This window comes from Oncorhynchus mykiss, chromosome 2, assembly GCF_057628025.1.
Source record: "Oncorhynchus mykiss isolate SJ-2025 chromosome 2, ASM5762802v1, whole genome shotgun sequence".
NCBI lineage: Eukaryota > Metazoa > Chordata > Actinopteri > Salmoniformes > Salmonidae > Oncorhynchus > Oncorhynchus mykiss.
The window spans coordinates 31,626,744-31,698,832 of record NC_143023.1 but is presented as its reverse complement, the minus strand read 5'-3'; the positions used below and the strand labels follow the sequence as shown (position 1 = coordinate 31,698,832).

The 72,089-nt window shown below is 41.1% G+C and overlaps 3 protein-coding genes and 1 long non-coding RNA gene across 5 annotated transcripts; 3 read left to right on the top strand and 1 right to left on the bottom strand.

Annotated features, from left to right (window-relative positions):
* Positions 1-17,972: 17,972 nt before the first annotated feature.
* hormad1 (HORMA domain containing 1) lies at positions 17,973-30,909 on the bottom strand. Of its 2 annotated transcripts, none has more exons than XM_021559125.3 (16): positions 30,742-30,909; positions 30,416-30,479; positions 30,113-30,257; positions 29,941-30,004; positions 29,774-29,810; positions 29,659-29,679; positions 29,541-29,567; positions 29,333-29,400; positions 23,036-23,187; positions 19,916-20,073; positions 19,739-19,828; positions 19,529-19,586; positions 19,347-19,408; positions 19,077-19,160; positions 18,812-18,880; positions 17,973-18,579 (listed from the first exon to the last, which is right to left on the bottom strand). In XM_021559125.3, exons 2-16 carry the CDS (start codon positions 30,446-30,448, stop codon positions 18,487-18,489), a joined length of 1,161 nt encoding a protein of 386 aa, XP_021414800.1. In that variant the 5' UTR covers positions 30,449-30,479; positions 30,742-30,909; the 3' UTR covers positions 17,973-18,486. The 2 variants fall into 2 exon arrangements, with proteins under 2 accessions (XP_021414800.1, XP_021414808.1); XM_021559133.3 differs by having other exon boundaries at positions 17,973-18,576.
* Positions 30,910-31,215: 306 nt separating this feature from the next.
* LOC110487191 (endosulfine alpha b) lies at positions 31,216-42,805 on the top strand. The gene is made up of 3 exons (XM_021559115.3): positions 31,216-31,464; positions 35,844-35,966; positions 38,365-42,805. Exons 1-3 carry the CDS (start codon positions 31,411-31,413, stop codon positions 38,533-38,535), a joined length of 348 nt encoding a protein of 115 aa, XP_021414790.1. The 5' UTR covers positions 31,216-31,410; the 3' UTR covers positions 38,536-42,805.
* A 464-nt stretch (positions 42,806-43,269) lies between these two features.
* LOC110487180 (induced myeloid leukemia cell differentiation protein Mcl-1 homolog) lies at positions 43,270-45,669 on the top strand. The gene is made up of 3 exons (XM_021559104.3): positions 43,270-43,912; positions 44,089-44,339; positions 44,467-45,669. Exons 1-3 carry the CDS (start codon positions 43,429-43,431, stop codon positions 44,581-44,583), a joined length of 852 nt encoding a protein of 283 aa, XP_021414779.2. The 5' UTR covers positions 43,270-43,428; the 3' UTR covers positions 44,584-45,669.
* Positions 45,670-48,789: 3,120 nt separating this feature from the next.
* LOC149985052 (uncharacterized) lies at positions 48,790-52,012 on the top strand. Its single transcript, XR_016486000.1, has 2 exons — positions 48,790-50,872; positions 51,345-52,012. It is a non-coding gene; the product is annotated as an uncharacterized LOC149985052 (long non-coding RNA).
* The last annotated feature ends 20,077 nt before the right edge of the window (positions 52,013-72,089 follow it).

Below are 72,089 nucleotides of genomic sequence, written 5' to 3'. Positions count from 1 at the left end.
AAATATATATATTTCGTGGTCTTTTTCTCCCCCCGAAACTGTATGACTCTTCATTTTATTGTTTTTATTTCATTGGGCCTATATTTTAATTCATTAAAGGAAAATACACCCATCAACCAATCAATAAATAAATTACTACCGTGATGCTTGATGCAAGAGAATAATCAATAATTGAATAAATTTGACTGGATTAGATTTCTAACATCAGAAAATAAAATTCTAGGCTATTGATCTATTCATCAATGAAAAGTCTGGATCATATTCGTGTAACTTACAACACAAGACAACACAGGTGTTTTTAGTTAGTCAATACATGAGTGAGTCAATAAATCCGATAGACATATAACTTTGATAATCAATTGTGGATGTACTTTTAGTTGTGGATAAAGCATACTTTAGAATTAAATCAAACGCATTGTGTTTGAAACGTCGTAAATCGCGCATTAGGCCGTTTGCTGAAGTCGTGTCAATAAAATCCATACTTCCCTTAAAAATGTGTCATCTTGGAAAGCAAACTCATATTTGCTATCCAATTATGATCCAATATTTTGATGAGATCCAAAAGACATCAACTGCGTTGAATGACAGGTTGACATCAACAGAGGCTCAACATGTAGCCCAGGGGTTCACTTAGGTGCCAAAAGAGCGCGAATGTAGGATACTTACCCATTTAGAAATGAATATTTTTGTGTTCTAAGATTTTTTATTTTATTCTAAAAGTATAGCAGCATATCTTACGTTAACTGTATTCAGTCATTCGCCTACCAATGCCAGTAATGATATCCTAAATGTCAGGGTCAGAACAACTTTGTTGTGCACTTATGATTTGATGCCTTATACTATTTTCTCTATGAACATATCTAGTAATTTGACTTTAGTTTTGACTTTTTTTTACAGTTTAATATTGAACTTAGACGTCCTATAGGCAATAGAATACGTTACACGTAGGCTGTTTGTGACCTGTCAAACAATTAAAAAACATTTTGATTCAAACGCTAAATACGATAAACAATTAGCCTAAATTACTGTACTTTTGTACTTTTTTTCTCAATTAAATTAAAATAATATATTATAATACATCGTAGATAGTTTTTGCCCTAGCCTAGGCTAATAATTGAGGAGTGTCGATTTTTCGATGCATCGAGTTTTCAGATTAAGACACGTGTGTGCAGCCAGGTGCAGCTGTTGGCTAAAATGATGGCATAAATGTTATCAACATGAGGGTCTTCGATAAAACCACATTTTGAGTTGTTTTAGCTTAGTTCAGTTAACTTAGTTCGGTGTAGGTTAAGTCTTCGGTGTGTGCATGTGTGCATATTTGTTGAGGTTTAGCCTAATCAATATAGGCATCTTGCATATTTACAAATATAGACCTAAAAATCACATCGCTGTTATAATTAGAATAATTACAGGAATCCATTCTTTATGTTAATGACATTATCATATTGCTAATGTTTGCTTCCCGAAAGAGGGAAAAACGATTTCATATGCAACCTTCTGCTCGAGGGGTTAGAAGGGTCGATATAGTTGCCCTTTGTTTTACTCCCTGGATCTGGTACACATCTTACATTAACTATGTAGGAGTTCTGTAAAGTTTGAACACTAGCAGTAGGCTACTCAGCAACTGACTTTCCTTGTGCAGTTTCTGCAGATGGCAACATAGGCCTGCAGGAACATATGAGTGCAGTAGCATTAAACACAGTCAAATTGGTCTTGTGTAACTAAAACCCCAATGTTGTATAAAGAAAATTGTCTCTTGTCAAAGTTAATGTGAAATAAATATTGCCTTTAGGTCATGGTTGCAATCTCACCTTATTCCTCTTGGTCAATAAAATATTTAGAGCCATCTTTAAAGCCACAGTCTGGGATTTGGGATGCTGTTCACCAGTCATTTAATGAGCTTAAAGGCCCAATGCAGCCGTTTTGTATCAATCTCAAATCATTTCTGGGTAACAATATTAGTGACTTACTGTAATATATTAGAATGGGCAAAGCTTTTTAGCAAAAAACTCTTTCTCAAGCAAGAATTTAGCTAGAACTGTCTTGAAGTGGTCTGATTGGGGAGGGGGAAACTGAAAACTATCTGTTATTGGCAGAGAGGTTTGGAACCCTCTTTCTTATTTGTCTATTATCTATTATTATTTGTCTGGAAACCAATTTATGATGTCACCATGGAAAGCCCATACTCCCACCCTGTCACAGTTCTTGTTTCTCGAGCACTGTGTGAATTTGAGAGGGGTTACATTTCCCTAATCCCATCCCTCAGCTGTATATCAAAACAACTGTCAGGGACCTCGTTTTGTTTGTTTTTCAAATCCCAGAATATAGTTTTATAGAATCTATGCATAGTACCTAGTGAAATTATTCTAAAAATAACTATTTAGGATTCTTCTACAATAAATCTAATAGAATATCAGAAAATATTCTGATTGCGCAACACCACGTTTCACTGCAACCTATTGCGACGAATGCCTTTTGATTGTCTTGATTGTCAACTATGTTGATGCAATATGTTTTGGTTCTTGCGCATTGTATTTTATTTTCTATTCTACTTTATAGTTCAACAGATTTTATTCCAAAGCAAGCTAACATGAACACCCCCTCTCCCCCTCTTTCTTCCTGACCCCCCCCTTCTCTCGCTTCTCTTCTCTCTCTATCCCTCTCTCTTCTCTCTCTCTCTCTGTCTCTCTCTGACTATCTCTCTCTCTCAATTCAATTCTCTCTCTGCCTCTAATGCTCTCTCTCTCCCCCCTCACACACACACACTCACACAAACAAACCCTGCCGTTCTATCATCTCCCTCCTTGCATGCTCTCCACACCTTTCAGTCCCGCTTGGAATAAAAACCCATTTCTCAGAAATATCCATAACCATCTTATGAATTCCCTAATCATAACTGCTTAACGATGTATGACCGTTTGCCACTGTGCATTAGAGATACCACTTATGAAACATATACAAATAGATTAGCATCATACATACTGTTCTATTTTCTATCGTGATAATGCTTGCCTTGGCCTGTCAGCATGAGTGTGTGTCTCTTACAGCCAAGAGTGTATGAGTCTTTGCGGATTAGCTCAGTGTTGTCCAGTCGGTGCTGTTTAGGGTTTGAAGCCGTCAGCGTCGCTCTGTCAGGTCAGCACCTGCATCCATTTCCCCCTCCTCTCCCATCCTCCGTTCCGCAGCCGCAGCCTGCTCCGGAGCTCTCCTCTCCTCAAATTATCTCCTGCTTTCCGTTCCTTGTCCTGTTTTTTTAATCCGTTCTGCATCCTCTGCCTGAGCTCTGTCTCCCTGCTTGCGGCAGGGCTCTTCTGTGTCCCAGCTGCATATGTGCGTCTCTCTCCTGCCTACCGGTTCTCTCCCTTCTCTCTTTAATCAGCATGTTAATAAGAAAGGTAACTAATCAATACATTCAATGGCCTGGCCTGGCGATTGATACTATCTCAAACACCCCCCTCACTCTCCCCAGCCAAACACACACACACAAACACACACACACAAACACACACACACAAACACACAGAGTTCAAGCACTCTTGCTACAGGGGCTCTCTGTGGTAATTGTAATAAATTATAATTTTCCAAATGTTTGGGGCAAATTTGTCACATCAATCTAATTACACAGAGCGAAAGGCTGGCCTTTCTTTCTTAGTCTTTCTTTTTACTCTTCCCTATCAGTGAACTTCACATTTGGTTGTTCATACTGTAGCTTTTAACCCATATTCTTCCTTTTTTTTGTAGGCTGGTACTGTAGTGTTGTTTAGGTTATTCGGGCTGGGAGGCCTACAGAATCCTCAGGGCAGAAAAGGGTTGGTCTCAGAAGGGATACAAATGTTTAAGAGAAAATCTACTCATACAGCTCAGGGCTTTTAAAAAAGAGTAAAGAACATCCTGCCTTGTACCAAAGCAAAATGCATAACCACATTCCCACCCCCCAGTATTACTAATAGAAAGAAAAACTTCCAAACCGTCCTCAGGATATGGACTCAAACACAGAAATAAAACATGTCTCTGCAACTACTGAGGCTCACATGAGAGACATGGCAGAAGATAAAGGGAAAGGCTTCATGCAGGAAGGAGGCAATGCTACATTGGCAACTCTACAATACAAGGTGGCCTTTTATGGCTGACAGTATGGGCTTATCCCCCTGACCTTAACCCAATGTGGTTTTGCCTTCTGGTAACTTCACTGCCGAGGCCAGAATGGTGTAGATCCATTTACATCTGTCTGTGAGTTGAAATGTTTCCCTGTCCCCCCCTCCGTATCATTTTACCCCCTCACGGTGTGCAATCAATAAGAAAAAGGCTGCAATGGTACCTATTGTATGAATTATTACTGACAATGTGTTATGAATTTATTGTAAATATTTTATTATCATTGAGTCAAGATAATAACTACATTATTAGTTGGGGTAACATGTATTTATACCGTACAATGTATTTTAGAGCTTAAGAGTTTTTAATTATTTAATTACCTGCCAAAAGAGTCTCATCTTATTATTCTTTTTTTTTTTAAATTTAGAACAGAATTTAGGTATTGTAAATTCCCACTTCAGATTGTTGTGTTATGTGGATGGAGGGTGATTGTTATTACATTGGTTTAGAAACACCACAAAGGAAACTGAAGCCTAATAATGTCCCCATAATGTTTATACATTTTGAGTGCATTTCTAACAAACAGTGGCCACTGTTTAGTCTGGATAGAAATGCACTTACATTGTATTTGAAACATGCATGTTTGAAACCTTAAAAGGCTGAAGAGAACAAATCTAAATGTTCAGTAAATAGCTACCTTCTGGTTGCTTGTACATTTGGAAAATTGCTCTTATATTAACAGTTTCCAGGTAAATGGCTGAACAACAGAATCCAGGCAATGGGTAGGTATCAAACCTGCCTCGGCCATGTTTATGCAATATCCTTGTTTACAAACAACCTGCACATTCATGTCTGATTCAGAAAACTGGAAGCATCTACTTGAGAGGGGGGAGTCCATGTTGTATTGATGTACCCTAACCCATTCTGCAAAGGTATTAGACCAGGGTGGAAAACCTATGCTGCATAAACACTGCAATGCGTATTCAATTGATTTGAGCCTAATGTACAGAAATCTGTGAATATCACTGGGAGATTCCACATCTAAGGCATTCGACGCCTTATATCACAAATTCATGCTTTGCAGGATACCTCTATAGCCCATATAGCCTATATCCTGTTTCATTGCATTATCTGCATGTCCGAAGCCTCCCATTGGGGCTCAGAATGACCACTGGCCCCAGTGACCCTCAGCTCTGCTGTCACCCTTCATCATCCCGTGCTCCATCTTGGATGGTGTGGTCACCTAGCAACGGAGGCCAGGGTTCGCGGCTCATGGACCAGAGGCTATTGGGAAATTAATCGATACTCCTCGGCCAAACTCGGCTCATCCCCTTCCCCCCCTTATTATGGCCAAATGAGACAAGGCATTTCTCACTTTTCTACACCTCTGTTTGTGAGGATATCCTGTTACAGGACAAGAAATGGCTCTGCTTGCCAGCAGCCTTCAATGAGGATGCTTATCTATGTATCTGTCCCTTCACCCACCATCCGTTTCACCAATGAATGGTGGAAGGGACAAATAAAGCAAATTTGTAAGGATTTTAGTATCTTTGAATTGAGTATGGCTTCTCAGTCATATAATGCTGACCGGAGATTGTTTTGGTGCAAGATCCTCTGCTATGTACAGTATGGTCAGCACAATGTTTCTGACCGCATTTAGTGCCTGCACTCCATTTTAGAGCTTTTGGATTTTCAGTTTGATTCATGAAATCGTATTAAACAACTCTCTGATATGAACACAACGATCATTTCCAATAAAGCCAAATTAATAAATGCTAATAGGATATTGGATTCGTAAATAAAGGTGAAGCTGAGGTTTAGGCATATGGCTAGTGTTATCTAGCAATCCAGATCTGTTTAGCAGGATCCCTGTTTATTATGAAGGTCCCCAACCTTTATAATCAGGCAAGGGTCAGTCACCTTTGATCCCCTCCGACCATACTGGGAGGATGGGCAAAATTTGATCACCTTAAACAGTTTAAGACAGAAGGGCAGAGAAGGGGAGGACGATGAAAGGTTGGGGGGAGGGAGTAGGGAGTAGGAGGAGGAGAGGGAGGAGGTGTAACAATCCAGTGCTAATCTGTTCCCTGATCAGAGCCATCAGACTGAATGGGGAGACTAAAGTAGATCTGGTAGTCCATCTGTGCTGATTTACCTCCATTGTCTTCCCTATCTAAAAGGAGGAGCACCATTTTTTGCCATTCCTGTACAAATGATTTCACAACAATTCAGAGATTTCACCCTAAAATCACTGCAGCCTATGTTGAACATTTTTAATATGGTTCTGATCATATTTATGTCTTACATGTGGGATACATGTGTGACAAAACAGAAACTGTCTTCGCACAGCAATAGTTGTAGTACTGAAAGCACCAAAGCATACTGCAGAGGCACACACCGAGGCAGCTGTAGCCATCTTTTGGAGATTCTCCACAGATCAGGCAAACAGCTTTCGTAACTTTTGTTGGTCATCCCGATAAGAGGATGCCGCGTACACACAGATGGCTATCCAGCGCGTGGCCGGAGGTGGGCCGTGAAATGACCCCCCCCCCCCCCCCCCCCCCCCCAGCTGGACACTGTGGACAGGTCACTGATCTCCAATCCCTTCCTTTTGAGCCAGCTGCCAGCAGGCCATGCTAATGGTGAACCCCTCCCCCTCAGAGGCCAGGCCACAGGGAGTGTCCAGCTGCCCCCCGCTCCCCGGCCTTTCACTGGACACCATAGAGCCTGGGGGGGTAGGGGCAGGGGTGGAGGCCCACAGGAGAGGCAGATGAGAGCAACAGCCACAAGGATGAAGCATGGAGGCATGACAAGAGAAGAGAAAATAACATTTTAACCATAAAACTGAGTCGCTGCCTCTGGAAACTGGTGAGACAGTATGTGTTTGTGTGAGAGTGCGGCTCCCATTGTCCCTGTTCAATGTCCAGTTGAGGATAGAATGGTGGATGATACAGAATGGATGGAGGAGCTCTGGAGAAGGCATTGACTCAGCAACACATTACATTTGGATGTGTTTGATGCTAATGTGATGCTCTTACGGACAGTACTGTTTCCAGTTCGATGACTTGGCATGGGCCCATCCTGCACAGGGGGTGGTAGCTCTACTGAGCTGGAGCCTGGCTGCCTACTGAGAGAAGGCTTTTGGGTTCGGTTGCCTGGAGTAATGTCGATAAATCAATAGGACACACGTCACTGCAGGCCTGAGAAGCCACATGAAACTGCCATTGATCGGCATAAAGTGTAGCGGAGGGGAGGAGGGTTGGGGGGGCTGAACCGAGGTGTTGGGATGGGAGGTACGAGGAGTCGAGAACCCGACCTCCACAATGAAGGCACGGGTCAAATGTCAGGGCAGTGGCCAGTAGCCCTTGAACAACACCGCAGAGCCACGTGCCCATCAACACCACTATGTCACAGCTTGCAAAACAGGAACAGCCTCCATCTCAGCAATACACTGCAATGGTGCACTCTGACACATTACTTGACTGACTGGCCCTGTACAATACAAATATAGCTTATAATGTCACATTGTAGCTGTTTTCACTGAAATAGATCATGTAATAGTGTTAGGAAATACTTAATCATGTAGGAATGTTCATGTGATTTAATTGTGTTTAATTTTAGTGAATGGAAAGCTTCAGCAACTTAAACCAAACTAGATTGAAGGAAAATCTTAAAAAAGGCACTCAATATACAGAACATGGTTTTCCATAACCACTGTTTCCTACGACTCAATGTCCATGACCGCAGCATTGTATACCAGATCCACTGTAGCAAGTCCCCACAACCAATTCCCTTCTCCTCCTGCATTTTCAGCAGTAGTTTCGATTGCCGATCAATACAACAACACATGATCAACACAGACCAGATCATGATATCCATCCCCCTCACTTAGGGCAGACCAGGGGAGCACCAGGAGCCAATGAGTCCCTTGTTTAAAGTGTGATAAGTTCAAAGCACACTGCAGACAGACAAGAGTATGTCTGGTGTCAAGTTCTCTTGACATTCTGTCTGGCTCTGGTGCAGCATTTTGATCTTCAGTGCTGACCAAGAGGAAAGCGTAGACAATCCCTCAACCACTCCCTCCCTCTCTCTCATCCAATTTCTCTTTGCTCTCTGGCCTTGCCCCTACATTTGCTCATGGTTAGCTAATGGCCAGCACATTGATCATGCTTGTTCGACCTCCAAATTGAGGTCAACCACGAAAGAAGCCCTCTCCAATGTCAGGAAACAACTGCTGATTTCAACAGTAATATGTGCATTATTAGCTTTTATGAAATAATTGAATGTATTTTATTTTGTTTCTATTGCCACATGAAACGCCTATTGTTAAATATCTGTCCCATGACTATTTTTTTTATTTAGGCCTACTCAAAGTTATTACACATTGTATGATTTCTTTAAAAGTGGAATATATATAAATTCCAACATCGTTGCATTAATTTGCCGGACACTTTCATTATCACCATAGGTACATGAAATAGGCAGGTGTAAATAAATACATGGCAGTCTCTGTCCTTGCTCTGCGAGTTTCCATGGAAACGGCTGATAGAGTATCTTATCGATCGCGGTGTCCAGTCTGAATTGTGTAGCCTCCTGAACCGACTTTTTTTCTGCAGTGATGGGCGTGGATCAATATCCCGATATTGTATGCTTTTTCGCCTTCCGTCCTCCATAATAGCAAAAGATAGAACAAATAATTGGAAAATGTCAGAGATACTATTTCTAGAAAAGTCTAATGATCAACTGAAATGCTTTAATTGACATTAAAACGAGCATTTAAATGTATTTTATCCCAAAATGTGACGGATGCTCTTGTATGGCGCGCGCATGTTTTGGGGGCAGAATAATGGTCGCGCAGCCCTCAACATTCTGTCACAGCCACTCCATAATCACCCATTTCTTTAGTCTCAATATTTACGCATAGCCTACAGTCACCCAAATGTGTATCCATTTACCCAAATCGTCTCTCTATAGTCGAATGGGTATATTTAACCAACTGCTAAATAAAAGTCTATTCATCTCTTCTAAACGTAATGGCGTGAGAGGAGCCGCAGCGGACCTGGGGGAGCTCGTTTAAATCCTGCCTGAGGGATCCCCCCAGCCAGGGGTCATGGTTGAAGTCATGGAGCATCGGATTTAAAGGTGGGCGCTCCTCAAGGTGTCTCTGTCGCCCCGAGGCACGGTCATCACAATTCCTAGATAGGTGGAAATGGAAGTGCAGAGTGGACAAAGGCTTTTGGACACTTCTAGAAATGTTAGCCAATGAGCTTGGTGATGGTCAACCACCTTCAATAAAAACACCTTGCCCTAACCAATACACTATAGCCTTGTACTGTTTCACAATTCATCTGGTCTCCAAACAAACATGTTTTCAGGACCTATTGATATGGGGGGAAAATTATTATTGTAGTGTCAGTTTCATTCAGTGTGAGGCTACTAATAAACAGACAGATATGACATTAGACTTTGAAAAAGAGCGTAAAATAATATGGCCAATTTTACTTCCAGCATGTCATGTAGTCAATGAGAACATGAAATGCATAGAAGGAACATGAAAAAAAAGGAACATGAAATGCATAGAAGCAGACTGAAGGTGGTTTGTTAGTGGACTGGTGTCATGCTGCTTATTTTTTTATAGTCCAGCACCAACCTGACATATATACAGTCTCTCCCCACACAGAGATGTCAATATGTTTGGTCTTCACTGGGTGGAATGCGCCCTCAGGCTCCCATATGAAATTAGCTGACCATTCCCATGTTGGTTCCTTTCATGCCCCCTCTTAATGCTGTGTATACTATTGTATCAATAATTCAGCCACAATTTAGTTGTAGTTGTGCCACATGTTACAGGTCAATTGTAATGGTTAGATTGCACTGTATGCCTGATACTCTAGATAGAACTTTTGTGACCAAGCCATATCTTAGAAAAAGGAGCTAAGTAGATCCATACAGGGTTCTTCGGATTGTCCCCATAGGGGAACCATTTTTGGTCCTAGGTAGAACCCTTTGCAAAGGGTTTTACTTATAATGTAGGGTACTTCATAGATGTAGGGTACTTCATAGAACCCTCTGTAAAGGGTTCTAGGTAGAACCCTCTATGAACGGTTCCACCTTTCTTAGTAGCCTTTAAAATGAAACAATTTATGACAATACCTTACACATATCATAAGGCCTTTCATTGAGGGACTAGTTATACCCTAACACAGTGGTGTTATGAAACTCATGGTTTACAGGCCACATCTGGCCTGCAGGTCACATCACTAGAGTTTTTTACATTTTAGTAATTTAGCAGATACTCTTATCCAGAGAGACTCACCGTAGCGAGTGCATACATTTTCATACTTAAAAAAACATAGTTAATGCTGGTTAACCAATGGGGTATTGAAGCCATGTTTTTTCAAGCACCATGCTCTGCTCTACTAACTCCACACAGGACCATTGTGCTGGCTTGCAAAGTGATGTCTAATTCCTATTGGAATCCAGCCAGTGAGGATATCAACAACTTGAACATTTAATCACCCGCAACCTGCATTCAGAATGACTGCCAAGGTGGGGAAGATTGATAAAAGAGACTAATTAAACCATCTCAACTGAAACAACCATCTCAGTAATGGGTGCATTCAGTCCAACTACTAACATATTTGATTAGTTTAGAAAAGTGTATCTTATTTATCTTTGTGTAGTGTAAGATCAATCGATCAATCAATGTACATGCAAAAACACAGATATTGAAACAAACCATTCTAAAAATCAACCTGCTATAGAGCTGGGAAATATAAGAAGGTTTGGGAATGGTTTTGAGTGTTTTACTCTATACAGAGTAAAAATGACACAATCACTCTCCCCTTTGGTTATTAACACCAACACTCAGGATATTTAAAACGGAAATATCTTATTCACATAAGTATTCAGATCCTTTACCATGAGACTCGAAATTGAGCTCTGGTATATCCTGTTTCCATTGATAATCCTTGATATGTTTCTGCAACTTGATTGGAGTCCACCTGTGGTAAATTCAATGGATTGGACATGATTTGGAAAGGCACACAACTGTCTATATACAGTTCCACAGTTGACAGTGCATGTCAGAGCAAAAACCAAGCCATGAGGTTGAAGGAATTGTCTGTAGAGCTCCGAAACATGATTGTGTCGAGACACAGATCTGGGCAGGGGTACCAACAAATGTCTGCAGCATTGAAGATCCCCAAGAACACAGTGGCCTCCATCTTAAATGGAAGAAGTTTGGAATCACAAAGACTCTTCCTAGAGCTGGCCGCCCGGCCAAACTGAGCAATCGGGGGAGAAGGGCCTTGGTCAGGGAGGTGACCAAGAACCTGATCGTCACTCTGTCAGAGATCTAGAGTTCCTATTTGGAGATGGGAGAACCTGCCAGAAGGACAACCATCTCTGCAGCACTCCACCAATCAGGCCTTTATAGTAGAGTGGCCATACTGAAGCCACTCCTCAGTAAAAGGTACATGATGCCAAAAGGCATCTAAAGACTCTCTGGCCATGAGAAACAAGATTCTCTGGTCTGATGAAACCAAGATTGAACACTTTGGCCTGAATGCCAAGCGTCACGTCTGGAGGAAACTTGGCACCATCCCTACGGTGAAGCATGGAGGTGGCAGCATCATGCTGTGGGGATGTTTTTTAGCGGCAGGGACTGGAAGACTAGTCAGGATCGAGGCAAAGATGAACAGAGCAAAGTACAGAGAGATTCTTGAAGAAAACCTGCTCAGGGGGGCTCAGGACCTCAGACTGGGGCAAAAGTTCACCTTCCAACAGGTGAACAACTCTAAGCACACAGCCAAGACAATGCAGGAAGGGCTTCGGGACAAGTCTCTGAATGTTCTTGAGTGGCCCAGCCAGACTCCCCATCTAGCCTGACAGAGCTTGAGAGGATCTGCATAGAAGAATGGGAGAAACTCCCCAAATACAGGTGTGCTAAGCTTGTAGCGTCATACACAAGAAGACTCGAGGCTGTAATCGCTGCCGAAGGTGCTTCAATAAAGAGTAAAGGGTCTGAAAACGTATATAGAAATGTGACATTATTTTAAATATTTTTTTTTATAAATTAGCAAACATGTTTAGAAAACATGTTTTTGCTTTGTCATTATGTGGTATTGTGTGTAGATTGATGAGAATAAAAAAATAACAATTTAATAAATTTTAGAACAGAGCTGTAACAAAACAGAATGTGGAAAACTTCAAGGGGTCTGAATACTTTCCAAAGGAACTGTAGGTACAGTTTAAAACATTCTCATACCTATCCTTTAATAAACTCTGAAGCGTTAAAGTTTAAACATTGAGATAAACACTAATGCTTATGCACTATTTAAAATGTAAAATAACAAAATACAATGAAAACGTGCTCAGATTCAAAAGGGTTCTAGGTGGAACCCTTCTTGCCTTCCAAAGAATCCTTCTTCCCAAGGCGGTTCTTAGGATGAGAAAGGTTCTAGGTTGAAAGCTTTGCCTTACAAAGAACCCTCGTCTTCCAAAAAGGGTTCTTCAGATGAAAATGGTTCTTGGTAGAACCCTATCCCTCTGCAAATAACCCTTTACAAAACCTTTTTTACAAGAGTGTATAAGCTTCACGCTAGAGTGGCTTGTCAAATTCATCATATTGTAGGCCTTCTGTGCTTTGTGTCACGGTTCTGACACCAAGTAGCTGAGCCTGAGGTCCATGCTCCACAAAGGAGCAAAAGGCTGAGTGTGTGTCATACGAACACACTTAACTGGGGATGTATCCACTATCCACAGGACTGGTGGGTCCAGACAGGTCTCAGGGGTTCTTCCTATGCCGTCTCCATTGCTGTGTTGGATACTTGCCGTTATCTGGGCGGCTAGCTCAGCCGCGGGTGGTTACTGTTAGCTCCACACACTACAACAGAAATGGAAATCACTGTAGTGTTTGTGCGTGCTGGATGGGAGGAGGGAGCAAGAGGAGGAAAGTGTCTGCCCTCGCATCCCGCTGAGATGAAAACCCTTCAGCCTGGAGAGGAGGAAATGCTACCAGGGCAGAAGTCAGCCTCCCCGGGCCTCGGCATGTGGGAGAGAAGGAGAATCAAGGAGTCAAACTTTTCTCTCCCTCCAGCAGATTGTGTTTGAGAGCTGTCAAAGTGAGAACCTGGTGCTAAACTTCAGCTGCTCAACTTCATTTGTACATGTAAATGGAACTTCCTGAACATATTACAGTTTACTAGAGAATACTACAGTACTTACTATAGAATTCTGTATTAAACTGTAGTATACTGTACAATACTATACTACACACTACTATCCCTCGATCATGTATAGTACTTAGTACCGAATTTGTAGTATACTGTAGAATACTATAGTTAACACTACAGTATTATCCACAAAAAAACACTGTAATAATTACTACAGAAATGTCAGCAAAAACACTACAGTCTGCAAAAACATTTTTTTTTAACTATAGTAAATAGTACAGTATTTCATTTGCATATGCCCTGCCCATTCCCATCGCCCATAACCCAATTTGCACCACCAATACATTGTTCCCTACAGGTTATAGAAAGTTTCAGAATCTCTGAACTACCCTTTCACAACCCACAACACAAGCAAAAATTGTTTTACAGTAATGTCCCCCAAAACACTACCGTAAATACTACAGTATATCATACGGAAGTCCGCAAAAAACACTATAGAAAATACTACTGCATACCACAGTCCGCAAAAGCACTACAGTCGATACTTAAGCAATCAGGCCTGAGGGTGTGTGGTATATAGCCAATATAGCACGGCTAAGGGCTGTTCTTAAGCACGACGCAATGTGGAGTGCCTGGACACAGCCCTTAACTGTAATATATTGGCCATATATCACAAACCCCTGAGGTGCCTTATTGCTAGTGTAAACTCTTTACCAATGTAATTAGAGCAGTAAAAATAACTATTTTGTCATACCTGTGGTATAAGGTCTGATATACCACAGCTGTCAGCCAATCAGCATTCAGGGCTAGAACCACCCAGTTTATAATATAGTATATACTATTATTATTTTTCACTATAGTGTTTATACTATAGTAAACTGTAAATACTACAGTATACTACAATAAATACTAAAAAGGTCAGCAAAAACATTCCTACTGTAGCATACACTATAGTTTATTTTCATGTGGGATGCACTGTAGGTCCAGTTTTCTACTGTTATGCAAAAAAGAAGACATAGCCTACACCTTCAAGGGCCTTACTGTGTGTTAGATCTGTGCTGGCCCTGTTGTCGTGGCTCTATAAAACTGGTATAAGGGATGTCGCCCAAGTCATCTGACCATCAGCATGCGTTCCCCTGCCTAGCCTTGGGTACTGTAGGTACGGCAGTCAGTAGTTATTCATCATCCGCAATGTTAACGATTACAGCATGTCGATAGCAAACCCAGGAGTTAAATGAGTTTGTGCACTCAGCTACGCCTGTGCTTGCAGTTCAAGGTCATTCCCTTGATCCTGACAGAGGGATGATTCTCGGCTATGTTAGAAGCACACACATCTCGCCCAAGGTCAAGTGTGCCACTATTTAGAACAAATAGATACATGAAACACTCAATCTTGTGAGTGGGTAAAGAGTGGCCTCAGACCTTGGCCAGGGTGAAGTCACCAGCCACTCATATATTTTGTCCATTGCTTGTATTTCAAGTTGAAGTTGGTCTCATAAGTTAGTCTTTTACATTTCCAAGTCGGGTTGAATGTAATTCAACGGAAAAGTTTGCATAGATTTTTGTCCCGTTTAAGGACATGCTAGAGTGCAATGTGCAGAGAGATCTCAAAGGCTCCAGGTGACACATAGAGCATTTTTCATGCACCTGCTGACCAAATATACATCCGATTTCCTTAAAGCTTTTCAGCCAAACGTACCATGACCAAGACTGCTTTTTCATAAGGCTTAAAGCATTGTGTTTGACCAAGTTGGACAGGCAGTTCACGTGGCGAGAGGATACACTTGATTTTGAGTTAGTTAGCAGCTCATGCCTATCGTAATGGACAATGGTGAGGGCAAGTGTCTCTCCCTCCCTCCCCTTTCTCTCCTGGCGTGTTCCCCCCAGAGACACGAGCCTGGCCGGGCGCTCTGATGACCAAGCGTGACATTTAAACCCCTGCCCTCCGGTGGCTTTGGGGGAGGGTGAGGTCCATCTGAGCACAGAGAAAAGGGGTACAAGGCAGAAGCTCTCCCTTCAATCTGCCCTCCTCCTCCCTCCCACTCCCTCAGAAATCCTCAGTGTCAGAACTCAGCCATTGTAAGTGTCCTGAACTGAAGAAAGGGCCTTTGGTAAACAATTCAGCTGTCTACTCGGATCACAATGGAAGCACATCCCATTGCTTTGAGCATCTGTTTCAAGTAGGTAACACTACTGCTCAACACTGACTATATACACATACTCAATCTCAGAATCTGTTCTCCCTGAAAACACCTGCTCACATGGAATCTTATTTAACTTATTTTATGCAAATCAAATAGGAGTAGACTATCACTCTGCATACAGTGCTTTCTATGGTACCACAAAGCAAATCATTTTAGAGTTCTATTTGTGATTGAAATGTAGTGCAGTTGGAAGTGAATACAGTAGAGAAAGAAAGAAACATGTTTATTGGTGCAAGTACATGGAAGTATTTGTCAATAGTCACATAGGTCTACAGATACTGCATCCTTTATCATCTAGGCCTGAGTCTCATCACATTCTGCAGCAACCTATCGCCCCCTTGTGGTCGTTTTCAAAACTACCAAATTGCAAATTACGGTATAGTATGTTTTTTATATACTAGTGTAATACATATAATTTATACTAGTTCAGAGGTATTCAGTGTGTTTTCCTCTAATTTAGTTCACAGCTCCCCTATTGTTTATTTTTGCAGACTTTAATCAATATATATCAGGCTTTCCCTCAAATTGTTGTTATTGTTCATAGTCATGCTCAGATACCATGTCGTCTATATTCCGAGGAGACTCCCCCAGTTCCTTTTACCTTACAGCAAAGGGTTAACATCAGCCACGATGCTCTGCTGAAGAACCGCTAATCAGCTAGGAAACATTTGCTGCCCTTCTGGCAAGGTCAAAGGGGTCACAGTCCCTGGCTGAATGTCCAGTCCTCTCCCCCGCTTGCCTCTAAACCCTAACCGCCTCTGGAGCCCACAGGCCCTGCAGGCATAATCACAGCACCCCCTACATGCAGCCTGAGAGTCTTTCTAATCTAAGGCTCAGGGATGGGCCAGTCCATCCGTCTATCAGTCCCTCTGTCTGTTTGTCTGACAGGGATTCCCTCCTCATCACACGAACCGCCTCGGCCGGCTCATATTGACTCAGAGACCCGGGCCTTGGCTCCACATAGGGGGAGATACGGCCTCTGAAACCAGCCTCATGTTTGACCAGCTGATTGATTTGTTAACACTTGCCATTCGACGTGTGTCCCTGAATTTAATTTCAGAATTCATTTCTTGAGACGTGTGTAGTACAGGCATAATGTTTGAAGGATAGGGGGTGGAGGTAAGTAGCATTGCATTTCAGATGTTGTCTGCTGATGTTGGCATGTCGTTTTTGATTCATTTGTGCACTTTACCTCATTGGAGTAGGCTAGAAGAGCTTCAGTCATACTGTATTTTCTCTGATGTATTACACACCTGATATACACTGCAATTCAGCTTTTAGACACTAATGTGTACAAGAACAAATACACCTTACTAGAAACTCCACATGTTAAAACTGTAGCTGCATTTTAAATCCCATCGATGTCGTCAAGTAGCCAGTTGCCAAATAATTACTAAGCAGTGGAGGCTGGTGAGGGGATAGTAATGGCTGGAATGGAGTGGCTGGAATGAAACACGTTTCCATGTGTTCACTCCATTCCAGCCATTACTATGAGCCATCCTCCCTTCACCAGCCTCCACTGTTACAAAGCTATAGGAGTTAGATTAATCTTAAATTATAAAAGCCACCTGTTCAATGTGTACTATTAGATTAAGTATTGGTTAGAATAATCAACCTGGATACACAGGTACTGTAACTACAATATAGTATAACATGACTAGAGAGAGACTTTCTTACTGTCTTTTTATGACCGTGGGCTGTCGATATAATAAAAATGGCTGAAAAATGCTTTTCACAGCTCATAAAGATTGTCAATTCGCTGCTGAGTGGGTATTGTCAAAGGCGCAGAGGGCATTGCACTAGATTTTTCAGTCCATTCCACTTTCCACTTGAATGTTATCTCCAGTGCCTATAAAAAAACAAGAGACAATGAAATGAGGTTATTCTCCAGTGCCGAAGACAAGCCCCGCTTGGATGTAGGAACTGATTTGATGGACTCTCCCTCTCCCGCCAGCCGGTGTGGTGGAGAGAAGAGAGAGGGCCTGTTTGGATATGCATCACAAAGGCTTCCTGCAGTATTGATCTGCAGTGGGTTAAGGTAGTCTATCAGCAAATGTCCCTCTCTCTGGGAAAAACAACAGCTGATTAAAAGCACACAGCAGCCAGGCAGGAGGCTGCTGATGGCCGGTTATCTCAGCCCAAAGGTCAGTGTACAGATATAATCCACTTTCACTTAACAGCTTAATTTAAGTCACACCTCATGCTAATGCCGCCATTTGGCAGTCCCTTTGTTAAAGGTTGGCTATTATTTAACAAGAAGATGATACAGTATTGTATAGATTTTTCTGCACTCATGCTAATAGCATCAGGTCTTGCAGACAGGAAGCTGAAGCTCTTTGATCTTGAATTGTAGCAAAAACTTGCGTTTCCTTTTTCCAACCATGACACTAAAACAGGTGCACCCAGGTTTGCTGCTGATGGAAGCAGTTGTATCTGAGGTTCAGCACTAGCGTGTAGAACTATCTGCTCTTAACCATACAGACCGAAATAAGAACCCTTTTTCAAAACTGAGAAAAGGCACTTTAATTTATTAGAAACATACATTTAATCAAATAACTTACAACTGGAGGGTACTGTATATTGATACTTTATATAACAATATAAAATATAAACACAATTTTGCACAGTATAACGTTCATGGTAATCAAAAGACAAAAATAAGTAATTCTCACAATGAAAATGTCATCCTTTGAAATAAATAAAACTGTGAGTTTTGCACTTCACAGACCCTAATATACAATTGTAGAAAATAAATTTTTCCCAGTCTCCATATCACACACTAGCATGTAACTCAACAATGGAAACAAAAGTATAAACATAAACACGGTGGACTAGAAAGAACCATTTCCTGTATCCTTCCCATTGTAACAACAGAATGCAGAGGTACTATTGTGGTGTTGGCGGTGGGCACTACAGCTTTTCCTTTAAAATAACTAAAAAGGCCTAGAGGCCATTCAAATTAGAACATCGGTTCTTGTCTTGACAGGTATCTTATAGATAAGGTGGGGAGGTCAGTAGCGTTCCTTGGGTTCGCTGAACTTACGTTTCTTCGGCACAGAGGCCTGGACATCCTGACTGCAGGGGAACTCGAACTGCGATATCTGCTAATCAGAGAGTGACAGACAGTTTACAAACTAATGCAAGACTCTAAAATGAATGATTGCCAAACAATATTCTGTATACACCTAGATGGGATGGACTGAATGAGTCATATTGACTTGTTAAAAAAACATGTAGGTTTTATCTTTAAAAGACAATTTGCAAATTATTATCTCTCCTTCCTTGAGTAAGACTGGGGGCTGAAATCTATGATGCTCGAGGGGGCGTGTCTCCCACCATTTTGTCTTCGATGGGAGAGGGCTTCTTCTTCTTGACACTGTGCACCTCAGTCTCAGCCTTTCTCTCCTGCGCACACACACACAGAACAAAGACAGTAAATCACAGACTGCAGGGAAGTGTTTGAGAAGCTAGTCAGATACACTAGTCCCACAGATATACATCCTCCATGATCATTTTTACATGACGTTATACAAAGATGTCTTCCATTTGAACAGAACCAGTAGGAGTTAGATATGGTTGTGCGTTTTTGGGGGGCACTGACCAGGGTGGACCTGGTGACGCGTCCGCTCCGGGTCCTCTTAATGACCACTTCCAGGTCAGATGTCCTCTTTCCCAAAGTGTCCATCTGAGACAGACAGGTCAATCAAACCACAGACCGTTACCTTCACAACTGGAGCAGCCCCTACATTACTTTATATTCATACAGTACTATCCCACCTATATATTTGTATTGTTCTGTATTTACATTTGGTTGATACAAGGCCTATCTTTGTCATGACTATGCAGAATGTACATTTTGCTGTTATTTTACCTGAGAGTTCTCTGTGCTCTCCTCACACACCTCCATCTTCTCCTGGCAGTTCACCTGGACCTCTTTGAGCATCAAACATGATGAAAACACAACATGGATTTCAGACCGCATTTGACTTCTTAAAAGAGAAAAAATGTTCAGCGAAAATTCGTTATACTAAGTTTTGAGAGAGGAGGTCCTACCAGAATTGTCCAAGTGAATGTCATTGTCCGGATTTTCCATTACTTTTATCATGCGGGTCTGAAAGTAGAAACCCCATTAAAAATGTTATATACTGTAGATATATCCCATGGGATAGAGACAGCAACGCCCCCTACTGGGTTAAAACAATAGCGCCTTGCCATAGGCACCCAGTCAAATTAGCCAAGATTTATGTCAGCCTCAGGTCTCACCTGCTGACTGCTGATCTTGGTCACTGTCCCCCCCTCCTCCATCTTCAGCTCCCACTTGTCCCTCACGCAGATGGGCTGCTCGTCATCAACCTACAGAGAAAAGGGGACAGCTGTTAATCAACGTGTCACCCACTAGTCTGGTTGACTCTTTAATTATCTCCCCCGTTTCCTTCATACCTGCTCCAGCCTTTCTCTCTCTGTGGTCACGTCCACCTTCAGGGTGTGGAAGGGAGTGACCACCTCGCCCATGGTCAAGTTGACGGGCTCCTTCTCAAACTGCATGCTATCGCCGTCCCCCTCCATGAAGCCTGGGGGCTGGTAGTCCTGGGGAGTGACTGAGATATACACACACACACACACACACACTCTTTAGGTGGTAAATAAAAAAACAAATACTTGTTATATCCTATGAAAGTTCAATTTTACTTCCGTACTCCGTCCGGGTTTTGTAGGCTAAGAATGGGCTTCAAATGTTGATATCAAATTCATAAAAACGGGGTCATTTAAGATATATTTATCGTATATATGCCAGTTTAACGTATTTGACGCTCAATAAGCACAAAGCTGAAAAGTTTCATTTGAACTACAAATCAAAAGGCAGTGGCAACGTTCAGTGAAAAACACTCCCAGCCTAATCTAATATAAAACACATCAAACAGCCTGCAACTAACAGGTTGTTACCTTCCTGTAAGTCCTCAGCTCAAGCAGGCATGCTCCAGCATGCTAACAACGCTGCAGTAGTAGTTCAAATGAGACTTTTCTAACTTTTGTAATGTCTTACTTATTGAGCGTCAAATATTTTGATAAAAGGCATTGGGTATGAGAAAATCAATGCACAATTATAAACTGGGTGGTTCGAGCCCTGAATGCTGATTGGCTGAAAGCCATGGTATAGCAGACCATATACCATGGGTATGACAAAACATTGACTTTTACTGCTCTAATTAAGTTGGTAACCAGTTTATAATAGCATTAAGGCACTTCTGGGTTGTGCTAGGACACAGCCCTTAGCTGTGTTATATTGGCCATATACCACACCACCTCGGGTCTTACAGTGCCTTGCGAAAGTATTCGGCCCCCTTGAACTTTGCGACCTTTTGCCACATTTCAGGCTTCAAACATAAAGATATAAAACTGTATTTTTTTGTGAAGAATCAACAACAAGTGGGACACAATCATGAAGTGGAACGACATTTATTGGATATTTCAAACTTTTTTAACAAATCAAAAACTGAAAAATTGGGCATGCAAAATTATTCAGCCCCCTTAAGTTAATACTTTGTAGCGCCACCTTTTGCTGCGATTACAGCTGTAAGTCGCTTGGGGTATGTCTCTATCAGTTTTGCACATCGAGAGACTGACATTTTTTCCCATTCCTCCTTGCAAAACAGCTCGAGCTCAGTGAGGTTGGATGGAGAGCATTTGTGAACAGCAGTTTTTAGTTCTTTCCACAGATTCTCGATTGGATTCAGGTCTGGACTTTGACTTGGCCATTCTAACACCTGGATATGTTTATTTTTGAACCATTCCATTGTAGATTTTGCTTTAAGTTTTGGATCATTGTCTTGTTGGAAGACAAATCTCCGTCCCAGTCTCAGGTCTTTTGCAGACTCCATCAGGTTTTCTTCCAGAATGGTCCTGTATTTGGCTCCATCCATCTTCCCATCAATTTCATCTTCCCTGTCCCTGCTGAAGAAAAGCAGGCCCAAACCATGATGCTGCCACCACCATGTTTGACAGTGGGGATGGTGTGTTCAGGCTGATGAGCTGTGTTGCTTTTACGCCAAACATAACGTTTTGCATTGTTGCCAAAAAGTTCAATTTTGGTTTCATCTGACCAGAGCACCTTCTTCCACATGTTTGGTGTGTCTCCCAGGTGGCTTGTGGCAAACTTTAAACAACACTTTTTATGGATATCTTTAAGAAATGGCTTTCTTCTTGCCACTCTTCCATAAAGGCAAGATTTGTGCAATATACAACTGATTGTTGTCCTATGGACAGAGTCTCCCACCTCAGCTGTAGATCTCTGCAGTTCATCCAGAGTGATCATGGGCCTCTTGGCTGCATCTCTGATCAGTCTTCTCCTTGTATGAGCTGAAAGTTTAGAGGGACGGCCAGGTCTTGGTAGATTTGCAGTGGTCTGATACTCCTTCCATTTCAATATTATTGCTTGCACAGTGCTCCTTGGGATGTTTAAAGCTTGGGAAATATTTTTGTATCCAAATCCGGCTTTAAACTTCTTCACAACAGTATCTCAGACCTGCCTGGTGTGTTCCTTTTTCTTCATGATGCTCTCTGCGCTTTTAACGGACCTCTGAGACTATCACAGTGCAGGTGCATTTATACGGAGACTTGATTACACACAGGTGGATTGAATTTATCATCATTAGTCATTTAGGTCAACATTGGATCATTCAGAGATCCTCACTGAACTTCTGGAGAGAGTTTGCTGCACTGAAAGTAAAGGGGCTGAATAATTTTGCACGCCCAATTTTTCAGTTTTTGATTTGTTAAAAAAGTTTGAAATATCCAATAAATGTCATTCCACTTCATGATTGTGTCCCACATGTTGTTGATTCTTCAGAAAAAAATACAGGTTTATATCTTTATGTTTGAAGCCTGAAATGTGGCAAAAGGTCGCAAAGTTCAAGGGGGCCGAATACTTTCGCAAGGCACTGTATTGCTTAAATATACGCTGAGTATACAAAAAACCTGCTCTTTCCATGACATAGACTGACCAGGTGAAAGATATGATCCCTTATTGATGTCACTTGTTAAATCCACTTCAATCAGTGTAGAAGGGAAAGTGACAGGTTAAATAAGGATTTTGAAGCCTTGAGACAATTGAGACATGGATTGTGTATGTGTCCCATTCAGAAGGTGAATGGACAAGACACAAGATTGAAGTGCCTTTGAACTGGGTATGGTAGTAGTTGCCAGGCTCACCGGTTTGAGTGTGTCAAAAACTGAAATGCAGCTGGATTTTTCACGCTTAACCGTTTCCCGTGTGTATCAAGAATGGTCCACCACCCAAATGACATCCAGCCAACTTGACACGACTGTGGGAAGCATTGGAGTCAACATGGGCCAGCATCCCAGTGGAATGCTTTTGACACCTTGTTGAGTCCATGCCCCAATGATTTGAGGCTGTTCTGAGCGCTCCTAATGTTTGGTATACTCAGTGTAATTAAATTCATTTGATCATTCAAAAGACCCGGGACATGACCCCGGAACAGCTTATTGCATCACATCATCCCATGTCTTTTAGCTTACTCTACATCATTGTGTGGTCTTTACCGTCGTCGTAGTAGGAGAGTTTCATGTTAAGACAGACATTGTCTGGCAGAGGACCCAGGTTCTGCATCAGTGTGTAGAGTTTACGCACCAGAAGGATGCTGGATTTTTTTGTGCTGCTGCAAGCCAGTTTTCCCAGATTCTTGCTGTTTTTGCTAAAACAAAAATAAATGTAAACATTTTTAAACAATTTAAAGTGTCTTTCTTCAATGCTTCTCAATTAAATTCTGCCATGTTATCATTATGTTATACACATTAGGGTTGAATATTTTCCCCGAATTGTACAAATGTCCGCCAAGACCGGATGTGTCCTTCAAAAGCATTACAAAGCATATAAATAGGCCTATGTCTGGATTTTATTAGAGCTTTGATCGTAAAGTCATGCCTGATGCAACCTAAACCTGATTAAATACATTTTATGACCCTACATTAAAGACATTTAATGAGCCCAAGCCCAAATGATTGAAACCGTTATCCAATACAGCTACTTCACAATACATAAGACAGAAAAACATAAAAGCACATAGATGTTGCTAGCTATATGCTCTCTTGGGTAAATAAATGAAACATGCTCCAGTAATCTTTTTGAGTGTGAACTGTATTACTGTACTGCATTCTATTATACTGTATTATATGAACTGGAATTACGCAGCTCGTTCAAACCATGACAAAGCAAGGAGAGAACATGCGATTCTGGTGCAGCACATGCGGTCTACAAAGTTATAAGTATAGGCTAGTGAATTTGATTGACATTTTTCATAATATTTCCCCTAATATTATTAGTCTACCTCCTCTTTCTCTCTCTAGTGTTGCTTCATTCCTTCCTTGCTTTCAACAGTTAAATGTAATTTGTTTTGTTGTCCTTATCTTTATCATTCGAATGACATGCTTGAATAATATAGGACTAGAATGAGATGCAACAGGCTTTCACTTCTCTTCATGAGGATTGGATGGTTATGGGTCTGCATAAATAACTGCTATGTGTGCGTATTGCACAAGAGACAGAGGCTATAAGTTAGAAGCTTATTATGCATTACCCATCATCATGTATTGCCTAAATATAAGGCTAATACTGCATTGGATGTATTACCTTAAAGAGGGAGGCAAGCACATCTAGAGTGCATTTGGAAATTATTCAGAGCCCTTGACTTTCTCAACATTTTTTTTACATTACAGCCTTATTCTAAAATGTATTAAATAAAACCTGTTCCCCATAAATCTACACACAATACCTCAAATTTGGACAAAAATACAGGATTGTGTTGAGGCACAGATTTGGGGAAGGGTACATTTCAAAACATTTCTACTGCATTAAAGGTCCCCAAGAACACAGTGGCCTCCATAATTATTAAATGGAAGAAGTTTGGAACCACCAATACTCTTGCTAGAGCTGGCCGCTCAACCAAACTGAGCAATCGAGGGAGAAGTGCCTTGGTCAGGGAGGCGACCAAGAACCCGATGGTCAGACTAACAGAGATCCAGACTTCCTCTGTGGAGATGGGAGAAACTTCCAGAAAGACAACCATCTCTGCAGCTCTCCACCAATTAGGCCTTTATGGTAGAGTGGCCAGACGGAAGCCACTCCTCAGTAAAAGGTTCATGACAGCCCACTTGAAGTTTGCCAAAAGGCACCTAAAGACTCTCAGACCATGAGAAACAAGATTCTCTGGTCTGATGAAACCAAGATTGAACTCTTTGGCCTGAATGCCAAACGTAATGTATGCAGGAAACCTGGCACCATCCCTACGGTGAAGCATGGTGGTGGCAGCATCATGCTGTGGGGATGTTTTTCTGCGGCAGGGACTGGGAGACTAGTCAGGCTCGAAGGAAAGATGAACGGAACAAAGTACAGAGAGATCCTTGAAGAAAAACTGCTCCAGAGCACTCAGGACCTCAGACTGAGGCACATGTTCACCTTCCAACAGGACAACGAACCTAAGCACATAGCCAAGACAACGTAGCATTGGCTTCAGGACAAGTCTCTGAATGTCCTTGAGTGGCCCAGCCAAAGCCTGGACTTGAACCTGATTGAACATCTCTGGAGAGACCTGAAAATAGCTGTGCAGCAACGCTCCCCATCCAACTTAACAGAGCTTGACAAGATCTGCATAGAAGAATGGGAGAAACTCCCCAATACAGGTGTGCAACACTTGTAGTGTCATACCCAAGAAGACTCGAGACTGTAATAGCTGCCGAAGGTGCTTTAACAAAGTACTGAGTAAAGGGTCGGAATACTTATGAAAATGTGATATTTCCGTTTTTATTTTATACAGTGCCTTGCGAAAGTATTCGGCCCCCTTGAACTTTGCGACCTTTTGCCACATTTCAGGCTTCAAACATAAAGATATAAAACTGTATTTTTTTGTGAAGAATCAACAACAAGTGGGACACAATCATGAAGTGGAACGACATTTATTGGATATTTCAAACTTTTTTAACAAATCAAAAACTGAAAAATTGGCCGTGCAAAATTATTCAGCCCCCTTAAGTTAATACTTTGTAGCGCCACCTTTTGCTGCGATTACAGCTGTAAGTCACTTGGGGTATGTCTCTATCAGTTTTGCACATCGAGAGACTGACATTTTTTCCCATTCCTTCTTGCAAAACAGCTCGAGCTCAGTGAGGTTGGATGGAGAGCATTTGTGAACAGCAGTTTTCAGTTCTTTCCACAGATTCTCGATTGGATTCAGATCTGGACTTTGACTTGGCCATTCTAACACCTGGATATGTTTATTTTTGAACCATTCCATTGTAGATTTTGCTTTATATTTTGGATCATTGTCTTGTTGGAAGACAAATCTCCGTCCCAGTCTCAGGTCTTTTGCAGACTCCATCAGGTTTTCTTCCAGAATGGTCCTGTATTTGGCTCCATCCATCTTCCCATCAATTTTAACCATCTTCCCTGTCCCTGCTGAAGAAAAGCAGGCCCAAACCATGATGCTGCCACCACCATGTTTGACAGTGGGGATGGTGTGTTCAGCTGTGTTGCTTTTACGCCAAACATAACGTTTTGCATTGTTGCCAAAAAGTTCAATTTTGGTTTCATCTGACCAGAGCACCTTCTTCCACATGTTTGGTGTGTCTCCCAGGTGGCTTGTGGCAAACTTTAAACGACACTTTTTATGGATATCTTTAAGAAATGGCTTTCTTCTTGACACTCTTCCATAAAGGCCAGATTTGTGCAATATACAACTGATTGTTGTCCTATGGACAGAGTCTCCCACCTCAGCTGTAGATCTCTGCAGTTCATCCAGAGTGATCATGGGCCTCTTGGCTGCATCTCTGATCAGTCTTCTCCTTGTATGAGCTGAAAGTTTAGAGGGACGGCCAGGTCTTGGTAGATTTGCAGTGGTCTGATACTCCTTCCATTTCAATATTATTGCTTGCACAGTGCTCCTTGGGATGTTTAAAGCTTGGGAAATCTTTTTGTATCCAAATCCGGCTTTAAACTTCTTCACAACAGTATCTCGGACCTGCCTGGTGTGTTCCTTGTTCTTCATGATGCTCTCTGCGCTTTTAACGGACCTCTGAGACTATCACAGTGCAGGTGCATTTATACGGAGACTTGATTACACACAGGTGGATTGAATTTATCATCATTAGTCATTTAGGTCAACATTGGATCATTCAGAGATCCTCACTGAACTTCTGGAGAGAGTTTGCTGCACTGAAAGTAAAGGGGCTGAATAATTTTACACGCCCAATTTTTCAGTTTTTGATTTGTTAAAAAAGTTTGAAATATCCAATAAATGTCATTGCACTTCATGATTGTGTCCCACTTGTTGTTGATTCTTCACAAAAAAATACAGTTTTATATCTTTATGTTTGAAGCCTGAAATGTGGCAAAAGGTCGCAAAGTTCAAGGGGGCCGAATACTTTCGCAAGGCACTGTATATACATTCGCAAAAAACAATTCAAATCTGTTTTTGCATTGTCATTATGGTGTATTGTTTGTATATTGATGAGGGGAAAAAACTATTGAATCAATTTTAGAATAAAGCTGTAACGTAACAAAATATGGAAAAAGTCAAGGGTTCTGAATACTTTCCGAATGCACTGTACATATAGGCCTATACACAGTTGAAGTCTGAAGTTTACATACACCTTAGCCAAATACATTTAAACTCAGTTTTTCAAAATTCCTAACATTTAATCCTAGTAAAAATTCCCTGTTTTAGGTCAGTTAGGATCACCACTTTATTTTAAGAATGTGAAATGTCAGAATAATAGTAGAGATAATTATTTCTTTCAGCTTTTATTTCTTTCATCACATTCCCAGTGGGTCAGAAGTTTACATACACTCAATTAGTATTTGGTAGCATTGCCTTTAAATTGTTTAACTTCAGTCAAACATTTCAGGTAGCCTTCCACAAGCTTTCCTACAATAAATTGGGTGAATTTTGGCCCATTCCTCCTGACAAAGTTGGTGCAACTGAATCAGGCTTGTAGGCCTCCTTGCTCGCACATGCTTTTTCAGTTCTGCCCACAGATTTTCTATGGGATTGAGGTCAGGGATTTGTCATGGCCTCTCCAATACCTTGACTTTGTTGTCCTTAAGCCATTTTGCCACAACTTCGGAAGCATGCTTGTGGTCATTGTCCATTTGGAAAACCCATTTGCGACCAAGCTTTAACTTCCTGACTGATGTCTTGAGATGTTTCTTCAATACATCCACATAATTTTCCTCATCATGATGCCATCTATTTTGTGAAGTGCACCAGTCCCTCCTGCAGCAAAGCACCCCCACAACATGATGCTGCCACCCCCGTGCTTCACGGTTGGGATGGTGTTCTTCGGCTCGCAATCCTCCCCTTTTTTCCTCTAAAGATAACAATGGTCATTATGACCAAACAGTTCTATTTTTGTTTCATTTGACCAGAGGACATTTCTCCAAAAAGTACGATCTTTGTCCCCATGTGCAGTTGCAAACCGTAGTCTGGCTTTTTTATGGCAGTTTCGGAGCAATGGCTTATTCCTTGCTGAGCGGCCTTTCAGGTTGTGTCAATATTAGACTTGTTTTACTGTGAATATAGATACTTTTGTACCTGTTTCCTCCAGCATCTTCACAAAGTCCTTTGCTGTTGTTCTGGGATTAATTTGCAGTTTTTGCACCAAAGTACATTAATCTCTAGGAGACAGAACGTGTCTCCTTCCTGAGAGGTATAACGGCTGCGTGGTCCTGTGGTGTTAATACTTGCGTACTATTGTTTGTACAGATGAACGTGGTACCTTCAGGCATTTGGAAATGGATGACCCAGACTTGTGGAGGTCTACATTTTTTTTCTGAGGTCTTGGCTGATTTCTTTTGATTTTCTCATGATGTCAAGCAAAGAGGCACTGAGTTTGAAAGTAGGCCTTAAAATACATCCACAGGTACACCTCCAATTGACTCAAATGATGTCCATAAGCCCATCAGAAGCTTCTAAAGCCATGACATCATTTTCTGGAATTTTCCAAGCTGTTTAGGCAGTCAACTTAGTGTATGTAAACTTCTGACCCACTGGAATTGTGAAACAGTGCATTATAAGTGAAATAATCTGTCTGTAAACAATTGTTGGAAAAATGCTTTGTGTCATGCACAAAGTAGATGTCCTAACCGACTTTCCAAAACTATAGTTTGTTAATTAACAAGAAATTTGTGGAGTGGTTGAAAAATGAGTTTTAATGACTCCAACCTAAGTGTATGTAAACTTCCCGACTTGAACTGTATATCAATCTTGAACACGATTATCTATTTTGGATGCAATTTGAATGGAATTGATGGAAAGAAAGAAAGACTGCGAGAGAGCATTCACTCATGCACCGATTTAAAGAAACGATAAAGGAGTGTTTTAACCACGACAATTAAAGAAATATATAATCTTTACAATAAAAAAATAAGGTGATCCCCGAAAGCCAGATGGAGGTGTGCAAATTAGATGCGCATTCGGTCTTTGTATTACTGTAGCATAGGCTATGCTGCAGCAAATGTAGGACAACCTATCACAATAAAAAAAAGTTACAAAGTTACCAAGGGAGGGTCTACATACTGAGATGGGCCATCGGTTCCCACCCTGAGTGTTGATGACTCATTATGAAGTGACCAGAGGGAAGGCCTTACTGAATCCAGATTTAGACATCGCATATAATTGAACAGTTCCATTTCAAGTCATGCTGTTCATATAAATAATTTATAATAATTTACCGGTTTCTCAGTTATTTATCCTTGGGAAAGGGAGTGGTTTTGGGCAGTAAATCTCTGTAAATCTCAGTAACCGGGTTCCCACCATTCAACCCTAATACACATTCACAAAGCTATACCTTTCAAAGTCAATTTTGGGTCCCTTTTCAGTGTATTGGACTTTGAACTGGTAGCATTCAGTAACCTTCTGGAAATTGTAAAGAAAGACCAGTGTCAAATGAGAAACAGCTTGATTCAAGAGGTTACACATACTGTAGTTTGTTCTAGTGCAGAGAATCAAAGCATTACTATGATCGATGCCTATGGGGTTAAAAAGTAGTCGATTACCTTTGGATTCTCTGGGTCTGTGTATATCTATAGATAGTGGAAGGAGACTACAAACTTTAGCAACGGAAAATGTAAATGCTTTATATGCTGAAGAAAATATTTGTTACAATATACTCACAGACATAACGACCGTCCGCAACTGTTGGAATACAAGACATTCATTATTTGTAATTAATTAACATTAATAACATGCAGATAATGAATAAACAACTAAATGCTAGCATCTCACTTACGTATTTTCTCTGAAGGGCATCAAAGCATCCATGCATCCTGGGAGGTGTATAAAAGAGTCTTAATTAATCAACACTGAATTAATCATCTAACTTGGATAAAGGGAAAGGACTTGGCCACAGAGTACTGTACTGTAATTTCCCACTGAGGCTTGGTGGTGAATACTAACCACTGTACAATCTGACTGGCACCAGGGCAGGTGCGCTCCTCCCTGAGGATCATAACTTTCTGCTCTGTGGCATAGAAAGAGAAGTGTAAGGCTACTTGAAGATCTCGGCTAGGGTATCATCATTTAAATAACAATTGAGTTCATTTAAAAATAACATAAATTGTGTTTTGACCTTCAACATATTTTCTCCCATAAGCTTTTTCTGGGAAAAGACCCCTGAGATAAGTGATGCTGGAGACTGCAATGGCCAGCAGTTTCTTCACAACAATCAAGGACTGCTGCTCTGTTGAAACTACATTTGGCAGCAACTGGGTGCCCTATAAAATATAACAAAGACAGACGCTTACACCGAGGCAATTTGAAGAGGTCTGAATAAATAGACGCATGTAGATATTCATAGAACATGCCATTTGCTAGCTATAAAACAGCAATTCAATAGGACCAAGGTCTGGCTATGGATTGCCAGAGGTTTTACCTGAGCAGCCCGCAAACGTTGTTCACAGGCCATGGTAGTAATAGTTGATAACAAGTTGTCAAATCTACAAAATTAAGATTAATCAGAAGCCAGGTAACTAGCTATCAAGGTAAAGCTATGTTGAAATATGTAACTAGGTAGCTAAGTACTAGTTTACACAGATAGATACAGAAATATGTTATACTAATCTGGCTAGCTACGTCAGCTAACTAGCTATCTGCATTAAATGTGTTAGCTAACGTAACTAGAAGTACACACACCAACTGATCATGACACTGATTTTACTCTACAACCCATTGTGAATAGTATGAAATTGCATAACTCACATAGCTAGCTATTACTACCTAGAAATGGCGCAGTCACTCAATTAGTTTTTTGGTTAAAAAAATTACAACAAAAATACAATCTAGAAGCTAGCCAGACCGAATTTACTAAGAAACTGTTGGATGTTGGGCCAAACTCGCGCCAGACACACACATTTACCCGCCAAACCTGACAGCTAAAGTAGCCAATCAGAGGGAAGCTTAGATAACGTACATTTTCTTGCCACCACAACATGCATTGAGTGATTAGTGATATCAAAGGTAGTAAGTGATATGTCCTGGCCGAGGTAAACATCAGTTTTAAATTAAATTGATTATGTTGTGGCTCTGTTGTTAGTGTAGTTTGATGCAACGCTGCGCACAGATTGAATATCCGCACTCTATTGGACACAGCTCTGTCATTCAGCATTTCTCTATGATTAGTAGCATTTCATTGGCTCTCCTGGTATCTAATACAACGTGTTTCCTTATACCATTGGTTACTGTATATGTATGTCACAAATGGCAATCCCACACGACGGCGTCACAAATTATTTAGCTTTTTTTGTGTCGAGGATCCATCCTTGTTCACAAGAGGCAGGTTAGATTTGTGGAAGCTAGAGGAGCACCCCTGCATACATTCTAACCTGCGTTTTCAAGCAAATCGGACTTCTAGTCCATTACAGCTGCGTAATGTCGTCCGAAAATCTATCAGATACTCCGATGGAATATGAGGATGAAAAACAGGTGGGTTTAATATCATGACACTATCTTGAGTTGGAAAGCTAACTATAACGCTAGCTCGTTGTAACGCGTTACAAGTAAAGTGTTTGATTTGATAGCTAGCTAGCTAGTTAGCTTTCGTTATAGCATCAAACCTGTAAACTTCTCGTTTACCAACAATGACAGTGTGTATAAATGTTTTGGAAAGGTATTGAGTAAGATTTACGTGTCTCCCGATAATCAATAATAACGTAGGTATTGTATTATTGAGTTATTTGTTCCGTTTTCCCTTGTGCCATTGTGGCTCGCTGGTCCATAGGTTATAAAATATGCCTGGTCCGTATTGGTCGTTCCTGACTTTGCAGTAGTTGAGGTTGAGTCTTCCGGCTTTCGAGACAAATACAAACAATACTACTATAGCCTATCCTTTGAAATCTGTGTTTCAATGGAAACCATGGTCAGTCATCACAGTTACTTACATGCTAGCGGATCAGTCACACAAAGCTTTAATGATGTATAAGCTAGATCTATTGATTCATACTCGTTTTCAGTCCCCTATGCTTTGTGAATGTTATTTGCAGTGTTGCACTGATATTAGGCTTAGCTATATATACAGTTGAAATCGGAAGTTTACAAACACTTAGGTTGGAGTCATTAAAACTCATTTTTCAACCACTCCACAAATGTTTTGTTAACAAACCATAGTTTTTGCAAGTCTGTTAGGACATCTACTTTGTGCATGACACAAGTCATTTTTCCAACAATTGTTTACAGACCCATGTTTTCACTTATAATTCACTGTATCACAATTCCAGTGGGTCAGAAGTTTACATACACTAAGTTGACTGTGCCTTTAAACAGCTTGGAAAATTCCAGAAAATGATGTCATTGCTTTAGAAGCTTCTGATTGACTCAAATTATGTAAATTAGCCTATTGGAGGTGTCCCTGTGGATGTATTTCAAGGCCTTCCTTCAAACTTCAGTGCCTCTTTGCTTGACATCATGGGAAAATCAAAAGAATTCAGCCAAGACCTCAGAAAATAACATTGTAGACCTCCACAAGTCTGGTTCATCCTTAGGAGCAATTTCCAAATGCCTGAAGGTACCACGTTCATCTGTACAAACAATAGTATGCAAGTATAAACACCATGGGACCACGCAGCCGTAATACCGCTCAGGAAGGAGATGCGTTCTGTCTCCTAGAGATGAACGTACTTTGGTGCGAGAAGTGCAAATCAATCCCAGAACAACAGCAAAGGACCTGGAGGAAACCGATACAAAAGTATCTATATCCACAGTAAAATGAGTCCTATATCGACATAACTTGAAAGGCGGCTCCGCAAGGAAGAAGCCACTGCTCCAAAACCGCCATAAAAAAAGCCAGACTACAGTTTGCAACTGCACATGGGGACAAAGATTGTACTTTTTGGAGAAATGTCCTCTGGTCTGATGAAACAAAAATATAACTGTTTGGCCATAATGACCATCGTTATGTTTGGAAGAAAAAGGGGGAGGCTTGCAAGCTGAAGAACACCATCTCAACCGTGAAGCACAGGGATGGCAGCATCATGTTGTGGGGGTGCTTTGCTGCAGGAGGGACTGGTACACTTCACAAAATAGATTGCATCATGAGGAAGAAAAAGTATGTGGATATATTGAAGCAACATCTCAAGACATCAGTCAGGAAGTTAAAGGTTAGTCACAAATGGTTCTTCCAAATGTACAACGACCCCAAAGCATGTTTCCAAAGTTGTGGCAAAAATGGCATAAGGACAACAAAGTATGTATTGGAGTGGCCATTACAAAGCCCTGACCTCAATCCTATAGAGAATTTGTGGGCCGAACTGAAAAAGCATGTGCGGACAAGGAGGCCTACAAACCTGACTTCGTTACACCAGCTCTGTCAGGAGGAATGGGCCAAAATTCAGCCAACTTATTGTGGGAAGCTTGTGGAAGGCTACCCAAAACGTTTGACCCAAGTTAAACAATTTAAAGGGAATGCTACCAAATTCTAATTGAGTGTGTGTAAACTTCTGACCCACTGGGAATGTGATGAAAGAAAGAAAAGTTTAAATAAATCATTCTCTCTACTATTATTCTGACATTTCACATTCTTAAAATAAAGTAGTGATCCTAACTGACCTAAAATGAGGAATTTCTACTTGGATTAAATCTCAGGAATTGTAAAAACTGATTTGAAATGTATTTGGCTCAGGTGTATGTAAACTTCAACTGCTGAAAAGTCACTTGTACAGGCAGCATCCTGAGTGGATGCTGGTGAAGGTCAGAGGTCTGTTGACAAACCCACTGGTCATATCATCAATATTCATTGACTAGCAGGTATAGGGAAGGTACTGATGCTATACTTTGTCTTATCGTTGATAATGGGTGCTTTTAATGCAATGGTATTTTGATACAATGACTTGAAGCGAAACTGGTCATGTGAGAAAATAACATTTCATGGTAGCTACTATGGGTCTAGCAGTTTGGAACTGTTTGAGGGTGTGAAAAGTATCCAGTCCACTCTTGCATTTTCCCTCATTGGGGCTGAATATAGCAACTTTTTAAGTTGTTGTAATGGATCCAAGTGAATCAGCAAGGGAATCTGTTCATCTGCTTCTCTACCCTGAGTCACCTACTATCCCTGCTCCAGCAAGCTTTGCGTTTACTGTCCTCTGCATGGAATGGCAGATATTCTCCTGTACTTCGATTGCAGGGTTTTGTGGGTTTCTCAATGTCTTCTTAGCTTTATTTAGCCAGATAAGTTATGTCTAAACAGTGATGCTGAGACTCAGATTGTTCCAATGAAAATGTATGCCAAACTAAAAACCAATGATTGCACAGTTAAAAAAAAAAACATGCATCCACAAGGACTACTTTTAAGTTTCCACACAAAACATTTACAAAACACATTTACTTTAAGAACAGTGCAGATACAAACAGAATGATGGTTTGTGCTGTCATTCTGTTACCAAACTTTACATCTGCACTGTTCTGTAAGTACAAAAATAAAATAGAAATTGCTACATTTTCTGTAGAAATTGTTAGAAGTAGTGCCTGTGCATAGAGTTGTATGGTTTGTTTAACTTTATAAGCATTGGGTTTTGTTTTGACATTTTAAAGTGAAAATCAGTCTCAGCTTCACTCTGTTACTGTGGAATTGCCCCAATAGAGAATACATGTTTTGCTGACTTCTACCCAGAGTCTCTGGACTGTGGGCAATAGCAAGGTGTGTCCTGTTAGCCTACTTTCCACTGGCATCTGTCCATGGACTCCACACTGGCAGTAAAGGGTAAACCAGTTTGTCTAGTGCAGGAGTTGCCTCCAGTAAAACCAGAGGCTTACACCTTACAAAAAGCTTTAGCAATGAAGGTGTCATGTGAACACTAGAACCACTCTGCAAGCTCTGTGTACCTAGACTTTGGTCAGCAATTACTCAAGGCCTGTTTCTGTATAATATTCTCCATAACCATAAATAACCATGGCTTGTACATATTTGCAGACAAACTGTTTTCCTTTCATAAAGTCATCTGTTTTTATGGCACCAATAACATGTCAGGGATGGAGAAACGGGTAACAAGGCTGTTTTATCCACATTAGCTGAGGAAAAGTGTGTAAGATACGGGGAAATAATGGATGTGAAGCTGCTTTTTAGTCACTTAATTCTTACTCAATCATAACACTCGTCTTCTGAGTGAGTTGTTTATCGCAGGCAACCATGAGGGCGTGAGAGAGAGTGTTGCAGGAGAGCATGCAGAGTGTGACTCATACTATGAAGACGCTTCAACTCCCTCAAGTCATTTTCATGGCGTTAGCCCACTTCACAGCTGAATATGAGTAGGGTTAGGCTATATGATTCAGATGCAATCCTTTCTGAAGTGCACAGTGCCAGCCCAGTAATCTTGTTGTTTTGTCATCAGACCATCTTATAACCTTCTTATTAGTTTCAAGTTTTAATGCCACAAGTACAGTGAAATGTCCTTCTTGCAACTTCTAAACCCAACAATGCAGTAATCAATAACAATGTAATACTAAAAACAACATAAGGTAGAACATAAACACACAAGAAATAGAAATAAGAATAACACAAGAAAGTAAGTAAGCATTCTATATACAGGGTCAGTCAGTTCCAGTACCATATTTACAATGTGCAGGGATACTGGAGGAATGGAGGTAGATAATTGTAGGGGTACGGTGACTGCATCAGGACAGTTAAATGGAGAATGTCTATTTTAAAAGCCTATGCTTGTTCTTCTCTGCGCATCATGGCTGACATTATGATGAAGGATATATAGGCGTAGGCTACATAAGCCTATTGTTTAGATGTTTCCCCTCTTTAGCTAAATTCCTTGCAAGTAGCACCCATATGACGGCACATCAAAATGTTTTCTTTGTCTGGACAGGACTCTCAGGAAAAGAATGCCAACCTTGTGAAGGGTGAAGAGGTCAAGCTGAAGGCCAAGTATCCCGGCCTGGGCCAAAAGCCTGGAGGCTCCGACTTCCTCATGAAGAGGCTACAGAAAGGGGTAGGTGGAACTCTTCTCCTGGAGAGCCACAGATAATATATGCTTTTGATTCCGCATGTTAGTGAGGCTGGAACAAACACCTACACACCCTTGTTGACCACTTGACTAGGAAATCGCATAGGCTTTGAATACACCTCTTTAAGACATTTCAATGCGTTCTGCATTTATGAGGATCTGAGATTGCCTTGGTATGTCTGTGGCAGTAGCGATGTTTCAATTAACTTGTCCAGATACTTTTTTATTTTTTTGTCAATATTTTAGAAAGTTCACAAAGAATAGAGATTTAACTTTACGTTTAATTATCTTGTGTCAATAAATACAGCAGGACGTAATGACCTCGCACCTAAAAAAATTATATTTTTTTAGCAAAAACCTACAGTGTCGAATAACAATGGTTGAAATGTTTCATTACCCATTTAGGCAAATTGTGCAGTAATAAATTGGCGACAGCCTCTATGCCCTCCCACACATCGGTTTCATGTCTCGGGTATAGCCAGTGAAAGTCATGTATAGAATGCAATAATTTACTAATATTGGCACATGAGAATTATTAGAATATGGAAATGTATCGCCATGGTGAAACTTGCACTCCTTTAGAGCTGAAATAATTGGAAATGGAAACTTGCATCCAGCCAACCAGAAAAGCAAGGCAAAGCAATTTAGGCATTCTTGAAAGTCAGGACAATCCTTGTCCTGCAAAGAAACATTATTTTATAGTTGGAAAAAAATGATTTAGAATTATTTAGAATTAAAATGTGTAGTGGAGCTTTATAGTTACTTGTGACATACTTTTTCTTGCCACTGTATGTGAACCCTTTGGAATTACCTGGATATCTACATTAATTGGTCATCAAATTTGATCTGATCTTCATCTAAGTCCCAACAATAGGCAAACATAGTGTGCTTAAACTAATAACACACAAATTATTGTATTTTTCTTGTATATATTGAATACATAATTTAAACGTTCACAGGGTAGGTTGGAAAAAGTATGTGAACCCCTCCCTATGCTAAAAGTTTCTCTAAACGCCTTGATGTCCATGGTAAGGCAAATTGTCTATAAATGGAGAAAGTTCAGCGCTGTTGCTACTCTCCCTAGGAGTGGCCGTCCTGCAAAGATGACTGCAAGAGCACAGCGCAGAATGCTCTGTGGGTTAAGAATAATCCTAGTGTCAGCTAAAGACTTATAGAAATCTCTGGAACATGCTAACATCTCTGTTGACGAGTCTATGATACGTAAAACACGAAACAAGAATGGTGTTCGTGGGAGGGCACCACGGAAGAAGACACTGCTGTCCAAGAAACCCATTGCTGCACGCCTGAAGTCTGCAAAAGTGGATGTTCCACAGCGCTACTGGCAAAATATTCAGTGGACAGATGAAACTACAGTTAAGTTGTTTGGAAGGAACACACCACTGTGTGGAGGGAAAAAAAGGCACAGCACACCAACATCCAAACCTCATCCCAACTGTAAAGTATGGTGGAGGGAGCATCATGGTTTGGGGCTGCTTTGCTGCCTCAGGGCCTAGACAGCTTGCTATCTTGGACAGAAATGAATTTCCAAGTTTATCAAGACATTTTGCAGGAGAATGTTAGGCTATTTGTCTGCAAATTGAAGCTCAACAGAAGTTGGGTGACGCAACAGGACAACGACCCAAAAAACAGAAGTAAATTAACAACCGAATGGCTTCAACAGAAGAAAATAGGCCTTCTGGAGTGGCCCAGTCAGAGTCCTGACCTCGACCCAATTGAAATGCTGTGGCATGACCTCGAGAGCAGTTTACACCAGACATCCCAAGAATATTGATGAACTAAAACAGTTTTGTAAAGAGGGATGGTCCAAAATTCCTCCTGACTGTTGTGCAGGTCTGATCCGCTACTACAGAAAACGTTTGGTTGAGGTTATTGCTGCCAAAGAAGGGTCAACCAGTTCACAAGGGTTCACATACTTTTTCCACCCTGCACTGTGAATGTTTACATGATGTGTTCAATAAAGACATGAAAACGTATAATTGTTTGTGTGTTATTAGTTTAAGCAGCCTGTTTGTCTATTGGTATGACCTAGATGAAGATCAGATCAAATTTTATGCAGAAATCCAGGTATTTCCAAAGGGTTCACCTACTTTTTCTTGCCACTGTAAATACATTTATTCCAAAAACATTGTTTCCATTTGTCGAAATAAAGTTAGACAAAAGAAAATCCACCCCTGTCGAATGAATAAAAATTGAAGATCTTTAGAACATTTCTGCCATTTCCATGACACGTCGCAATTATTTTTTTTGCGACATTGCTTTTGTTGAATAAACCAGCGTCAATGAACCTGCCTATATTAATTTTAACTAGCAGAACTACTCAAGACAACCTGAATTAAATTCCTTTTTTCTTGCCCCTACCTAGCAAAAATACTTTGACTCAGGTGACTACAACATGGCCAAGGCCAAGATGAAGAACAAACAGCTGCCCGTGGCAGGCCCCGACAAGAACCTCGTCACAGGGGACCACATTCCCACGCCACAGGACCTGCCCCAGAGGAGGTCCTCCTTGGTGACCAGCAAACTAGCAGGCTAGCCTAGCCTCCACCCATCCACCAGGCCCCCAGCTAACGTTCCCCAACAATGTACCCCCCCCCCCCCTAGTCATCTCCAGGCTCCACTTGGCTTTAACATATCGGGGAGAGCGGTGAAAGTCAGTACATATTGCTTGTATATGGGTATGGTGGGGAGGGGAGGTGAGCTGGGACCTTTTCTACCATCTCTCCACACAGCTCTGCCCTCTGCGCACTCTGATCTACCGCCTCCCTTATGTCTTGGTTTGGTGTTCAGAGGTACATAAAGTAGATGTGCCATCAGGGAGGCTGAGTTTAATGCACTTTGTATTATGTACAGTACGTTTTTGCATCCCGAACGACACCAAAATATATTGTTGACGAGGGAGTTGGGAACCATGATCGCTCCACATTTTTCGATGTTGTGTTCTCGTCAAAGCTGGGGGTAGATGTTTGCGTATTTTGCTTGCACACCAAATCGGTGAGGGAAGGGAACCATGGTGAAGTATCCAAAGGAAGGGAGCGGTAATCAGAGGGAAATGTGGAAACTGATTTGTGGTTTCCTTTATCTCATGTTCTGTCAAACAAAAATCCAAGGTCGTCCATGCTGACCTGAATGAACAGATATGAAACTGCACATTTTCTGCTCATGTCGCTTTAATTCTTGACTCCCTGTTGCTCTTCTTTTTTTAAATATGCTGCATGATTGTAACGAAATGTGCAAATCTGGAGGGGTTAGACGACTGATAGGAAGTAGCAAGCAACCAAATGGAGCCCTGGAATGTCCATGTTCACTCTGCACACCTTCCTTCCCTCTCAATGTCCTGACAATCCACACACTCTGTCTGTAGGCTGCCCATGGCGAAAGCAATGGCAAAGCAAACTGAATACCCATGTATCATTTTTAAGGCTGGGAAAAGAAGCAACTTTAATATTCAAGTTAAATCTCAGTTCTGTGGCTATTACATCACCTCAAAAAGCCTAAATAATTGGTAGGGGATCAATTCAGTGTATATTTCTGTATTGTGTTGAGAAAATTGACATTTGGTATGATTTGTGTCTTCATAAAGGGTTGTTTGTTCATTGTCACGTATTAGCCATTTACTACAATCTGGCTCTTTTCACTGTTAATGCCAGTTCCTGTTGAGAAACTCTTCCAGTAACAGAAGAGTATTGCCTAGTTCCCAATTACATTAGTTGCTAAACCTCTCCTCGGTCTCTCCTTCAAATTCAACATAGTAGGAGCCTCCCAGTGTACTGCTAAAGCATATAGCCTTACATATTGACATTCTAAATATAAAAATCTGTGACGTCAGTAATGGGGTAAAGAGTCGGCCACCGGCTAAACTGGCCCTGACTGGCCCCTGGCTCACACAGACCTAACTGGGACACAGCGTGTTTTAGAGATATGCTCACTTGACGCATGTCAAAGGGAAGGGATTTTATGACAGGAGAGAGGGGGGGGGGCAAAAGTGTGAGTGTGGACTTAGTTGACCCTGCTCATACCTGTTGGTATGGTACAACTTGCCAAATAGTTACCTCATTCAAAAGTAAAATGCTTGTACTCTGGTTAAGGTCAGAGGTTGTAGGCTGTTATCACCTGAATGAGTTGTCCTATCACACAATACACACTTGATCACTCCTATCTTGGCACCTTTTGAATATTCCCTGTGTCTAATTGGCATTGAGTGTGCTTGTCTGGGTATGAATGTGCTACTGTTCTCTGTCCCAGTGGGTGTAAATAGGCTTTTGGAGGTTGAGTTTTCTTTCTTTCTGATTTCACTACTTGTAGTTCTCTGATTCCAATGTTTCCTTTCTCCTGTCATTGAATACACTACGTAAGCTTTATATATATTTTTTTTTTTACTGCTGAGACATTAATCTGTATAATATGAATGTGTGTAAATGCTGCTGATTCAGTCGATGACAAATCTTTTAAACTGAGATATTACCCTAATAAAGAACACCTGTCCTAGGATTCAAACAATCGGACCCACTCCTACCATGAATGTCTGCTAATGAGAGACTCACTAACCACTCCAGGTTTGGGAGTATAATTCCATTTCAATTAGGATATGAATTGAAATTCTACCCATGATCAATGCAATCCATTTTGGGAACTGGCCAGCTGGAGTTGAAATTTAATTGACACCAACATGTTACTTGAATTTGAACAGAAAGACCGTGCAGAATCCTAAATATTTGTAGCATGGCTTATTAAAGTGTCAAATAATATAATTGGATATGCTGAAATGAAGGTTGTTGAAACAACCGCAATCAAGAATTCCTCTCATAAGTTTTTGTGCACTGTCTGGCTTTGTATGGATTAATGTAATGAGAGATATACAGGTGAAGTCGGAAGTTTACATACATGTTAGCCAAATACATTTAACCTCAGTTTCACACTTCCTGACATTTAATCCCAGTAAAAAAAATCCCTGTCATAGGTCAATTAGGATCACCACTTTATTTTAAGAATGTGAAATTTCAGAATAATAGTAGAGAGAATTATTTATTTCAGCTTGTCAGAAGTTTACACACTCAATTAGTATTTGGTGGCATTGCCCTTAAATGGTTTTAACTTGGTTCGAACGTTTCAGGTAGCCTTCCACAAGCTTCCCACAATAATTTGGGGGAATTTTGGCCCATTCCTCCTGACAGAGCTGGTGTAACGAAGTCAGGTTTGTAGGCTTCCTTGCTCGCACACGCTTTTTCAGTTCTGCCCACAAATGTTCTATAGGTTTGAGGTCAGGGCTTTGTGATGGCCACTCCAATACATTTTGCCACAACTTTGGAAGCATGCTTTGGGTTATTGTCCATTTGGAAGACCCATTTGCGACCAAGTTTAACTGATGTCTTGAGAGGTTGCTTCAATATATCCACAATTTTTCTTCCTCATGATGCAATCTATTTTGTGAAGTGCACCAGTCCCTCCTACAGCAAAGCACCCCCACAACATGATGCTGCCACCCTCATGATTCATGGTTGGGATAGTGTTCATCGGTTTGCAAGCCTCCCCCTTTTTCCTCCAAACATAACAATGGTCATTATGGCCAAACAGTTCTATTTTTGTTTCATCAGACCAGAGGACATTTCTCCAAAAAGTACAATCTTTGTCCCCATGTGCAGTTGCAAACCGTAGTCTGGCTTTTTTTATGGCAGTTTTGGAGCAGTGGCTTCTTCCTTGCAGAGCGGCCTTTCAAATTATGTCGATATAGGACTCATTTTACTGTGGATATAGATAATTTTGTACCTGTTTCCTCCAGCATCTTCACAAGGTCCTTTGATGCTCTTCTGGGATTGATTTGCACTTCTCACACCAAAGTACGTTCATCTCTAGGAGACAGAACGCGTCTCCTTCCTGAGCGGTATGATGCCTGCGTGTTCCCATGGTGTTTCTACTTGCGTACTATTGTTTGTACAGATGAACGTGGTACCTTCAGGCATTTGGAAATTGCTCCCAAGGATGAACTAGACTTGAGGTCTAGAATAGTTTTTTTCTGAGGTCTTGGCTGATTTCTTTTGATTTTCCCATGATGTCAAGCAAAGAGGCACTGCGTTTGAAGTTAGACCCTGAAATACATCCACAGGAACACCTCCAATTGACTCAAATGATGTCAATTAGCATATCAGAAGCTTCTAAAGCCATGATGTAATTTTCTGGGATTTTCCAAGCTGTTTAAAGGCACAGTCAACTTAGTGTATGTAAACTTCTAACCCACTGGAATTGTGATACATTGAATTATTAGTGAAATAATCTGTCTGTAAACAATTGTTGGCAAAATGCTTTGTGTCATGCACAAAGTAGATGTCCTAACCGACTTGCCAAAACTATAGTTTGTTAACAAGAAATGTGTGGAGTGGTTGAAAAACGAGTTTTAATGACTCCAACCTAAATGTATGTAAACTTCCGACTTCAACTGTAGGAGGGTATGTTAAAATACCATGTCTTCTGTTCAACTATGATAAGTATGCGCCAGAATGTAAACAAGTGAAAATGACTGTGTGCTCTTAAGTACCTTGTGCTGCTTACCTAACCTGTTTTTGTTTAGCATACAGTAAAGATGTTTTAACATTCTCACTCACTGCATAACTACAACAAAAGTTTATCCTGGCCCAAGATAACTGCAGGGATATCTGGAGCACCCTTGCTCCCAATAACTGGGGGTTTACATAAGGATATGCTGATTGTGGAGCTGGAGAAAGTACATGAATACTAATAATGTTTCAGTTGTGTGGAAGTAATGGAGTGAATTTGTCAGTATTTGAAATAAACTTTTACATTAATATCAATTACTTGTTGTATGTTCAATGTTCTTCTCACATTATTGATTTGATCACCAGTCCTGTTTACAACAGAAACCAATAACCAACACACTCTCTAGCTACACAGGGAAGGATACCTCCACTTTATATGTTGATAAGTTACATACAAAGTATATGATCACAATCCGTCATTGGCCACCAGGGGACAGCAGAATTCCGCATTAACTATTTATCAATTGTCTCTGAAGGGATATAGCAAAGTGTACACTCCCAGCCAATCAAAACGTAACATGTATTTATCTTTACCGTTCAATGCAGAGAGAATGCATTTTTATATCCTCTCTTCGTGGATGTTTTTATCTGAATGTTATTGGAAAAACATATATAGATATATTTGTAAAGCTAATTCAAGGAAGAGGGTGCCCAATGGGATAGGCAGTCGAAGTCCCTCCCACTTGTCTTTTCAAACATTACACGACAAAAGGTTGGTCATTTCCGCACCAGACTCACTGTTGTAGTTAGCAGTCAACGATGGGTGATATTTGAGCAACAAAGTAGCTAACCGCTAGCTTTTCGTAAAATAACAGCTAGAAGTGTATATTTTATTTATTTATCAAACGCTTGTTTCTTTATCTAAACGTTAAGCCAAGATGAGTCTGTCGAAGTCGATTGCACGAGCCACAACTACGATGTTGCATTTTCAAAATGGAGGATCTTCGTACCTAGCTGATGATGCTAGCCCTTTGTACTATTTCGACGGGGCCGTATGTGCTGCGGCGTCACCGAAGTCTAAAGTGGACTTGGGAAATGGGACCGGCGATACTCCACCACGACCCACGACGTTAGGAGTGAATGTCGTGAAAAGCAACGTCCTCGATAATCATTTGTCAGACCGAAGCAACAATGACGATTCTTTGCCCTGCACTCCTCAGATGGCGTCAGAATGTGGGCCTGAACTATCGAATTGTCCATCGGGCGATGAAGTATTGGAACATGATATCAGACAACTCATTGAGAATTTTTTGGGGGACTACACAGGACTGTCTCAGCCTCGATGGAAGCAAAGCAAGCCTCTTACGACCATGAAGCGAGTGGTGGAGGACGTAATAGCAAAGCACCGATATGCATACAAGGGTACGTAGATTTACAGTAATGATCTCTATAGATCCTTATGGTACTGTATATCCTAATTTTCTGTTTAACAGTGGTACTGAGCTCATTATGCGCTAACTTGGTTAATAACATAGCAATATTATCAGTAATAAGTTTAGTTCGTTTTACTCAGATCTAGATTTTAAATGTATTTTTAGGTATGGTCGTCAAACTTGACCTGGATGATCGATGCGATGACATGAGCGTCGTCAATTCTGTGGCCAAGACCATGTTCAGTGATGGGATCACGAACTGGGGTCGCATCGCCAGCCTGGTGGCATTTGGCGCAGTGGTGAGCCAGCACCTGAAGGAGAGTGGCAGGGGACACTGCGTTGATTTGGTGGGCCAAGAGATTGCCACATACCTCCTCTCTGACCAAAGGGACTGGCTGGTCAAAAACAATGCTTGGGTGAGTCATCTATGTGTTCCATTAGTCATTTGAAAATGTGAGCTAATCTGAGGATAGTTAATCTTATTTAGTTTACTTGTTCAGTAGCTAATCATGAACCAAACTTTGCCTTTTGTCTCCCTCTCAGGATGGATTTGTAGAGTTCTTTCATGTTCAAGATCCTGAGTCCTCGGTAAGGAACACCCTCCTAGCCTTTGCTGGAGTTGCTGGGATTGGGGCAACACTTGCCATGTTGATCAGGTGAATTGAACAATACTTACCTGTTACTTTTTTCAACGAAGAAAATGGACTATGCCCGCAAGTTCTCTGAAATCCTTGACAGCACCATGGTTGGAATGAGTACCCAGTGATGTCCTGCTTAGTCAAAGAAGAGGGTCAGTCTGTTGGATTATAGTGATGGACTGAATTGGGGCGGTGCTTTGGTGTCAAGCTCAAGTTTGCTTTTTTCCCCGCATCAACATTTTGGTGCCTTTTTTTATTTGAGGGGTCATTTGAGGATATTTGGTAACAGTCTCCAAATATATTCATCTGACTTCTTAAATATAATGGACTTGTTAAATGGCGCTTTTATTTAATGTAAAAAGTACAGACATTTTATTTTTGTAATAAATGTATAGTTGAATTTAGACTCGTACAAAGTTAATTCATCTGCAAACTGTCAACTCTCTTTTTAAGTAATCAAGATGGAAAAGCACTAGCTAATAGCTATAATTCACAATGGCAAAGTTCTGCCTCTGACCATAAATTTGGCTCAAATGACTTGTTTCTAGTCCTTGTGATATTAGTCATACATGTACATACAGGGATTGGTGTAAGAAAGGCATAACCTGCATTGAACTGACCACTGAGGGCCTTAGAATTCAACTAAGAAGGTATACCCAGGTTATGGGCATTGACAATGGAAAGTGCTTACAGCAGAAAGGATTTATTTTATATGCAATGAATTGCCTTAGGGTCTTTATGACATGCATGTATGTCATAAAGCCCCTATCTCCCCTACACCACATTCATAAGTCCTTATTCCTGTTCCTTGGGGTAGATTTTCCAGTCTTGCCTGGCAATGCATGTGTGTGGTTGCAATGTGACTTCCTGGTTAATGAAATCTTGTGACTGTTGCACTAGGCTTTACTGGGAGGGGGAAGGGGGGACCTGTTTGAAAGTCAATTGAAAATTCCATTCTCAAGACTATGCTGATTTGTATTTGAAGTGTTTCATTTCCAAATTATTGCTGGCAAATTCCTGTAATCTCCTGAAGTTAAATGATTTAAAGGATAAAATCATGCAACTTTATTCACTTTTGTGACTGCAATGAATAAAGGATGTGACTTTATTCACTTTGTGGCTGCAATTGTCTCAAAGCAGAAGTTTGACGGTTAACTTGCTGTGAACTTTTGAGACTACTTCTCGGAAGGGAGGGAAATTTTGTGAAAAGACAGCAGTGACGTCTGCACTGTGCTAGTTTCTGGAGCTGAAAAGTAAACCCATACACAAATTAATTCCTGTGGTGTACATAGTCATCTACACACACACAGTTAAGTGTGTTTATTCACACCATATCCCCGAACATGCACTGTGAGGTTATTTCCTAGAAATTAAACTTCTGTGGTAACCACGCCTATATGTGTGTCATAGGCAGACCTCCACCACGGTATCACTTCAGCTGCAGCCTCAGTTGTCAGAAACATAATTATTAAACTAAGTCCACCAGAACCTCTTGGGTGCCTCAACCTCTGAGTTGTCAATAAAATAAGTTAACAGCAGTCCAAAGATCTTTTACAATGTTGCATAACGTCAGTGACCACCTTTTTAGCTATTAAGTTTGAGATTTTTCCACATAATGCATCTGACTGCTCTTTCTGCGCCACAATCATAGCTTTGCAACAGTTGAAGCAAATATTAACCACATCCTTTGTTGCTCACAGTAATTTACCAACTTGAGTTTCTTCTGCATATTTAATCATGTCTGATACCAAAGCAGTATTTTATCACCGAGTGCCACAAGATGTAATGCATCCAGTCTCAATTAATTTAATGATATGCAAAATAAAATTACGTCATTGAAATCCTCTTGCACATAGGCCATAAAATGACTGAGCGACAGCCCGGAAATTACCCCTGTTCTTTCTTTGCATATGTCCGTCACTGATAGTGTATACATGTAGAACGGTCAGAACCAGACTGGTTATTGTAGCTGAGGCTTTCACCTAAAGCTTAAGGAGGAGAACTGGAGCGAGGGGGGGGCTCATGGCGGAAGGAAGCATTGCACATTGCTGGCCTATCTAATCGGGCATACTTTTAGACAGCTATGGAAATTAGCCACAGAGCAGGTATTGTTTGACCTCTGCTGGACCCAAGGGAAGTTGGAGATATCCCAGAGCGTAGTGATGCAAGTTGAGGGGAAATGAGAGTTCACTTTTGTGTTTGCACTCTGTCTCATAAGAACAGTTCTCCAAATGTAAAATGTGTCATTTATGAGGTTGTCAATGAGAAGATGACATGACTACACTGTAGAAGACTCACTAGTCTCACCTAGGCTAATCTTGGATCAAATTCACATTACCTGTGTCAGAGCATGCCATATTTCGGATAAAGAGGATTTTCTTTGGTAATGAAAGGTGGTATGGAAAAAACAATATGCTAGAGCAGGAATTCCCAAACTGGGGTATGTATGCTCAATGCTGTCCGGGGTATGCCAAATACAAATGTGATTCACATGAACAAAAAACAAGTGTGTGTGTGTGTATATAAACACACACAACTGTTCAAAAGTTTGGGGTCACTTAAATGTTCTTGTTTTTGAAAGAAAAGCACTTTTTTGTCCATTAAAATAACATCAAATTGATCAGAAATACAGTGTAGACATTGTTCATTTTGTAAATGACTATTGTAGCTGGAAACGGCAGATTTTTTATGGAATATCTACATAGGTGTACAGAGGCCCATTATCAGCAACCATCACTCCTGTGTTCCAATGGCACGTTGTGTTAGCTAATCCAAGTGTATCATTTTGAAAGGCTAATTGATCATTAGGAAACCCTTTTGCAATTACGTTAGCACAGCTGAAACTGTTGTGCTGATTTTAAAGAAGCAATACAACTGGTCTTTAGACTAGTTGAGTATCTGGAGCATTAGTGGGTTCGATTACAGACTCAAAATGGCCAGAAGCAAATATCTTTCTTCTGAAACTTGTCAGTCTATTATTGTTCTGATAAATGAAGGCTATTCCATGTAAGAAACTGAAGATCTGGTACAATGCTGTGTACTACTCCCTTCACAGAACAGCACAAACTGGCTCTAACAAGAATAGAAAGAGGAGTGGGAGGCCCCGGTGCACAACTGAGCAAGAGTACAAGCACATTAGTGTCTAGTTTAAGATACAGACGCCTCACAAGTCCTCAACTGGCAGCGTCATTAAATAGTACCCGCAAAACACCAGTCTCAACGTCAACAGTGAAGAGGAGACTCCGGGAGCACATCCGATGCTAGCATCAGTAATTCTACATTTGTTGTTAGCACAGCTAGCAAGGACACTGACAGTTGTGAATCTGATGCAACCAATGCGCTACTGCCCTCTTACCCGGGAAAGCACCAAACCTGTTGGGACGTTGGACCATTGTAGAGGTGCAAATATGATGAGAACTTCATTGATTTGGGGTTCACTTATATTGGGAGTAACCCTAACCCTCAGCCACAGGGTGTTAGTACTTTTGCACATATCTCACAACTCGATGAAACCTTCACTCTTGCGCAGACATTTAGAAACAAAACATGCCAATTTGAAAAAAAAGCCACAAGTTTTTTTAGCTAGAATGAAGACTACTTTTGAGTAGTAAGACATGTATATAAAAGTAACAGATGCCATTAATAAGAAGGGGCTAGAAGCATCCTATATGGTCAACTACCAAGTGGCTAGGACAGGCAAGCCCCATACTATTACGGAGGACTTAATTCTTCCTGCTGCCGTGGATATGGCTGGGGGGAAAAGCCAAAAAAACTATACAGACAATGCCTTCATCTAACAACGCTGTTTCATGATGCATCAGTGACCTGGCAGGAGATGTTTTGAAACAATTACTGCTTCGCATACAACCAGTGAATTCTATGCATTACTGCTGGATGAGTCAACAGACCTGGCAGGCCTGGCACAGCTCCTGGTATATGTCTGTTACGTTTATGGGGGGTCAATTAAGGAAGACATCCTCTTCTGCAAACCACTGGAAACCAGAACAACAGGAGAGGATATTTTGAAAGTACTGTACAGCTTTGTGACATCAAATGGACGTGTTGGTATCTGTACTGATGGCGCAAAAGCCATGACAGGGAGACATAGTGGAGTGGTAACATGCGTGCAAGCAGCTGCTCCCGACGCTACTTGGGTATACTGCAGCATCCACCGAAAGGATCTTGCTGCCAAGGGAATGCCAGACAGCTTGAAATATGTTTTGGACACTACAGTGAAAATGGTTAACTCTGTTACTTTGTTAAAGCAAGGCCCCTGAACGCTCATGTATTTTCTGCACTATGCAATGATATGGGCAGCGGCCATGTAACGCTTTTACAACATACAGAAAGAAGTGCGCTGGTTATCAAGGGGCAAAGTGTTGACACGTTTTTTTTTGTGACAAACTCACACTCATTCTCATATTCATTCTTATGTTTAATAAATGTATTGTGTGTGTGTGTGTGGCAGGCTAACAATGATGGCAAAACAACATTTGAGTGTGCTCACCCTGGTGCTAGGAGGGGTACGCAGCTGGGAGGTTGAATGTTTGAAGGGGTACGGGACTATAGAACGTTTGGGAACCACTGTGCTAGATTAAACATACTTTGTACTTTAATCTAATTTAATGTGAACAGTGTTGTTGTGGGGGAGGGATGCAGCTATTTCAAGCCTCAATTTAGGGAATCCTTTCAAAGGGTTATGTTGCGCTTAGTCATGATCCCTGTGTGTGTGTGTGTGGGGGGGGGGGTAGTTCTGTTTGTTCAGATCTCCTCTGTCGTCTCTGGTTACAGCACAAACACACACCCATAGAGGTCTTATGAGGAATCATAGTAGGCCCTCTCCATGGTGACTGGTGCTCACATCAGACCTCTCCTAACCCTCCTGATAATGACGTTGGAAGCCACCATGTTTACCGTCACCAACAGGCTAGTTCATGTGGGCATTGCCAAGCACTTGCTACTCAGGCCTGGGCAACTCCAGTCCTTGGGGGCTTGATTTGGTGTCACACTTTTGACCCAGCTCCAGGTAAACCCTGACTCTAATAATCAACTAGTCATGATTTTCAATTAAAAATGCAATTAGTTTAAATCAGTTGTGTTTGCTAGTAGGGCTGGGCGATATGGCCAAAATCTCATATCCCGATTATAGGTCATTTAATATCCCGATAACGATACATATCACGATATAGCACATTTTCTGTAAATTCAATGAATAAATAGTTTATATAAAATGACCACATGTAAAAGCCTATTTATTATTACATTTTGAATTATACTCAACAAATAAAAAGGTACTTACTCATATTTGATTATTTATTTTATTTAGAACCTATGCAAATGTTCAATTAAGCATGTAATAAAATATGCATGTATCAAATCTAAAAAGGTAAATAGGAAACACTTCAACTATAGTTGCAAACAAAATAAATATAGGCCTAAAATAATATATATAATATACAGTTGAAGTCGGTAGTTTATATACACTTAGGTTGGAGTCATTAAAATTCGTTTTTCAACCATTCAAACATGTCTTGTTAACAAACTATACTTTTGGCAAGTCGATTAGGACATCTACTTTGTGCATGACACAAGTAATTTTTCCAACAATTGTTTACAGACAGATTATTTCACTAATAATTCACTGTATCATAATTCCAGTGGGTCAGAAGTTTACATACACTAAGATGACTGTGCCTTTAAACAGCTTGGAAAATCCCAGAAAATTACATCATGGCTTTAGAAGCTTCGGATAGGCTAATTGACATCATAGAAAATTTGTGGACAGAACTGAAAAAGTGTGTGCGAGCAAGGTGGCCTACAAACCTGACTCAGTTACACCAGCTCTGTCAGGAGGAATGGGCCAAAATTCATCCAACATATTGTAGGAAGCTTGTGGAAGGCTACCCAAAACATTTGAACCAAGTTAAACCATTTTAAGGCTATGATACCAAATACTAAATGAGTGTGGTAACTTCTGGCCCACTGGGAATGTGATGAATGAAAAAAATGATTCTGCTATTATTCGGACATTTCACATTCTTAAAATAAAGTGGTGATCCTAATTGACCTACGACAGGGAATATTTACTAGGAATAAATGTCAGGAATTGTGAAAAACTGAGTTTAAATGTATTTGGCTCAGGTGTATGTCAACTACCCACTTCAACTGTATAACACACACACAAACGATCAAACGTTTTAGAACACCTACACTCATTCAAGGGCTTTTTATTTTTACATTTTTCTACATTGTAGAATAATTGTGAAGACATCAACTATGAAATAACACATGGAATCATGTAGTAACCAAGTGTTAAACAAATCAAAATATATTTGAGATTCTTCAAAGTAGCCACCCTTTGCCTTGATGACAGCTTTGCACACTCTTGGCATTCTCCCAATCAGCTTCATAATGGAATGCAGGTGTGCCTTCTTAAAAGGTAATTTGTGGAATTTCTTTCCTTCTTAATGCGTTTGAGCCAATCAGTTGTGTTGTGACAAGGGGGGTCTGCAGCAATACGCCATCCCATCTGGTTTGGGCTTAGTTCCACTATCATTTGTTTTTCAGCAGGACAATGACACAACACCTCCAGGCTGTGTAAGGGTTATTTTATCAAGGAGAGTGATGGAATGCTGCATCCGATGACCTGGCCTCCACAATCCCCCGACCTCGACCAAATTGAGATGGTTTGGGATGAGTCGGACCGCAGAGTGTAGGAAAAGCAGCCAAGAAGTGCTCTGCATATGTAGGAACTCCTTCAAGACTGTTGGAAAAGCATTCCAGGTGAAACTGGTTGAGATAATGCCAAGAGTGTGCAAAGCTGTCATCAAGGCAAAGGGTGGCTACTTTGAAGAATCTCAAATATAAAAAATATATATGTACCGTTCAAAAGTTTGGGGTCACTTAGAAATGTCCTTGTTCTTGAAGCTATTTTTTTGTCCATTAAAATATTAGATTGATCAGAAATACAGTGTAGACATTGTTGATGTTTTAAATGACTATTGTAGCTGAGAACAGCAGATTATTTAAATGGAATATCTACATAGGCATATAGAGGCCCATTATCAGCAACCATCACTCCTGTGTTCCAATGGCACGTTGTGTTAGCTAATCCAAGTTTATTATTTTAAAAGGCTAATTGATCATTAGAAAACCCTTTTGCAAATATGTTAGCACAGCTGAAAACTGCTGATTTAAAGAAGCAATAAAACTAGCCTTTAGACTAGTTGAGTATCTGGAGTATCAGCATTTGTGGGTTTGATTACAGGCTCAAAATGGCCAGAAACAAATAACTTTCTTCTGAAACTCGTCAGTCTATTCTTGTTCTGAGAAACATTTGACCTCTGTCATTGCCAACAAAGGGTATATAACAAAGTATTGAGATAAACTTTTGTTATTGACCAAATACTTATTTTCCACCATAATTTGAAAATAAATTCATTAAAAATCCTACAATGTGATTTTCTGGATTTTTTTTCTAATTTTGTCTGTCATAGTTGAAGTGTACCTATGATGAAAATTACAGGCCTCTCTCATCTTTTTAAGTTGTAGAACTTGCACAATTGGTGGCTGACTAAATACTTTTTTGCCCCACTGTATGTGGAAGTGTATATTGGCTATGGCGTCTCAAAATGGACAAACAGTATTGCCACGTTTCTCTTTTTTAGCAAAGGTTGTTTAAGGGCGTATGCAAGCACACTTGTTCAGTTCAACTGCCAAGATCGGCTGATGTGTGTCGAAGTCTTAGGGCAGTTGAAATCAGTGAGGGGCATAATTTTTGGGGTTTCTTGCATTTGGAATTCTATTGAATTCTACTTATCACGCTATGCCACAATAAACATAAAGTTCAAATGCTGAGACTCCGAGACCATCGAGTGCTTTTGAAGTCACAGGTAGGCGTGAAATCTGTAGCCCCCGTTGCGTTGTATCAGCACAATGAACAATGCCCTATACACTAAAGCGAGGCCGTTTTGGTAATGAATATTTATATAATAATTCACCTATTACAACCAGCCTACGTGAATGCAGCAGTACACACAGCTGTCTTACCAAAATATTACAAACTAAATGCTGAAAGTAGTAGCCTAGTTATTCATGCATGCAAACATGCAACATGCAAACTTTTTTCTAAGAGTGTAGACTTACCTGGGCTCTTCCAAGATCGTCAGGAACAGTCAGAGTTGGAGGGGCCTGTGGAGCCATTATCCTGGGGGAGCTTGTGGAATGGCGGGTAGGCTCTGCACCTGACGCTCGGTAGTATCGTTGCTGCTGGGCTTGGCGGCAGCTTCGGTGGTTTGATGCTGCTGCTGGTACTTGCTCTCCTTTTCCTTTTGGCGAAGCCAATTTATAATATCCATTATGGCAGTGGCAGGTTATCTGGTTAGAGCTAGCTAAATAGGCTAAGGCAAATAATACTGACACTTTTCACAGCTAGCTTAGAAGCTAACTGTGGTGGTGGGGCGTGAGGCAGAGATGAGTGAAACAGCTTCAATGGTAAATTTGACCCTGCCCTTATATATCAAAATCTAATATTACAGATCACGTTATTCACTTAGCCTACCAGAGATGAGAAGCATTTTCCACACTTTTTATGGAAACCAAAAGGAGTCAAACTTAACCACCACAGTGGCTTTCCATGGCCCCCCTATACACACCGCGGTGCGATGTGTCTATTGTGCTGACACATTGCAGCAGAGATGCAAATTTTGCGCCAACCGACAAATCAATCATTTGACCTTTTTTGTTATTTTTATATAGGGACATAAAACTAAAACTGAGGCGGGGCACAAGTTTCAACTGAGGGAACTGAGCGTCCTTTTCCCCACCTTGTGGAGTTGGGCCGAGTTCCAGTGTAACTTGTAACAGATTGGCTTCACGTCACACATACTTCAGTGTTCAGGCCATCCACCCTATGCAGTACTGGCCTGCCTGATGCGACTCAAGTGGTATACAGCTAGGGAGAGCTGTGACACACTGATCTGGATAAAACTCCTAAAGTTGTTTTGGATGGGGACAGCGCTCGGGGGGGCTGTGAGTTGATGGCCATGCTGGTTTTTGAGTGAGAAAGACACAGAGACTTTCCAGACTCTTAAGTCAGGAGGACTTTGCAGACTAACACAGTCCACCCCCTCAAACACTGTTGGGATCTAGCCTTAATGTTAACTAACTGGCATGCAATTCAAGCGTGAGAACGAGACGTTATCTGGAAACAACCATCTAGCTACCTATTGGCCAGTAATGGCAGCATTTGAGAAGAAGCTGCTCATAGTGGGAGATGGAGCATGTGGAAAGACCAGTCTGCTCATCGTCTTCAGTGTAGACCAGTTCTCCGAGACCTTACGCGCCCACTGTCTTTGTGCAATATGTACTTGTATATGAGTGAATTTTCTATATGAACACATCCCTTGTGAGCCTGTACTGCAATGTAACTGAAGTGCTCAGTCAGGTGACATGTTGTGTCATACCTGCCAATTTAGTGCACACAATGTGACCTATAGTCTTTATGATTATTTGGAATGTTTGATCATACAGGCATAACGTTTTTTGAAACAAATGTGCGTCATATAAAACCCTATGTGCATCTTCATATGCACGCACAAGGACCAGCCTGGAAAACTCTTTTGGTATTTGTGTAATAATAACTATGTTACATTTAAAAAAATCTCTGTTCTTGTTTTGTCTAGGGTGTTTCTTAATCATGCCTCGTCTCTGCCTGGTCACACCCATGAAACTAGCCAACTACCAACACAGAATCAAATACCTGTAGCTCAGGAGTGGACTACTAGCATATATGTGATGTTCTTCTCTTCACCCAGTTGGTTGCAAGAGAAGCATTCTATAAATGTGCCTTTTGAGGGCATGTTTACCTACAGTATGTTAAAACAGACTTTACCGGAGGAAAGAAAAATAGGTAGTGCACTAGATAAGGTGTCCCAGATTTTACCTTTGTTCTCTATCGCCATTTCCTGCCTGTGCATAAAGTCAACACTGCACAGCAGAGGTTTGTCACCTGTAAAGTTGTACAGGTTTAGAGCATGTTGGTAACAGGTTTGTTTCTATGCCATCAACTACTTTGTATTGTATATGCTATAAGTAGTTTGTAGTCTTCTCTTTCTGGAATGTGGAAGTTTTACCCTCCCCATTCAGGCCTAACTTTAACATCAAGGAATGTCTCAGACTATAACCACAACAGGCTAAAAGCTTATTTTAATTTTAAATCAGGTCACTATCTTTAATTCACTAAAGCTTTTCTCGCAAAAAACTCTTTTTTTTCTCAACAAGATTTTGGATTTAGGCTATTTGCAAGTTTATGTAACTTCTACAAGTGGGCTGGCTTTTCAATAAAGCAAAGTTGGGGATTGGCTGAAAGTTTCTCCACTTCCCCTTAGCAACAGCCAACTGAGTCCTGCCCCTGAAACTTAAAAAGCAACAGTTTCCCAGAAGTCAGCTGACACAGAAGTTTATCTGTGACAGCAGAGAGAATGGAGACTAATCTTATAAGCAGTCCATTTTACTTCCGAATCAAATGGTGCACTGGTACTTTGGATTAATATGACATGAGATGTAGTGCAGGGCCAGAGTATAGCCTTGGGAATTCTAGAGTTTGCCCAGTTCTCGTAGTGCTGTAATACATGCCACCTCAGTGTGAACTCTGAACCCAATCCCACACACTCAGAGTTGCATGGCCATGGGGCTGAGCTCACATCTCATCCACATGGTACACTGTGTCATGTCCTCAAATGTAAAGCACATTCATTGTCTTTGTCAGTTGAAATGTTAATCTTGCATTAGACTGTCTTGCCTTTGTAGGAATAATTTGCTGTTCCACTTTTGGACTACCTTGCCTTCAACTGAATAACTTGTTCCACATTTACCAACATTAAGGACAAATTAATTTTACACTGAACAAAAATATAAATGCAACATGCAACAATTTCAAAGATTTTACTGAGTTACAGTTCGTATAAGGAAATCAGTAAATTGAAAAAAATGCATCAAGCACTAATCTTTGGATTTGACATGACTGAGAATACAGACATGTATTTGTTGGTCACAGATACCTTAAAAGAAAGGTAGGGGTGTGCATCAGAAAACCAGTCAGTATCTGGTGTGACCACCATTTGCTTCATGCCGCCAGACACATCTCTTCTGCATAGAGTTGATCAGGCTGGTGATTGTGGTCCTGTGGAAGGTTGTCCCACTCCTCTTCAATGGCTGTGTGAAGTTTCTGGATATTGGCAGGAACTGGAACACGCTGTCGTACACATCGTTCCAGAGCATCCCAAACATGCTCAATGGCTGACATGTCTGGTGAGTATGCAAGCCATGGAAGAACTGGGACATTTTCAACTTCCAGGAATTGTGTACAGATCCTTGCAACATGGGGCCATGCATTATAATGCTGAAACATAAGGTGATGGCAGTGGATGAATGGCACGACAATGGGCCTCGGGATATCGTCAAGGTATCTCTGTGCATAAATTGCCATCGATAAAATGCAACTGTGTTCATTGTACATAGCTTATGCCTGCCCAAACCATAACCCCACCATCATGGGGAACTCTGTTCACAACGTTGACATCAGCAAACCGCTTGCCCACACGATGACATACAAGCTGTCTACAATCTGCTATTTAATCATCTTATATGCCACACCTGTCAGGTGAAAGCATTATTTTGGCAAAGGAGAAATGCTCACTAACAGGGATATAAACAAATTTGTGCAGAAAATTTGAGAGAAATAAGATTTTTGTGCGTATGGAACATTTCTGGGATCGTGTATTTCAGCTCATGAAACATGGGATCAACACTTTACATGTTGCGTTTATATTTTTGTTCAGTATAAGTTTACTTTTTCAAACTTATTGGCACAAGAGATACATTTTAACTGTCCCTTTTCTCAGTACATTGTAGTCTCAGGGAGGGCAGTAACCTCAGATGTGAGGGCATAGTGGGCCATTCCAGATAGGGCCTGTTTTCCCACCCTCTGTGAGAGGACAACAGTGCAGTCCAGAGACAAATATTCCCTACAGTAGGGGTGTAACATGTTCCCAAGAATTCCAACTCATAACATACCGGAAGGAAGCAGTGGGTGGTGCATGTTATGTTACTAAGAATACCAATCCAGCCAGAACACAGCGTTCTTTGTGGATTCTAACTTGGAGACCAGGCAACACCCATCTTTGAGGACAATTCCACCCCTTGCAGTGGTTATAGGCGAATCTAGTGTTTTGACATCCACCATTGTGTTTAATGTCAATGGTTTACTTTTACCTTTAATAATTTGTTTCACGTTGCATGCATAGGTGGTCATTCCATTTACTGTGTAACTATTTTGAGAGTCACAAATGCATTATTTCAACTGCCACAGTGTTAATGTGTGTCTATACACAGTCAAATCAACTTTACCGTGAAATGTTACTTACAAGCCCTTAACCAACAGTGCAGTTCAAGAAGAAGAAAATATTTACCAAGAAGGCTAAAATAAAAAGTAATAATAAAAAGTAACACAATAAGAATAACGAGGCTATATACAGGGGGCACCGGTATCGAGTCAGTGTGCGGGGGTACAGGCTAGCTGAGGCAACCTGTACATGTAGGTGGGGGAGAAGTGACTATGCATAGGTAACAAACAAACGGTGAGTAGCAGCAGTGTACAGGGGGTTGGGGGGGTCAATGTAAATTGTCCGGTGGTGATTTTTATGTATTGTTCAGCAGTCTAATGGCTTGGGGGTAGAAGCTGTTGAGGAGCCTTTTGGTCCTAGACTTGGCACTCCGGTACCGCTTGGTGTGCGGTAGCAGAGAAAACAGTCTATAACTTGAGTGACTGGAGTCTCTGACAATTTTCTGGGCTTTCCTCTGACACCGCCTATTATATATGTCCTGGATGGCAGGAAGCCTGGCCCCGGTGATGTACTGGGCCTTTACACATTACCCTCTGTAGTGCCTTACGGTCAGATGCCGAGCAGTTGCCATACCAGGCGGTGATGAAACTGGTCAGGATGCTCTAGATGGTGCATCTGTATAACCTTTTGAGGATCTGGGGACCCATGTCAAATATTTTCAGTCTCCTGAGGAGGAAAAGGTTTTATTGCACCCTCTTCACAACTGTCTTGGTATGTTTGGACCATGATAGTTCATTGGTGATGTGGACACCAAGGAACTTGAAACTCTCAACCCGCTCCACTACAGCCCCGTTGATGTTAATGGGGGCCTGTTCGGCCCGCCTTTTCCTGTAGTCCACGATCAGCTCCTTTGTCTTGCTCACATAGAGGGAGAGGTTGTTGTCCTGGCACCACACTGACAGTTCTCTGACCTCTTCCCTATAAGCCGTCTCATCGTTGTCGGTGATCAAGCCTTACATCAAGCCTACCACTGTTGTATTGTCAGCAAACTTAATGAACCACGCAGTCGTGTGTGAACAGGGAATACAGGAGGGGACTAAGTACACACCCCTGAGGGGCCCCAGTGTTAAGGATCAGCATGGCAGATGTGTTGTTGCCTACTATTACTAAATCAAATCAAATCAAATTGTATTTGTCACATACACATGGTTAGCAGATGTTAATGCGAGTGTAGCGAAATGCTTGTGCTTCTAGTTCCGACAATGCAGTAATAACCAACAAGTAATCTAACTAACAATTCCAAAACTACTGTCTTGTACACAGTGTAAGGGGATAAAGAATATGTACATAAGGATATATGAATGAGTGATGGTACAGAGCAGCATAGGCAAGATACAGTAGATGGTATCGAGTACAGTATGTACAAATGAGATGAGTATGTAAACAAAGTGGCATAGTTTAAAGTGGCTAGTGATACATGTATTACATAAGGATACAGTCGATGATATAGAGTACAGTATGTACGTATGCATATGAGATGAATAATGTAGGGTAAGTAACATTATATAAGGTAGCATTGTTTAAAGTGGCTAGTGATATATTTACATCATTTCCCATCAATTCCCATTATTAAAGTGGCTGGAGTTGAGTCAGTGTCAGTGTGTTGGCAGCAGCCACTCAATGTTAGTGGTGGCTGTTTAACAGTCTGATGGCCTTGAGATAGAAGTTGTTTTTCAGTCTCTCGGTCCCAGCTTTGATGCACCTGTACTGACCTCGCCTTCTGGATGATAGCGGGGTGAACAGGCAGTGGCTCGGGTGGTTGATGTCCTTGATGATCTTTATGGCCTTCCTGTGACATCGGGTGGTGTAGGTGTCCTGGAGGGCAGGTAGTTTGCCCCCGGTGATGCGTTGTGCAGACCTCACCACCCTCTGGAGAGCCTTACGGTTGAGGGCGGAGCAGTTGCCGTACCAGGCGGTGATACAGCCCGCCAGGATGCTCTCGATTGTGCATCTGTAGTAGTTTGTGAGTGCTTTTGGTGACAAGCCAAATTTCTTCAGCCTCCTGAGGTTGAAGAGGCGCTGCTACGCCTTCTTCACAATGCTGTCTGTGTAAGTGGACCAATTCAGTTTGTCTGTGATGTGTATGCCGAGGAACTTAAAACTTGCTACCCTCTCCACTACTGTTCCATCGATGTGGATAGGGGGGTGTTCCCTCTGCTGTTTCCTGAAGTCCACAATCATCTCCTTAGTTTTGTTGACGTTGAGTGTGAGGTTATTTTCCTGACACCACACTCCAAGGGCCCTCACCTCCTCCCTGTAGGCCGTCTCGTCGTTGTTGGTAATCAAGCCTACCACTGTTGTGTCGTCCGCAAACTTGATGATTGAGTTGGAGGCGTGCGTGGCCACGCAGTCGTGGGTGAACAGGGAGTACAGGAGAGGGCTCAGAACGCACCCTTGTGGGGCCCCAGTGTTGAGGATCAGCGGGGAGGAGATGTTGTTACCTACCCTCACCACCTGGGGGCGGCCCGTCAGGAAGTCCAGTACCCAGTTGCACAGGGCGAGGTCGAGACCCAGGGTCTCGAGCTTGATGACGAGCTTGGAGGGTACTATGGTGTTGAATGCCGAGCTGTAGTCAATGAACAGCATTCTCACATAGGTATTCCTCTTGTCCAGATGGGTTAGGGCGGTGTGCAGTGTGGTTGAGATTGCATCATCTGTGGACCTATTTGGGCGGTAAGCAAATTGTAGTGGGTCTAGGGTGTCAGGTAGGGTGGAGGTGATATGGTCCTTGACTAGTCTCTCAAAGCACTTCATGATGACGGAAGTGAGTGCTACGGGGCGGTAGTCGTTTAGCTCAGTTACCTTAGCTTTCTTGGGAACAGGAACAATGGTGGCCCTCTTGAAGCATGTGGGAACAGCAGACTGGTATAGGGATTGATTGAATATGTCCGTAAACACACCGGCCAGCTGGTCTGCGCATGCTCTGAGGGCGCGGCTGGGGATGCCGTCTGGGCCTGCAGCCTTGCGAGGGTTAACACGTTTAAATGTCTTACTCACCTCGGCTGCAGTGAAGGAGAGACCGCATGTTTTCGTTGCAGGCCGTGTCAGTGGCACTGCATTGTCCTCAAAGCGGGCAAAAAAGTTATTTAGTCTGCCTGGGAGCAGGACATCCTGGTCCGTGACTGGGCTGGATTTCTTCCTGTAGTCCGTGATTGACTGTAGACCCTGCCACATGCCTCTTGTGTCTGAGCCGTTGAATTGAGATTCTACTTTGTCTCTGTACTGACGCTTAGCTTGTTTGATAGCCTTGCGGAGGGAATAGCTGCACTGTTTGTATTCGGTCATGTTACCAGACACCTTGCCCTGATTAAAAGCAGTGGTTCGCGCTTTCAGTTTCACGCGAATGCTGCCATCAATCCACGGTTTCTGGTTAGGGAATGTTTTAATCGTTGCTATGGGAACGACATCTTCAACGCACGTTCTAATGAACTCACACACCGAATCAGCGTATTCGTCAATGTTGTTGTCTGACGCAATACGAAACATGTCCCAGTCCACGTGGTGGAAGCAGTCTTGGAGTGTGGAGTCAGCTTGGTCGGACCAGCGTTGGACAGACCTCAGCGTGGGAGCCTCTTGTTTTAGTTTGTAGGTCTGTAGGTGGGGGCGGCCCGTCAGGAAGTCCAGGATCCACTTGCAGAGGGAGGTGTTTAGTCCCAGAGTCCTTAGCTCAGTAATGAGCTTCGTGGGCTTTATGGTGTTGAATGCTGAACTGTAGTCAATGAATAACATTCTCACATAGGTGTTCCTTTTGTCCAGGTGAGAAAGGGCAGTCTGGAGTGCAATTGAGATTGCATCATCTGTGGATCTGTTGGGGCGGTATGCGAATTGGAGTGGGTCTAGGGTGTCCGGGAGGATGTTGTTGATGTGAGCCATGACCTGCCTTTCAAAGCACTTCATGGCTACCGACGTGAGTGCCATGGGGCGGTAATTATTTAGGCAGGTTACCTTCGCTTCCTTGGGCACAGGGACTATGGTGTTCTGCTTGAAACATGTAGGTATTACAGACTTTTCAACCTCAGGGAGAGGTTGAAAATGTCAGTGAAGACACTTGACATCGAGTGCTTTGGGTACACATCCTGGTAATCCGTCTGGCCCCGCGGCTTTGTGAATGTTGACCTGTTTGTGAAGGTTTTGTTCACAACGGCTACCGAGAGCGTTATCACACAGTCATCCAGAACAGCTGGTGCTCTCCTGCATGCTTCACCGTTGCTTGCCTCGAAGCGATCATAAAAGGCATTTTGCTCGTCTGGTTGCTCGTGGCACTGGGCAGTTCGCCTCTGGTTTTCCCTTTGTAGTCCGTAATAGTTTTCAAGCCTTGCCACATCCGACGAGCATCAGAGCCGGTGTAGTAGGATTCAATCTTTATCCTGTATTAACGCTTTGCTATGTGTACTTGTTAAATACCAGAGACTTACCATGAAACTAGTTGAAAATGCAGTTTTTAAACTAGACACTGTTTGACTTCACAGAAACTCAAACTCAGATTAACCCATTGCACTGTAACAGTGTGTGCCTTTGTAATGGTGTCTTGGTGTCATGTTTGCATAGAGATTATATGGCAAACATTTAAATAGACTTGTAGACCCCTTCCATGGCTTTTAGCTTCTTGAGGTCAAGCTGCAACAGGCCAAGACCTGTTTGCCCTCAACGCTCTCAGGTGTAATGTTGTTTTAAATGTCCATTAAGTGGGTGGGGGTCAAAGGGTTTTGTGTCTCTCCTCGCCTGTGTTTCAAAACAGTGATAAAAACCACCCAAAGTATCACCAGGGATTGATTGGGATCAAATGGTCAGGTTTGATATTATTTGCCCCTAGCTAACATTCCTAGCTTCATTCTATCTATGGAGCATGTATGACACCAACTCATCCAATTGAATAGGGCACATTGGGATAAATAACACAGACGGAATTGCCCACATGGTCAAGGGAAAAAAAGTTGTGTGACGGTATAGAGTGGTGTAAAGTACTTAAGTAAAAATACTTCAAAGTACTACTTAAATAAAAACGTTTTTTTTTTTTTGGGGGGGGGGGGGGGGGGGTTATCTGTACTTTACTATTTGTATTTTGGACAAATTTTACTTTCACTTCACTACATTCCAAAAACAAATTCTGTTATTTTTACTGCATACATTTTCCCTGACACCCAAAAGTACTCGTTACATTTTGAATGCTTATCAGGAAAGAAAAATGGTCCAGTTCACACACTTATAGTTGAAGTCGGATGTTTACATACACTTAGGTTGGAGTCATTAAAACTTGTTTTTCAACCACTCCACAAATGTTTTTTTAATTTTGGCAAGTCGGTTAGGACATCTACTTTGTGCATGACACAAAGCATTTTTCCAACAATTGTTTACAGACAGATTATTTCACTAATAATACACTGTATCACAATTCCAGTGGGTCAGAGGTTCAGGAAGTAGACGCATTCTGTCTCCTAGAGATTAACATACTTTGGTGCGGAAAGTGCAAATCAATCCAGAATAACAGCAAAGGACCTTGTGAAGATACTGGAGGAAACAGGTACAAAAGTATCTATATCCACAGTAAAACGAGTCCTATATCGACATAACCTGAAAGGCCGCTCAGCAAGGAAGAAGCCACTGCTCCAAAACTGCCATAAAAAAAAGCCAGACTACGATTTGCAACTGAACATGGGGACAAAGATTGTACTTTTTGGAGAAATGTCCTCTGGTCTGATGAAACAAAAATAGAACTGTTTGGCCATAATGACCATCGTTATGTCTGGAGGAAAAAGGGGGAGGCTTGCAAGCCGAAGAACACCATCCCAACTGTGAAGCACGGGGGTGGCATCATCATGTTGTGGGGATGCTTTGCTGCAGGAGGGACTGGTGCACTTCACAAAATAGATGGCATCATGAGGAAGAAAAATGATGTGGATATATTGAAGCAACATCTCAAGACATCAGTCAGGAAGTTAAACTTGGTCGCAAATGGGTCTTCCAAATGGACAATCACCCCAAGCATACATCCAAGTTGTGGCAAAATGGCTTAAGGACAACAAAGTTAAGGTATTGGAGTGGCCATCACAAAGCTCTGACCTCAATCCTATGGAAAATCTGTGGGCAGAACTGAAAAAGCGTGTGCGAGCGAGGAGGCCTACAAACCTGACTCAGTTACACCAGTTCTGTCAGGAGGAATGGGCCAACTTATTCTGGGAAGCTTGTGGAAGGCTATCCGAAACATTTGACCCCTTTAACAATTTAAAGCCAACACTACCAAATACTAATTGAATGTATGTAAACTTCTGACCCACTGGGAATGTGATGAAAGAACTAAAAGTTGAGATAAATCATTCTCTCTACTATTATTCTGACATTTCACATTCTTATAAAAAGTGGTGATCGTAACTGACCTACGACAGGGAATTTTTACTATAATTAAATGTCAGGAATAGTGAAAAACTGAGTTGACATGTATTTGGCTAAGGGGTATGTAAACTTCCGACTTGAACTGTATCAAGAGAACATCCCTGGTCAACTTACTGCATCTGATCCGCCTGTCAAGTCCTGACCTTAGTTCCTTTTTTTATGTCTCTATTTTAGGTTGGTCAGGGCATGAGTTGGGGTGGGCATTCTATATTTTGCTCTATGTTTGTATTTCTATGTGTTTGGCCTGGTATGGTTCCCAATCAGAGGCAGCTGTCAATCGTTGTCTCTGATTGAGAACCATACTTAGGCAGCCTGTTTTCACCCTTGAGTTGTGGGTAGTTGTTTTCTGTACCAGACAGGACTGTTTCGTTTGTTCCGTTTTGTTATTTTTGTTCCAGTGTTCAGTGTAATTAGAAGATCATGAACACGTACAACGCTGCACCTTGGTCCTCTCCTTCTTCCACCTACGACAGCCGTTACACTGGCGGACTCACTAAACACAAATGCTTTGTTTGTAAATTATGGCTGAGTGTTGGAGTATGGCCCTAGCTATCTGTAAATAACTAAAAATACATACATCCCCATCATTTGAAATTATTTTTATTTGTAATACTTAAGTATTTTAGCAATCACATGTACTTTTGATACTTAAGTATATTTAAGACCAAATACTTTCAGACTTTTACTCAAGTCATATTTTACTGGGTGACTTTTACTTTTACTTGAGTCCTTTTATATTAAGGTATATTTTACTTTTACTCAAATATGACAATTTGGTACTTTTTCCACCATTACTCAAATATGACAATTTGGTACTTTTTCCACCATTAATGATACGTCATGTACCGCATGTTCCATTCAGCAGGAACAGGGTCATATGTCTGTATGTGTCACAGGATGTGACTCAGTCTGAATGATCAAGTGTTGGAACATCTCTTCTTTAGCACAGGGATCAATGACGATGATGTGCGATGGGCTTGTCCCCCAAAAGTAGAAGTGGTTTCACAAGAAACAGTATAATTATTACTCTTTATTTGGAATCATTGGAGCTGCTGAGCATACACTATTATGGCGTGTTTTCAATGTGCAATATCGTGAGGTATTTATACAAGTGAAGACAGAAATGACAATGGCCTAATTGTGACTACAAATCAAACATCAATGGTCTTGGTTTAATCTCAAAACATGACTAACACATCTCTCAACATCTATGATCTATTGGGAATCCAAATGTCAGCCTTATTTGTGATATATTACAGCACTGTAGTCTATATTTAACAAGTTTAACATGCATTCAAATGTTATGTGGTTTATCAGTGTGTCCTCATAGGCCTTACCCTTACAAAGACAATAATTAGAGGGTCCCTTTCTTATTGTTAGCTTGTGTTTTGTCTCTATAGGCCTACATATGAATTTGGGTCAACACTTAAGCCTTTTATCCTCCCCCTGTAGATGACTGGGGGATTACAACACAGTCAAAATAAGTGCTTTGCTGATAAGTGACAGAAAAAGCCAGACCAGCTCAAGCCTGTTTCCTTGACCGAGACAGTGATGTTGTCAACAGCTATTTCCAAGAGTGCCGTTTAACAAATGATCCCTATACTTTGGCCTTCTGCTTTTTACGTTGTTGTTCATCTTACATCAGCTACAGGTTTAGAACAGGACAGTTTTTTTTTTCACATGATGAAAAACATGAAAAATCATAATCTCCTAAAAGGCTAATACTGATGTTTGCTGGCTGAACAGTTTAACCATGAAACACTCCATAGATGTGACATCATCATGTCACCACTAGGGCTGTGGCGATCCTGACATTTTTGTCAGCTGTGGATTGTCAAGCAAATAACTGCCGGGCTCACGGTAATTGACTATTAATTAACCTAAACATGTTTAGCATCTCTTGGCTTCCACGCATAGCCTACACTGATGCACACCTTTTGGAACATCTGTGTTTAAAAAGTCTAATAAATCCATGTAATTTAGCCTACACCGTCACAATAAGTCCATGTAATAAAGCCTACACCGTCACAATAAGTCCATGTAATATAGCCTACACCGTCACAATAAGTCCATGTAATATAGCCTACACCGTCACAATAAGTCCATGTAATATAGCCTACACCGTCACAATAAGTCCATGTAATATAGCCTACACCGTCACAATAAGTCCATGTAATATAGCCTACACACCGTCACAATAAGTCCATGTAATATAGCCTACACCGTCACAATAAGTCCTTGTAATATAGCCTACACCGTCACAATAAGTCCCTGTAATATAGCCCACACCGTCACAATAATCCATGTAATTTAGCCTACACCGTCACAATAAGTCCATGTAATATAGCCTACACCGTCACAATAAGTCCATGTAATATAGCCTCCACACCGTCACAATAAGTCCATGTAATATAGCCTACACCGTCACAATAAGTCCATGTAATATAGCCTCCACCGTCACAATAAGTCCATGTAATATAGCCTACACCGTCACAATAAGTCCATGTAATATAGCCTACACCGTCACAATAAGTCCATGTAATATAGCCCACACCGTCACAATAAGTCCATGTAATTTAGCCTACACCGTCACAATAAGTCCATGTAATATAGCCTACACACCGTCACAATAAGTCCATGTAATATAGCCTCCACCGTCACAATAAGTCCATGTAATATAGCCTACACCGTCACAATAAGTACATGTAATATAGCCTACACCGTCACAATAAGTCCATGTAATATAGCCTACACCGTCACAATAAGTCCATGTAATATAGCCTCCACACCGTCACAATAAGTCCATGTAATATAGCCTCCACCGTCACAATAAGTCCATGTAATATAGCCTACACACTGTCACAATAAGTCCATGTAATATAGCCTACACACCGTCACAATAAGTCCATGTAATATAGCCTACACCGTCACAATAAGTTCATGTAATATAGCCTACACCGTCACAATAAGTCCATGTAATATAGCCCACACCGTCACAATAAGTCCATGTAATTTAGCCTACACCGTCACAATAAGTCCATGTAATATAGCCTACACACCGTCACAATAAGTCCATGTAATATAGCCTACACCGTCACAATAAGTCCATGTAATATAGCCTACACCGTCACAATAAGTACATGTAATATAGCCTACACCGTCACAATAAGTCCATGTAATATAGCCTACACCGTCACAATAAGTCCATGTAATATAGCCTCCACACCGTCACAATAAGTCCATGTAATATAGCCTCCACCGTCACAATAAGTCCATGTAATATAGCCTACACACTGTCACAATAAGTCCATGTAATATAGCCTACACACCGTCACAATAAGTCCATGTAATATAGCCTACACCGTCACAATAAGTCCATGTAATATAGCCTACACCGTCACAATAAGTCCATGTAATATAGCCTCCACCGTCACAATAAGTCCATGTAATATAGCCTACACACCGTCACAATAAGTCCATGTAATATAGCCTCCACCGTCACAATAAGTCCATGTAATATAGCCTACACCGTCACAATAAGTCCATGTAATATAGCCTACACCGTCACAATAAGTCCATGTAATATAGCCTACACACCGTCACAATAAGTCCATGTAATATAGCCTACACACCATCACAATAAGTCCATGATTTATTTTAGACAGGTCTAAAGAAACATTATATGAAGAAAATGTAGTCTATTTCAGAAGAACAGAATAGCATACTCTGAGTTGTCCTTATGTTAGGCCCTGATATGGCTGTGAGCTATACTAGTTCATTTAGCAGGCAAGATTTGCTTAGAAGTACATGGCATTATTTTTTATTATTTTATAGTATGAACAATACAATTGAAGGTCGCTGAATAAAATAGTAAGAATATTTTCCCCGAACGATTTCCAAGGAAGTGCTGTTGAGCGGTGAACAAAGAAACAGGTCCTCCTATAAGCTTCATTTCGAGTTATTTATACAACTTTAGTTGTGAAACAAACGTTGGGCTATATGTTTCGATTTTTAATACAGTATAATAACGATGATGTAATACATTCACCAATGCATTGGTTATTGTTCAAAGTCAAACCTCCACCGTGTATCTGTGTGCCATAGTACTAGTTTGTTATATATCGTGACAATGAGGTATGAATATTGATTAAAGGTTTTTCAGTTTGGCGCATAGGGCTACGTGTTTTATGACCATGTTAACCTTTGACAGATCTTGTGTTTTTTTCAGCCAATGAGAATGCTGATCGTCAACTATAAACTACAGTCAAGGTTATACTCAAGGTTACTGGAGGACATTTTGATTAACTGAATGCTGGTGATTCACCACCACCAGTTCTTTCTTTACCCTGTAGCCTTATATTAACCATGTGTTGGCAGTTTTGGCCGATGGAAAGCAGTAGGCCTGTACTTGTCTCATGCTTTTTAAAAATGTATAGGTTCCCCATTTTGTTATATCATAAGCTATGTTATAAACATCATAAATACGTGGTTGGAAGAATGTCATATAAGACAAATCCAACCTCAACAGCACATTGTTGGTAACACTTTATTTTATGATAGTTTACGCTGGTATTTACCTGGTACTAGGAAATGTGTCGTATCAACTGGTACTTTTAGCAAAAGATTGAAACACTGCTTGTTTTTAACTGCTACTAAATGGTGCCTATGATGTTTGTTTTAATGAATATCATATGAGTGGTTAATGGGTTATTATTGTTTACTTACCATGTGGCCATGTAATTCCTATACTGTAAATAGCTGTTCATTTTTATACCATAAAATAAAGTGGTAACCTTTCTTTTCTTACTAGATAGTGTAGGTGTTAGTGTAAATTTAAAGGAATGCTAAAAAGTGAAATATTTGTCTGCAAAGATGTATATGCATTACAGTCTTAAGAGGGATACTATCCTAGAAATAAATAACTGTAAATAAAATATATTGTTATGACATCATACGCCAAAAGTATTTGCATTGCATTCAACTTAAGAAATTAAATTGATTGGGAAATGACCAAATGGGAACGCTGCAAGAATGATTGTATTTCACCTTTATTTCACCAGGTAGGCCAGTTGAGAACAAGTTCTCATTTACAACTGTGACCTGGCCAAGATAAAGCAAAGCAGTTAGACACAAACAACAACACATGGAATAAACAAACGTACAGTCAATAACACAATAGAAAAAATAAGAAAAAAAGTATATATACAGTGTGTGCAAATGAGGTAAGATAAGAGAGGTAAGGCAATCAAATAGGCCATAGTGGCGAGGTAATTACAATATAGCAATTAAATACTGGAGTGATAGATGTGCAGAAGATGAATGTGCAAGTAGAGATACTGGGGTGCAAAGGAGCAAAATAAATAAATAAATGCAGTATGGGGATGAGGTAGTTGGATGGGCTATTTACCGATGGGCTATGTATAGGGGCTATGTATAGGTGCAATGATCTGTGAGCTGCTCTGACAGCTGGTGCTTGAAGTTAGTTAGGGCGACAAGAGATGAGAGGAATACTTCTGTTATCAGGATCATATTCCGTGGGAAATTACTGTGTAGGCAGGATTTGATCTATGTTTATCTTTGTTAATTATGGTAACTGACTTTGTTGCTTTGGTGTTTGCTTGCTCGCTTGCATGAACCTCTCTTTCTTTCACAGCTAAGTGTACTACTAAACATAAGATAACCAATATTGGTCACCCTTTCTGTGGATTGAGGTAAATCCAGTAGCAGCACAGAAGCTTTGTGTTGAATATGTTTGACAATAGCATGATAGCTTCACTTCTTCACTGCTTTCAATGTTGATTAGAATGGTTTTAGTTTGCAATGCAGCATGGTTTGTTTTGACCATCTAGAAGCTGAAGGGGTATCAGGTGAAGGTGACAGCAAAATCGGTTAATGGTGAGTACTGTCCCACCCTAATCCCTAAAGTGTGTGTGTTTAGTAGTTTGTTTATTAGTGGCTCTCCTAGTTTACATGGAGGTAGTTTTCCCATCAGTAACACTGAAAGCTTTGCTTCCTGGAGGGCTCCCACCCATGGGAGTGGACATAGGTTGGGGGAAAACAACAACCCCAAAGACCACACATGAAAGAGAACATAAGAAAACATCAGTTTCATTGACCCCCACTTACAGAATAGAGGAACTGAACACCACTGTCTACCGTGGTCATCCTGCTGCTCAACCCATCTATTTTAAATATGTATTATTCATGTAAATAAGGTATCAAAACCCGGAGTATTTCACAATTTAATGCCCACATACAGTACCCAATTGATAGTTAAAGCTCTATTTATGACATGAGTGTGTGCCCATTCAAGCCAATCCCACACCCGCTCACCTTTTCTGTGGGCAACTAATCCTATATGATTCCTAAATTGAGTTGAGTGTATCAAACATCCTTGAGCAGAATCTGCATTTTTGCGACCTTTGACTCATTGTTTTGAAGCAAGTTTGTTTTGGTGTGAGCCATGCAAATGCATGTACACGTGCACATGTTATCAGCACACATTAATGGCATCAGTGTTTAAGGTTTAGCCTTCAGCACAATGGCTAATAGCTCACTCTTTTAACCAGGCACTACTAACAACAGCTAGGGGCTGCACTTGCAAAGGTGAGGTACTGATAAAGACAAACCATTGCTCTTTGGCTTGCTTGGTACTGTGCTTGTTGTTGGTGCCATAGTGTGGAAAGCTACAAGCTATTCTTATAAATAAAATGTTGACAGCTTGGCTTGTCTTGGTCTTCTCTATCTCGAATGGATCCAAATCATATTGTTTTGTGGATGTTTACACTTTGGTGAAATTACGTCATGTCAAAATATTCTACATGACCAAAAGTATGTGGACACCTGCTTATCGAACATCTCTTTCCAAAATCATGGGCATTAATATGGAGTTGGTCCCCCCTTTGCTGCTATAAGAGCCTCCACTCTTCTGGCTTTCCACTAGATGTTGGAACATTGCTGCAGGGACTTGTTTCCATTCAGCCAAAAGAGCACTAGTAAGGTCGGGCACTGAAGTTGGCCAATTAGGCCTGGCTCGCAGTCAGCGTTTCAATGCATCCCAAAGGTGTTCGATGGGGTTGAGGTCAGGGCTCTGCACAGACCAGTCAAGTTCTTCCACGCAGATCTCAACAAACCATTTCTGTATGGATCTCGATTTGTGCACAAGGGCATTTTCATACTGGAACAGGAAAGGGCTTTCCCCAAACTGTTTCCACAAAGTTGGAAGCTCAGAATCGTCTAGAATGTAATCACATGATGTAGCGTTAAGATTTCCCTTCACTGGAACTAAGGGGCCTAGCCAAACCATGAAAAACAGCCCCAGACCATTATTCCTCCTTCACCAAACTTTACAGTTGGCACTATGAATTGTGTGGCCTACCACTTCGCAGCTGAGCCGTTGCTGCTCCTATACGTTTCCTCTTCACAATAACAGCACTTAACAGTTGACCAGGGCAGCTCTAGCAAGGCATGAATTTGACAAACTGACTTAATGGAAAGGTGGCATTCTATGATGGTGGCACGTTGAAAGTCACTGAGCTTTTAAGTAAGGCCTTCTACTGCAAATGTTTGTCTATGGAGATTACATGGCTGCGTGCTTGGCTGAAATAGCCAAATCCACTCATTTGAAGGCGTGTCCACATACTTTTGTATATATAATGTATGATGAGAACATGTCATCACTTGCTTGTAGATTTTTCAGAAGGAAAATAATATGTTTTTTGCAAGTTAACCTTAGGTTGTTTGACAGGGACACTGTTTCACTCTGTTTCTCTCTCTCTCTTTTCAACACACGAATTCAGCAGATTATCAGGTCCTTGAAAACGAAACCAAACAACCCAGGTCAAGCAATTTACCCCAATATGGGAACAAAGTGAATACTTTAGGGGAAGAGAAACACATTACATTGCAGAGAGGATAGACTGACGGATACAAGAAACACTCAAAGCAAAACACAATATAACAGTTCTAACATATAAAAGTCAACTAGGATGAAAGTTGTAGATAAGGGAAGTGTTTTCTAGCCAATGATGGTTCAGCAACAGACTATCCCTATATCCAATGTCCTTGACATTGCCTCTAGATTTCAAGGAGGGGAGGGGGGTGTAGATAGCCCTTCTTGAATGAGCTGCCAGGAGAGAATGTCAAAGAATCCCATGAATGAGAACAGAACAGAGTGTATTTAGCAGGATCCCAAAAGTACATATTGAAATGGAGCAATTTCTTTTGGTTTGTTTACAATTTGTTCAAGAAGGGGGATCTTTCCTCTGTTAATTGATTAAGGTTGTACATTGCACCAGTATTCTCCCACTTTCTTTTGATATAGGAAAACACCTATCTTATGATCTGGACTTTTTTATTATGGTCTGGTATTTACCCATCTCTGAACTGAAGCCCGCCTTCAGGTGTTAACACACCTCCAGGGTTTTTTGATCAACTTCTGGCTCTCCCACTCAGTGCTAGCTTTATTAAAGGCCATTGTGTTGGAGGAGTCTGTCGACTGAGAATTTACGTCTACGTTCACAGAAAATGACAGCTTGGCTCGGCTCACCGCATTCTTTCGCCTCCCACGCACATTCTCTTAAGGAAGCGGCTCTCAAGTTTCAAACACACTCAGGCTTATAGACACACTTCGCTACACACACACACTATTCAGTGTTTTACCTTACTGAGTCTCCGTGGCACAAAAGGCCAGTCTCTATGATTCCCCCTGAACATTCCAGTGGGGTTATTATGG

What these genes read in the sequence shown, in the direction of transcription:
- hormad1 (XM_021559125.3), bottom strand. Translation starts at nt 30,448, where the DNA reads ATGGCCTGTGAACAACGTTTGCGGGCTGCTCAG. An exon ending in GCCAGTCAGATTGTACAGTG is followed by an intron (nt 29,811 to 29,940) that starts GTTAGTATTCAC and finishes TACACCTCCCAG; the next exon opens with GATGCATGGATGCTTTGATG. An exon ending in CCAAGATCAGCAGTCAGCAG is followed by an intron (nt 19,587 to 19,738) that starts GTGAGACCTGAG and finishes TTCTACTTTCAG; the next exon opens with ACCCGCATGATAAAAGTAAT.
- LOC110487191 (XM_021559115.3), top strand. Translation starts at nt 31,411, where the DNA reads ATGTCGTCCGAAAATCTATCAGATACTCCGATGGAATATGAGGATGAA. An exon ending in AATATGAGGATGAAAAACAG is followed by an intron (nt 31,465 to 35,843) that starts GTGGGTTTAATA and finishes TTGTCTGGACAG; the next exon opens with GACTCTCAGGAAAAGAATGC. An exon ending in TGAAGAGGCTACAGAAAGGG is followed by an intron (nt 35,967 to 38,364) that starts GTAGGTGGAACT and finishes GCCCCTACCTAG; the next exon opens with CAAAAATACTTTGACTCAGG.
- LOC110487180 (XM_021559104.3), top strand. Translation starts at nt 43,429, where the DNA reads ATGAGTCTGTCGAAGTCGATTGCACGAGCCACAACTACGATGTTGCAT. An exon ending in GCACCGATATGCATACAAGG is followed by an intron (nt 43,913 to 44,088) that starts GTACGTAGATTT and finishes ATGTATTTTTAG; the next exon opens with GTATGGTCGTCAAACTTGAC. An exon ending in TGGTCAAAAACAATGCTTGG is followed by an intron (nt 44,340 to 44,466) that starts GTGAGTCATCTA and finishes TCTCCCTCTCAG; the next exon opens with GATGGATTTGTAGAGTTCTT.